This window comes from Talpa europaea (assembly GCF_964194135.1).
Source record: "Talpa europaea genome assembly, chromosome: 15".
Classification (NCBI taxonomy): domain Eukaryota; kingdom Metazoa; phylum Chordata; class Mammalia; order Eulipotyphla; family Talpidae; genus Talpa; species Talpa europaea.
Window position 1 is genome coordinate 6714606 of NC_140083.1, and position 69041 is coordinate 6783646.

The window sequence follows — 69041 nt, forward strand, 5'->3', positions numbered from 1 at the left end:
ATTCTGGAGAAGTTGCTGCACCGATGTGAACTGATAATATCAAATTGAACTTCTGAGTCATCCTGAAGGCAGCAAGGAGGATGGATTTGAAGGTTGAGACAAAAGAAGGAGGAAGTCCCCTAATAGGCAGATGTGGAGGCCCAGAAAGGGCATAGGGGCCTGGACTGGAGCAGGGCACAGCCTGGTGTTGACCGAGGGTTCCTCCTCCACTGGGGATGGGCATGACCAGGTGGACCCTGTGGGTCCGAGCAGGAGATCCAGAGGAGAGTGCAGGCCTGGGCGGTGGAGCTGTCATGGCGCTGTGGGTCCCCAGGTGGGGTCACCTGTGAAGCAGATATTGGGGCTAGGGAGGGGAGCATTCATCTGGGTGCATCTCTGGGACTAAGCCTTACTTGCCAAAACAACCCAATAAAACAGCATTGATGAAATTCCCAGGGTGATGGGGTGAGCTGGCGGTAACCCCCACCTCCAGCCCCGCATGGCTGCTGCCTGTCTTTCGCGAATCGCCTGCACTTCCTGTTGCTGGTGAACTTTATAGTGAATCATGGGCTGAGTAAACTGCTGGGTGGATGTGCAGTGGGATCCAGACCCTGCCTGGGGAGGCCCAGCAGCCTCCTTTTAAAACTTGGGCATTTAGGGACCCTTTAAAGTACAATCCAGTAGTGGGTTTAGGGCCGATCCCTTAAAATACAGTGTATTACAAGGGACATTGACCCCTCAGGGACCGTGCCATCTGTAATGGTCACTGTTTAGAACCCGGGAATCACTTTGCTCTGGGGGCTTCTGATTTAAGGAGGTTTGAATTGTACATTTCCGAGTTGGAGGGTATTTACTAAGCGGGAATCCTGCTTCTGGGCAGCATCTGCTCATATTGACGCCTTAAATCAATGCTTCTCACCTGGGGCGCCCACTTCTCTATCTTCGTCTTTGGCAGTGTCTGGAGACATTTTTGGTGTCACAGTGAGGGGCACGGTGCTTCTGTTGTCTAGTGAGCAGGGGTCAGAGTTTCTGCTCAGGGTCCTGCAGTGTGCAGACGGCCTCCCGCCACGCGGCCACTCACCTGGTGTGTCCATGCTGTCATCCTGCTGCACTGCAGACATCCTGGTCCTCGCAGCTTTGCTTTTGGGTGTAGGCCCCCGGTCCGTGTAAGTTGCTTGAATAAATAAGTATGATGGGTTTGAACATTTATATATTGTTTCAGCAGCTACTTTCATAAAACAGTGCTGAACAGTGGAATTTATATACCTTGACAGTTGCATTTACTGCACAGCAGTGGCTCTAAGGAGAATGAGAAAGGGCGTGTTTCTCTGTGATCTCAGGGTGCTGGTGGGGATGTTGCTAGCGTCAGCGAGTCAGCTGGAACAGGGCTTCCTGTGTCTGGGTCGTGTCTGGGTCATCTGGAACCTTGAGCCGGAACCTTGACCCACCCAAGGCCACACCTTGCACCTTACTTTCAGCTCCAATGTGGTGATGCAGCTTTGAGTTGGCAGTCAAGGGGGTGCTTAGTTCATTTTTCTCCCCACTGCCCTAGAAAGCTCACAGGGTTTAAGTGGAAACTGTAGAGTATTAAGCTGAATGAGTTTGAATTGAACCTGGCTTTGGGGTTCACCTTCCTCATCTGCAAAATGATGGTTACTTTCTGTCTTGAATGATTGTGAGGATGGAGTGAGACAATGGAGAGCTAATTAGCTAGTAGGTCCTCATTAGGTGGTAGCTTTAAGATGAGTTAGGAAGACTTGAAAGCTCCTAGCCTAGAACTTGACCCATGGAAGGCTTTGCATAAATCCTAGTTGTCTAGGAATGGAAAAGCTCACAGTGTCTGGACCAGTGGTTTGGCCTGGTAGAATGAATTCTGGCTTTTAAGGGGACGGTAGCTTCTCTTCTAAACAAGCATACAAGTCACAGAACCAGAGGGAGGGTGGGGCGGAGGGGAGCGTTCCTTGGGAAAACAGGAAGGAGTAAAATGTCCAAGTGGATGTTGGCTGAGGGGGGAAGGGAAGAAGGCAATAATCGAGGAATTATTTTTTGGGTTGAAATCAGAGGGTTTTGGTCAACCTATTTACTTTCAGTTTCATCATTTCCTGAGAGCCCTAATTTAGCCTCTGGTTGTATCCTCTCGATTATGGCCTAAAAAGGCAACTAGTTGGGTTTCTTGGAGTTGGACTGGCATCCACAGGAAGCCGCTTGGGAAGCCGGCTTGGAAAGGGCTGGCCCCAGCCCATCCTTCTCCAGTGCTTCTCTTTAACCCCTCATTTGCCTGCCAAGCCCTGCAGGCCGCCAGGCCTTCCTGTGGTCCTCTGATGTGAGCCACAGAGCTCTTCCCTGCGGAGGGGTTGCCCTGCGGGAGCTGTGTAGTGGCTGCCACGGGGGGTGCGCTCACACGGCTATGCACGGCAGTTGACACTTTTGGAAGACATCTTGATGGTACATCTTAGATATACCGTAGAAATCTTTATATACTACACTGCATCTGAAGTGTTCAGATGTTTCTCCAGGAACTCCACTTCTGGATATTTGCGTCAACTCCACTAGATAAGAGGAAAAAGCCTAGTAAGTGGTGATGTGTTTTTTTTTTTTTTTTTCCTTTTTAAATCATTTTGGAATAGTATGCAGCACTAGCGAGGTCTGAGAGCCAAGAGTTCTGGGTTCAGGGGCAGTTAATTCTCAAAGTCTCCACATCATCATCAGAAGTCTGGAAAATACAGCTTGTGAAACTCCTTTTTAGCCTGACAGAGTTACAAAGCAAGTGCTTCTGCGAACCAGGACTAGAAGGGACCATTGAAAAAGAGAAGACTGACTTGGGGGAAGGAGTATTAATTTGGTGGGGGGTGGGAGGCGGGGGAGGCCTCCCTGGTGGCGCAAGGGGTTAAGTCTCAGCACTGTGAAGCTATCAGCAGTCACTGCAGTGCGAGTTCAATCCCCGGCCAGGAAACTACCCACATGGTGCAGCAGACCTCTCCTGTCTCGCCCGCTGCTCCCCTCAGTAGTGTATTTCAGTCAGTCTGCCTGTTCTGCTCCCCATTCTGTCTCTGGTGAATCCTCTCACCCCCTGCACCTCTGGCCTGTACCCCAGCTCTTGTATGCATAAATAAAAAAAAATTTGGTGGCATAGTTTCCTTTCATTTTCAAACTCTTTCTATTGTCACATGTAGTGTAAGCAGTTTCAAAGAGGCTGCCTCAAAGAAGAGTGGTCCCAGGGCAGGGCAGGAGAAGGGCCGCTGTCGGCCCTAGTGCCCTTCATCTTATGTTAACTTCTCTTGACAGTGGCCACTCTCTCCACCTGCGGACTCCAAAGGTGAGCATTAGATCACCTGTCTGCGCAGCTGTCTGCCTGCCTCACTTCCCCACGGGACACACAGCTGCCACAGGGGCCCAGGGAGCTCTTTACCTGGAGCTGGGGTGGGGCTCCAGAATCATTGAACGTGGATATTCCCGGTGGGCCGGGGTGGGAGGGCTTTGATAGAAACCCCATTGTTCATCACGTCCGCCCCACTGGCCCAGCCCTTGTATTGATCTTGGCACTACTGCTTATCCACGTCATGCCAGCAGGGCTGCTGTGAAACCAAATAGCTCTGTCCTTGGCCTGGCCGCATGGGGCCCAGCATGTTTAAGGAAAAGCTCTGCTCGGAGAGATGCATTGAGGTGAGCTGGTCTGCTGGGACCACTTTATGCCTCAGCACCCTGGAGACAGAGGGGTGCAGTCCTAGTTGGTCTAGCTCTAGGGGGAAGCAGTGGACCTGCTGCTTACAGGAAGCATGGCTTGTGTCCAGGCTCTGATAGCCATCAGCAGGCAGCACTGACCAGTGACTGCTCCACCCAGCCTGAAGGTGGAGCAGAACCTGGGAGCTGGCAGTGGGGCTGGGTGGAGTTTGCCCTGCCAGCTGCTGCCATGTGTTTAGTCTTGCAGCACAGACCCTCTGAGAGGAAAGGGTGGGCAGTTTACCTACACTTCCGGGGAGGCTGAGTGCCCAGGTCCTGCAGCCTGAAGGGAGCCCCTGTGCCGTGCAATGCCAGGCTCCCCGGCAGGTCCTTTCTGTTGGTGCCACCAGGTCGGTGTTGCTAGGATGAAGTAGAGCTTGAGGGCCACAAGTCAGTTACCTGGGGGGATGGACTGCTCACTGCCAACAGCAGCAGGCCCGGGAGAGAAGGCTGAAGTTAGTGTGCTCTGCTCTGTGACAGGCCCTCGCCTGGAAGGTGCGCTGTCAGCCCCCCTTCCTGCCTGATAAGGCTCAGTAAATATTTGTGGAAAGCTGTGGAATGCATGCCCTATGTCCCACTCAGCTTATTGACAGTGACGTCCAGCTCCAGTGTCAGCTTGACTTCTGCAAGACCCCAGGCACATGGGTGCTGGGATGAGCCCAGGCCTTGGCCTGAGGATCTGGGTTAGAACCCTATGCCATGATTAGCTGGGAGGCGCTGGGCAAGTGACTCACCCTCTCTGAGCTTGTTTCCTCAGTAATGAATTAGGAATAATGAAAGCTCTTTTCTAGGTTATCAGTGGTTAGGTGAGGTGGTGAATAACCCAAGCTTGATGTTGATAGGAGGTCCCTTTCGCCTCTCTATCTTGCGAGGTCCCTACCTCTTATATGCTTTCACTTATATGCTTTCACTGGGCTGGGTCAGTGACGCTTAGCTAGCAGCAGATTTAGGATTTGGGGGCATAGGGCCTAAATGAACCCCCTTTTACATATTGTTGGGGGGATTGTCTGACCCTTTATGTGTTTGAGGTCTGCAAAAAGGTTGAGAGCCAGCAGCCTGGGAGACCCTGTGCTGTGTGATCTTTGCAGGTTCTCGATCAGGTTGGTGACATGATGGGGGGACTTTGAGGAAATTGGTTTTAGGAGCCTGGGTGCTGGGGTCCTGGGGGCCACTGGTCATTGGTTAGCTGGAAGGCAGAACAGCAGAGGGGCACCACTATTCACTCCAGCAGAGAGATGCCTTTGATTTACTTGAATGTACTGACCAGCATGGAAGTGAGGACAGCTGGGGAAGCCGGCCCTGCCCTGGGTGCTGTCACTTCCCAGACCCCAGGCACCCCAGATTCCAGACCACACAAAAGACGAGCATAGCTGGCTGGGTGGTTCGCAGCTGTCCTGTTTCTGCCTTGTTTGCTGCTGCCTAACTCTGGGTCCCGCCTTCAGCCGGGGTGGTCCTTGCAGGTGGATGGTGCTCTGTGTCCCCCAGAGGGGCTGCCAGGTTTGCTCGTGCTGGGAATATAAACACAGCCACCAGACTTTCAGGCTCTGCGTCTTGGACTTGTCTTCCCTGAGGGGAGGGTGGAGGGGGGTGAGAAGGGAGGATATGGGGTGCGGGGTGGGTGGAGCACATTTCCTGGAAAACAGACTTTCTTGGAATGAGTCAAGGGGAGCCCCTCAACCTTGATCTGGAAACCATTTAATGAGCCCAGATAAGGAGCCCTGGGTGCCCAGACTTTGCCTTTTGTTCCCTGCCTCCCAGGCCTCCAGCCTCCTTGGCATACACTCTGGAAGCAGGAACCCATTTTTGGATTTGGTTTTAGGGTCTTTCTGACTTCCTGAGCTTGGGGTGCGGGGGGCTTGATTGCCCAAGGCAATAGATAAGCAGTGGGCTTCTGGGCTGTTCTCGTGGTCATGGGTTGGTTCAGCCTTAGGCCAGGCTCACTCAAAGTAGTGCCCCCTCAGTTGACCCAGCCTGAGGCTGGGAGCAGGAGTAAGGACCGTGGGGGTGGGGATTCAGTGCAAAGGCTAGCGGGCCACTCCGGATGAGCCCATCACCCCCCGGGGAGTGTCTTTGTTTCCTCCTCTGTAAAATGATGTGACAGCTCATACCTCCCCCAACTTACAGGCTTGTTGTGACAAGGATCTTTCGGGAGAGCTCAGTGTGTGACAGCCTTTTATAAACTTATGAAACCACCCAGATGTAAGGGATTATTTCATCATCATTATTTTGCAAATGAATTTTTTAAAAAGCGAAGACACATGTGATTCAGTTCTCTTGGCCATACATTGCAAGGGCTGCCTTTTCACATGAGTGCCCCAGAAGGAAGCTCTGTCCTCGTCACGATTGCTGGGGCCTGACTTCTTTTCTTCTCACCTTATTTCTTTGGGCTGATTCATCAAGATGGGTTTAAGATCTGTTGGTGACTAGTTGGTTTTCTTTTCTTTTCTTGGTTGACTAAGAAATAAAAGTTTTTTTAAACTGGAAACTTTCACTACCTGTGGTTGTAGTCTGTTGTCCTTTTTTGGGGGGGGTGTGCTAGTTAAAAACCTGGGGTGTTTGAAAGTCCTTAAATTGTGAGTGCCTCTTGAGGAGAGACTTTACTGTGCTCATTGTGTGGTGCAATGTTTCGGGTTGATAGATTTGCTTGATGGTGAATGGATTCTGGACATCATAGTGCCAATTTCCTGCAGAATCCCTGACATCCTTGTGTTTTTTCAATGATGTCCATCTTTCTTCCGAAAGTGAAGAATGGGGGCCTCCCTGGTGGTGCAGGGGTTAAGTCTCAGTGCTATAAAGCTCCATTGCCAGTCACTGCTGCCTGAGTTCCCAGGCCAGAGAGGTGACTCACATGGCGTGCAGACCTCTCCTCTCTCGCCTGCTGCTTCCCTCACCAGTGTATTCGGTTAGCCTGCCTGTTCTGCTTCCCACTCTGTCTCTGGTGAATCCTCTCACCTCCCCCCATACCTCTGGCCTACACCCCAGTTCTTATATGCATAAATAAAATAAATCTTTAAATAAAAAGGGGGAGAATGGGGAAATTCTGGCAAATTGTGCAGCCTGGTTGCAGAGCATTTCTCATCCCCTTGGGGGATGGACTGCTCACTGGCAACAGCAGCAGGCCTGGGAGAGAAGGCTGAAGTTAGTGTGCTCTGCTCTGTGACAGGCCCTCGCCTGGAAGGTGCGCTGTCAGCCCCCCTGCCTGCCTGATAAGGCTCAGTAAATATTTGTGATGCAGTTTGCAAGGCTAATAGGGGAGTGGTCCCTTGTGGCTGATGGCCTTGTGACTAATGTCTTGTCCTTGTCCCGCAGGCCCTGGCTGTAAGGCACCATGGCGCAGCAAGCTGCTGACAAGTATCTCTATGTGGACAAAAACTTCATCAACAATCCACTGGCCCAGGCTGACTGGGCTGCCAAGAAGCTGGTATGGGTGCCTTCCGACAAGAGTGGCTTCGAGCCCGCCAGCCTCAAGGAGGAGGTGGGCGAAGAGGCTATCGTGGAGCTGGTGGAGAATGGGAAGAAGGTGAAGGTGAACAAGGATGACATCCAGAAAATGAACCCCCCCAAGTTCTCCAAGGTGGAGGACATGGCTGAGCTCACGTGCCTCAATGAAGCCTCGGTGCTGCACAACCTCAAGGAGCGCTACTACTCTGGTCTCATCTATGTAAGCGGGGCTCTGGTGGGGGCTGGCTAGGTGGGGCGGGGACTGGGCGACACTCTTCACTGTAGCACCAAACACTCCGATGGAATGTTGTCTTAGTACTGCCTTCATCTCATCCCTGTATAGCCCACGCTGGAGGGAGCCTGTTCTAGACCACATGTGTGAGAATATGGCATGTGTGAGGTTGCCCATGTGCTGGCCCTGGCTTCATGGCTTGGTGGAGGTAGGAAGGTTAGGAGAGTGTGGGCCATTCTTTCTCAAGGAAGGACATACCCCTGTGTCCTGGTTTCCCACCTCGCTCCTCCTGCACCTCCCGGTCCCCTGCCCCCTGCCCACTTTGCCATATCTCTGCCATTGTCTTCTCTATCGAGGCCTCGTGGTGTGACTCACTGTCCTGGGAGTGTGCTGTGAGCAGAGGCAGCCACCAGGAGTAAAGTTCCACCTGACACGCCAGACTGGTTCCATGCCAGGTTAGAGGCCAGGGAACTGCATGTGCAAAGGCCAAGGGTGTGTACAAGAGGAGTGTGATCTTTTCTCTATTTAGCAGGGGCTACATTTGTAGAAAGACATTTGGAAAATGTCAAGATGAGCATTTCCACATCTCCCTGTAACAGGCTTCAAGCTTGTAGGACAATCGGGACAGAAAATTCTTTCTGATGTCTATTCCATTTTCCTCTGTTCAGTCCAAAGACATTTCCTTCTGGTTTTGTCCCCAGTAGGGAAGAAATATCTGGTTCTTATTCGTAAAATAAATCTTTATTTAGATATGCTATTCTGTTCAACTTGACCAGCTTGGCCTCAGAGCTGAATAAAGCAGTTCTCAAAATGTCTGTCAAGTGGAGGAAGAAAACATCTTGAGAGCATTACAACCCTTTCATTTTATAGATGGGAAGACCAAGTCTTGGCCTGAGGGGCTGGCCCAACATCACAGATGTAATCCAAGGAGGTGCCTTGCTCATCCCGTCACAGGGATGGTGGGTGACTCCACAGGGCCAACCATCTTCTTTTCTGTGCCATTTTAGGGTGATTCCAGCATGTTTCTGTAGGGAGCTTCTCTTACCGTATTGGACTGGACACTGAGTGCCCTGCCATGCACCACAGCCCTTTGTTGCTGAGTCATGACCATTTTGGATTGCCCACAAGCCCTGACCACCCGGATTGCTAAGTCGGTCCTTGATAGAAGGGTCCTTGATCCTTGCATTGATGACACCCTCTGGGAATATGCTTGATTAGTCAGGACCCGCCAGGTAGGAGGTACACAGAAGGGGCTGCCTAGAAAAATCCTTTCTAGACCAGCGTAGCCCAAGCTTCTAATATGGCAGGTGGGAAGAACTGAGACCCAGACGGGGCAAGGAATTTCAGTAGGGTCACACAGCCAGGTATGCGCAGGGCTGATCCTGGAACTCCAGTTTCCTGACTCTCCACCCAGTCAGCTCTCTGTTTCTTGGTGAGACTGTAAAATGGTAAATGAACAGAATAGCATATCTGTGGGCCTAATGAAAAGCCCCTGTCCCTAGGGGAATTACTCACTAAAGTCCAGAATTAGTGACCTGCAGAAAAAGGGAGTTGGGAGCCATGGTCCCATGTCTGGGAGTGGGGTGCTCCTCTTGGCAGGCTTGATAGCACATGTTCTATCCTCTGCTGGACCCCCAAGGGGGTCCTGCTCAGTAAAGCAGAGTGAACATGCATCGTGTGGCCTCCCTCTTCATCTTCCCTGTTCTTGAGAACTTTGTAGAGCACCATCAGCTTGGAGTCTGGCTGGGCCCAGGCAGCACTTGGTGTTGGCTGCCCTTTGTTGTAAGTGATGGTAACCTCAGCCTTTCCCGGTGCGTCTGCTCAGCTTGGGTCCTGAGTGTGAACGAAGACCTTGCCCGTTCTAGCTGGCTGCATTTGGCCCTCCCACCAAGGGGAGTATTAGTTATTCAAGTCCTTCAATGTCAGTCCCTCTTCCTCTGAGAAGCGGGGGTTTTACTCCGTAGGCAGAATGTGCAGGCCGGCTTGGTGGGCAGGACCTTAGCGCGTTCTCCAGGGCTCTGGGGCTGGAGGTCTCAACTCCCATCTCTGCTCCTTTGCCATCAGCTCCCAAGTGCTGTTCCTTCTGCGTCATCCCCAGAAGGGAGGTTGACTGTGTCCACCACTGCCCGAGTGGAGACCTGGCAGGTGCAGCGCTGCGGGGAGATGAAAGCTCTGGGGCTGCTGGGCAGGAGTGCTGCCTCCTTCACAACCACCTCTGCATGCAGTGTTCTGAACTGCACCAGGAGCCTTTGTGCAGCGTGTTTGCCTGGCCTTGTGGGCGGCGTGGCTAATTCTGCGCCACAGCTGCTGTCTGTTTCTTCGGGGGGTGAAGCCTAGGGACAGGGGGTGGTTGGACACAAAGAGCCTCTGTGGGCTGTGAATGGAGCAGCTCCCTGCCGTGGCCTTGTGGGAGCAGCCCCGCTGCTCGGTGTCTGCGCCTCCACGCGCATCCCGCCAGAGTGGCTGGTAGCCACTTCCCTTCCCTGCCCCGGCCACGGTGCTCCTTCTGCCCGGCCGAGCCTTGACCAAATCCAGCAATTTGTGGGATTGACCTAGAGAACTCTGAGGCCTTCTAGAATCCTCCACAGAACCATCTGCCCACCCAGCTGTCCAAAGACTTGGCATAATCACCCCCAGCCCCCTTTGGCTGTCACTGCTGGCTGTTTCCCAGCACCTGGCTCGGCGGCACACCCCGCCTGCGTGTGTGGCCAGGTGTCCTTTGCTCTTATCAGGCTGGATTTCCTAGACTGTGACTTTTCTCAGATCCCAGGAACAACGCTCGATTGTTTCTGAGCTCCTGGGGTGACCTTGTTGTCTGCTGGCCTTCTGTCTGGACCCCACCCAAGGCACAGAGGGAAAACCAGAAGTCTGCTGCTCCCGTCTTCCCGATACCCGGTGCAGGCTGCCAGCACTGTGGATGTCTCTGCTTCAGAGCTTCGCTGGTCCTCTGAGAAAAGAATAGTTGGAGGGAAAACAAATGACCAATTACCCCAGGAAGAAAGGAAATGGAAGGCCTTGTGCGTCCTCTCCTCCAAAATGAAGTGTCTGCTGAACACACATGTTCATTTCCAGCATTGCCGCTCTGGCGTGCAGGCTGTTGGGTGTTTGTGGGTCCCTCCAGTTCTGTTTCTTGGAGATTGAGTATATTTCCAGGTACCTCCCTTATGGGTGGTGACTAAATGGTCCTCTTCTGAGAATGCCTGAGTCTTAGAGAAGGCTCAAAGGGGTCATGAAAATGGTCTTTAAGTTTTTGAGGGATTTTCCTGTGAATGTTTCTAGAATATTCCAGGGAGAGAGATACCTGTCATTGCTCTGCTAACTCCCAAAATATCTTGTTAGTTGAGGAGTGCAATGAGGTCTCCCCAGTGTTGGAAATGCTTACTCGACATCTTTGAGAGTCCTTCAGGTAATGCTTTGTGTTTCACAGTTTGCTTGCTGCAACCGAATCCTTTTCTCTTTGTGCATCTCTGACAGTGGCAAACACATCTCTTATTGTCCGGGGATCCGAGCTTTATCACTGGATTTCTGTCCATGCAACCTGCTGCAGATCTTGTTGATGCACACGCATGCAGGGCTGCAGAGCTGGCAGCAGTCACGAGTCAGTTGTGGACCCTGCCTGAGAACAGGGGTGCCCCCGGGCAGGAGAGCAGGGCCAGGAGGGCTTCATCCAGGCTGACTCGAGCCTGGGAGGCAGTGGAGACCACACCATGAGGTTTGCACACCCTTGAGAATTGGACTTCCTAACCCACTCCTGTTTGCCTCCCTTTTCTTTAGACCTATTCAGGCCTCTTCTGTGTGGTCATCAATCCTTACAAGAACCTGCCCATCTACTCTGAAGAGATCGTGGACATGTACAAGGGCAAGAAGAGGCATGAGATGCCGCCCCACATCTACGCCATCACAGACACCGCCTACAGGAGCATGATGCAAGGTGAGTGCCGCCGCTGCCTTCCCGGGCTGAGCCTTCACCTGCAGCCTTATGGACAGGTGCTCACGCCCATTCAGTGGCCCCACAACGTAGTGACCGAATGAGTGTTGATGGCACTGGTGACGGGCCAGTGTGCCATGAAGGTCTGGGTCCCACCCCTTGTGCAAGAGCCAAGGCCAGTGGCTGTCAGAGGACATGCTTGTATGTTTGATGACATGTTCTAGAAGCTTAAAAAACCACATGCTTTCTTATTATTTTCCCATCTCTTATTCTTGTCAGAAGCTCTCACACCAGCCCTCTGCTCTCTCCTAGTCATACCTTCCCTCCCGTTTTTCTCCTTCCTCTCTTCTCCATAGCCCTTGGACATATGCTTGAATTTCCCCATCTTTGAAAAAGGCATACAGTCTCACTGGGATTCTGCACCCATCGTGAGTTCGTCCCTGCCCTCCGTCACGTCACTGCAGAGACCAGGGACGTGTCCGAGCACACCGCCTCCCCGCTCCCAGTCCCATGCCAGGCTCTGTTGTCTGGCCCTGCAGCTCCTCCAGTCCGAAAAAGGGCCTTCTCACTTCTGTGGCCAAGTCCTTCTCCTGTGTTTTCTTACCTTACGTAAGCTGTCCTCGGCCTCGGACAATCCCGACCATTCCCATTCCTTTCCTGTGACCCTCCTTCACGTCCTTCTTCCCCGTCTGCTTGGTCTTTCCTGTTACCGCCTCGTCCCTGCATGTTGGTCCCTCGGAGGACTCCTCTGGATGAGGCCCCCCCCCTCAAGTGGCTTCGCCGTCACTTCCCCGCTGGGGTCCTGCCCTGCCACTGGATTGCCACCAGCCACTTGCTCTTGGCTGCCTTTTCTCCCTCCACCCATCACCCAGGCCTGAAACCTGGCTCCTCTTAACCTGCTTTCTCTCCCGCACCCCTTTTCCAAGTCACTCAGCACTTGTTATAGATTTTTATCTTTTAATCTTTCCGAACCCTTTATCCCTGGGGACCCGGCCTTCAAGTATCCACAAGTTTTTGCCGGCACCATTACTGAGACTCTCAGTAGAGCCCTCCCTCTGGGCTTCCACCAGGGGTCCTCCTTTAGAATGCAAGTCTGATCAAACCCCCTGATTGGAAATCTTAAAATCTTGAAAAGACTCCTCATTGCCCAGAGGCAACACTCCAACCTGCTGGCCCTATACCGTGCCCTCCATAACTGACCTCTGCCCACAGCTACGCGGCCCTGCTTACATATCTATAGCAGACCTTTCTGCTTCTAGCCGACATACCCGCTCCACCTGCCTGCCCACAATGCCTGGCGGGCCCCTCCTCTTCTGTTAAAGATACGACAGAGGCAGTAATGTTCCCTCCTTGCATCTCACACCACCACATGTCAGGGCTAGATTTGCCTCAGAGGCCCGTGATGCTTTCTGTGACTGAGGTGTATGTGTATTTGTTTCCCTCTCCTGGATGGATGGGGCCCACGTGACCTTCATATGCTCAAAGCTTAGCCAGGCGCCTAGTACTGGGTTACATTTCATGTCATTCTAAGTCAAGCCTGACTTTTAAGTATAGCTGTTTGCTCGTACCTGGTGCTGACAGTGGCTTCTCCTGCTGTCTTTCATGCGCATCTTTTTAAAAAAAAAACTGTAAACACTGTAGGCACTGATGATAGTCAATCTTGTATTACCAACTTTGCTCCTGGCTTGGCAGTTTAAAATGGCAACACGTGACGTGGGTCTGTATCCAGCCTCCCTACACAGTGCTCCAGAGAAGGAGCTGCAGCGCCAAGTTGATGCATTGTGTAGCACCCGCACGCTTCACCTAGCCTTTGGCTTGTGTTTACAGCCATCAAAATTCCTTGAGAAGCAATTCCCAGCCCTTTTGTTTTAAAGTCAGATGTCTGTTTCCAAGTGCTAACTGAAGCAGTCTGGTGGAAGAACATTCTGTGAGATTCCAGCAGAGCCTGAGTCTGTCCCTGGAGGCTTATGAGTCAGTTTTTTCTTGACTCTTAACTAGCCTCTGCAAGAAGTGCACCCTGGGGTCTCCTTGTGGTCCACACTCTTGAATTAGGGCAAGTTCCCACACTTGGGTGCTGGGTGGGAAAGCTCTTCCAGTAGGAGGGCTTTCTTCACTGTCAGCCAAGTCTTGGTGACAAGGATAATATGGCAAAAGCGTGGTGCCAGGCGTTCAGGCCACTACCGGACTCCAGCCTCATGGCAGCTCCTGAAACACCTTCCAAAGAGTCTTCCCATTTTCCCGTTGAGCAACAGAAACAGTTGTGGGGCGAAAGTGAGCTCTCTAGGTTGGAGATAGTTAAAGTAAGAGGACCTTGCAGAGGACTGGGGGCTTCCTTTGTGTTGATCGGGAAGTCTTGATGGTCACGGAACCAAGCAGCTGCTCCCAATTTAGGGTGCAAGTATGTGGATGTTTTTGTCCTTGGAGACCACTGGTATGAAGTGAATTTGCGGGCAGGGGAATCTAGAGTGTTAGTGCTGCTTCTTAATAGCCTTTCAGCAGGGGCTGGTCCATGTGCTTTCCCACTCTCCGCCATGCTGAGCGACTGAGGACAGTTCCAGGTTCCCTCTCGTACATGCTTGACGAAGCATGGCGGTACAAAGCAGTCAGCCACAGGCTCGTGTTCTTGGACAGGGAGGAAGTTAATGAGCGGAAGTTGTCTCTGCCACGAGAGGGGGTTCACCAGTGGTGACTTTCCCGGAGGAGCCTTTGGTTCTTACTCTATGTGTGGTGTGGACGGTGGAGACTTGGGTGGGCAGCCCTTTCAAATCAGCTCCTCCCTTTTGGAGAGCATGTCTTAGCACATGCGGCCCTCCTGTCTTTAGGGGAGAACAGATTTGTTCTCTGCTACTCTCATCTTAATAGGCACAGCCAGATAGTTCCCTTTCTGCTTTGTCTTTAACCAAGAACTCAAAAAAGATTTCCTCCCTGAGCTGGCTGTGGCTTGTGACATACTAGCATTTATTCTCCCAAAAAAGGTAGTTGCTAGCTTCGTCTGGGGGCTTTGATGAGAGGAGTTCGTTGACCCTCCTAGGGGCCTCCCTGCATCTTTCATCTCTTTGATGTTCTGGTTTGCCTCCAAGTCCTGATTTTTATGCCTGTTATCCTGCTCATAGTACTAATCGTGTCCCCTTTCACTTTTGAGAGCTCCCAGTTTGTATGATCAGTGGTACAGGCTCTATGCCTGCAGGTCAGGCTAAGCCAGGGTTGCTCAAACTGGACATTTGGGGTGGGATAATTCTGTTGCTGTGCAGGGGTAGGTGAGGTTTGTCCCATGTAGAATGTTTAGCAGCAGCTTGCTCTGCCCAGTGGATGCCAGTAGCACCGTCCCTGTCCAGTTGTGACAACCCCTAATGTACCCAGACGTTGCCACCAGTGTTCCCTGGGGGACACAGTTGCCCCCACTTGAGAACCACTGGACTCAGCATTGCAGATGGGTTTTACCCTGGGTGCCAGTGCCCTTAATCAGCAGTGGCTAGCCTGTGTTGGCAAGGATCGGAGAGGTAATGCCAATGACTGCTAGAGAGATTAGTGCTGTCTTCCCTGGGCTCGGAACGGGGCATGGCAACATATGGCGCCCCGGATTAGTCCATGAGATGAGAGACAGAAAGTGCCAGAATACCAGGATCATTCTGGCACTGGGGCCCTGGCCATCCAGGTGGAGAGACGAGGCACGTTTTTTCAATGAACCTGGCCATGGCGATACAGCAAGACAAGTTGCTGCCTACACCTGGTGCCGGTGTGGCTGCAGCAGCAGCAGGTGTCAGGTGTCTGGGGAGTTGAGAAGAAGGTGTGGCGTGAGGCCTAGGGTGGTCGGAAAGGCACAGTGGAGGTCGGATCCTGTGGCAGGGCTGGCAGGTATGTGTCAATAAGTGGTTCCAGTGCAGCCCAGACATGCTGGCACAGTTCTGTTTGTTGTTTTAATCCTCAGCCTTGGGTTTAATTAATGCTGCGGTGACATGGTTGGTTCACCCTCCCAATCCTGGCCTTCCCGTTGGGTTCATTTGTCGCTGTGGCCGTGAATGCGTCTGCTGGCCTCGGAGGCGGGACCAGTCCCTAGCGTACTATCAACTGCTGAGGCGGGGAGAGTGAGGGAGCGTGGGCTTGGCGTGGCTGCCCCTTCCAGGCAGGTGTCAAGCCAGCCAGCCTGGGCTTGTCCCCCAGCAGGGCCGGGGCAGAAGCCCCACGTGGTCTGTACAAGGCAGGATGGGGTGGGAAGGGTGCTCCTGGCTTCCCTGGGGGCCGGGCGGCCCAGAGTCTGTCGGTGAGTGGTTGTTTTCTTACAGGAGAGTGGCCAGCTGAAGAATTTGACCTGAGCCCAGTTACCTCCCCCATAAGAGGAAGAAAACTGCCGTGTTAACTAGTTAGACTGCCCTTTGGTTCGCTTTCAGTGGCTTTGTGGTATTTTAATGAGTTCCCAGCATTTCTGGGGGGCGTGGCATGGCAGCAGGATCTGCTTTCATCCTCCCCTAAACCAATCCTAGAGCTCTTTAACCCTTTGCTCTGTGCTGATCTCACCTCTGCTGCTCAGCGGATGCTGCACCGGAAGTACCCGGTGTCCACGCCCCTCTCAGTGTTTGACTCCCCATGTAGGGGAAACAATGAAAGGTAAAAGCTTAGCACTTTTTCACACCTGAGTGCACAGGTAAGGGGTCAGCTCCAGAAATGTGAGCTCACGTGGCTCAGCCCTGCAACAGCCGCAGAAACAGGGCTCCTGACTTGCCTGCCACACCCCTCCCCACAGGGCGCCGGTGTGCCTCCTTTGTCCTGGCTGGTGTTTGCAGAAATTCTCCATGTAGCTGGGGGTGCACCCCTCGCATTCTCCCTGCTACCATGGAACTGCTGCTCTCTCAGGTCTCTCTGAGGCAAAGCGCCATGTTGGTGAGGAGCTGGGAAAGGCTTGTAGGGCTGACTGAGCAAACTCACTAGGGCAGGCGCCCGAGGAAGCCACAGACATGATGACTCCACTTAAGCAGGAATGTGCCGGCCAGGAGGCCCAGGCCCCGCTGCGAGCCCTGCCTGCCGCCAGTACACAGAGGCCCCGCTGTCTGCAGGGAGGTGTGGGCCAGGCCCTGGGCGCCTCAGCCCAGAGGGCTGCCCTCTGTGCCTGCACGTGGGTGTCCTGTGCTAAGCCAGGACCTGCTGTGCACTGGACGTAGCTCTGCCTGGAAGAGGTTTGGGGCTGGCCCCGGGAGACAGGTCAGTGACCTTTGGGAGGAGAGTCAGGCAGATGGGGTGTTGCTGGAGGACCGACAGGGACCTCAATACACGACAGCTTTCTTCTACAGTAGGTCACAGAAGGGCCTGCAGCCTCCCTCTGCCTGAGGAGACACCTGCCTTGTGAACAGGAAGTGGTGTGGAAAAGAGGGAATGTTGTTTGCTCTAGATGTGAGCCTGGCTCTGTCCCTTCCTGTCTGTGACAGGTCCAGCTAGTCCTCGTCCTCTGACGGGGCTTCATTTACCCCCCTGCCTCTTGGGGTTAATGAAATGAACATGGCAGGTGACGGCAGGGATTCGGAAGGTTATTGTGCATCCTGGCACCTGGCCGGGCCAGTCCCCCTTAGAAGGTAGCACAGCAGTTTGCAGATGCAGTTTCTTGACTGAACTGTCCCTGCCCATCCGGTACCCTGCAAATTGCACATTCCTTCCATCCACACCCCCACTTGCTTAAAGAAGGTGATGACCGAAGGCTTCCTCCAGGCAGCTTTCTTAATCTCCTCAGAGAGCACCCTCCGAGAGTTCAGGCTCTCCATGGCAACACACACGGGAAGTGACTCGTCAGCTGCCTTTCCTGCAGCGACCGCGGGCATGCACAGGCAGACGAGCCTCCGGCTTGTCTCGGCTCGTCCACGGACCCCAGTTGGAGGCGTGAAGCCTTGGGGTTGACATGGCCTCGGTGGGGCTTTGGGGGAACAGAATCCATGCGCGGGAGCAGCCCTGCAGAAGCCTGGCACGATCGTCTGTTGGTGTTCTGGGACGATGGGGGGCCGGGGGGAGTGTGGGGCCCGGGGGGAGCAGAACAGAGAGACATTGGGCCCACTGCTCAGACCCCAGAGCTGGGACAGAGGAGGCGGCGCTTGAGCTGCTCCCAGGAGACTGCCATGTTGGGTCCCCTGGAACGAGGCTGCTTAATTATAATGTGGCCAAGCCTCCATGCCTGTCAGTCTCATTTCTATAAAACACACTTTTTAGAATTGGAATCTGTGGCTAAGGGATAGTTTTCAATCACCCAGCTTTAGGCTTGCTTTTCTGTTTCATTTTTAATCATACCCGGCAGGGCCACCGAGCTTTGCTCTGGACCCACTGAGGTGGGAGATAAGAAAGTGCCTTCTTGGAAGCTGAAACTTTGGGGGGGGGTAGTTGAAAACTTGATCATTTCTGTCTCTGACTATCCCATTGTCCCCCCAAATAAACAACAAATCTCACCTGTCAAGTCTGTACGAGCCGAGCTGCTATGTGCTTCCTCCCCTGCCAGGGCCTCTCTGGCTGCCTGGTGCCTGCTGTGCACCAGCCTGCTCTTCTGGCTCTCCCTTCTGGCTCCCAGACTCCAGCAGGGCTGGTTTCAATGTGTTAGTGCCGAAGGCTTGCCTCCCCCTCACCTGCCTGATTTCTGGAATTAAGCTCTCAGATGAGAACAAAAATAACTCCCTGAAACTAAGTAGAGATAAGAGAGCCGAAAGCTTTCAGGGAGAAACGTTAGGACTCTGTGAGTGGCTTCAATGAAATGCCTTTCTTGAGCCCTGACCAAGGCTGCTGGCCCAGTGCCGACCTTTGCAATGAGCTCGGAGGACTGTGGTGTTCCTCTGGCAAACGCACAGTGCTGACTGGCGCTGAGGATGGCATTCCCACCGGGCATCATGGCTCCTGGTGGAGGCCTTGCCTCTCCACTGAGCTGGTTCACGTATAGTAAGGAGAGGCCTGAGCTGCCAGCCCAGGAGGGAAGCCACGCCCCGGGAGCCAGTTGTGGCCCGAATGCTGCCAGCACACCTTTCGCGGTGTTGGATTGCTGCTTCTAGGTGACCTGAGATCCAGCTTCTCGGGAAGCGTCCCTAGGGGCTTTACTACTCACGTGGTCACATCGATGTTCCTGGTGTTTTCCTGGCAGGACGATCTGTGCTCCGACTTGGCACCAACTTTGTCCTGAGCTTGGCTTGGAGGTGTCCATCTTGTTCCCTTTTTGTCCTGTTGTCCCTCCCTGCTGTCCTCCCTCCTGAGAGCCCAGCCCTCTGCAGAAACGTGAAGTGAGGCTGGGTCTTCTACACGGAACTCTGTCAGGTGCCTACTGCTTTTTTCCCGAGGGCAGACCTTATCTGAGGTCCCTCGAAGTGTTCAGACTCAGCTCCTACATGTGACTTTGAATTTCCCTCCAGCCTGACAAACCTGTCAGAGCCCCACCCTCGAGACGGGTAGATTAACTACCCCCGGTGGCCTCCAGCAGGTCAGCCTGTGTGCTGGGAGCTCACTGGGTGAGCTGCTGTTTCCCCTTTGGCCAAGAGAGGGCTTGTTTGGAGGTGCACTTGGTCTGACATAATGAAAGCTAAGAATAGTCCCTGGGGCTGCTTTCTTATTATCTAGGGTGCTTGGGGAGGGCTGTCCGTTTTCTGCCTCCTGGGGACTAGGGCCTTCTCTATAGGATTCAAACCATGGCCCTACCTGCAGGAGCTGTGGGTGAAGGCACCAGGACCAAGTTCAGCTGGCTCAGCCTGGATAGCTGCCTACTAAGTGTCTTCTTGGTTGGGGCCTACCTTTGTGCCTTGAATGAAAGTACAGCGCCAGCCACCTTGCGGTGTCCTAGGGAACCGGTAGCGGCTGGGCAGGTGGGCTGCCAGGCTGTGACACTGCATCTTGGAGGTTGGGCCGCCCCTGCCAACAGGAAGCATGGTTTGCACCTGCTTCTCACCTCTCCATGGGCTCCCCAGGCACTTGTTACCCAAGCTCATGGATCGGGCCAGCTTTGGAGAGGATGGCGCAGAGCTCACTGGACATAAGAGTTGGCACCTGGTGTGTGGGGGTGGCAAGGCAGGACTGCTGGTGACACAGAGTGCCCTGTACTATGCAGCTTTTTTTGGAGAAGACCTGGGCATCGAAAGGCCTGGGTTCTGGCTGGCATGTGTGCCTTTGATCCAGTCACTGAGTTCCCGGGATTTGGTATCCTAACTCTGAACGGTGATGGATTACTCCAGACCCCAGCTTCTGAGCTTGCGCCCACAGATCTCTCCACTGTTCATACTTGGAGGAGTGCTCTGTGTGTGACCCTTTAAGACCCCGAGAAAGTCTCCGGAGAAGTAACTCTGGAGTCTCGGTGTCTGCTCCAGGCCGCCTGGGCTTCCTGCCCCAGGCCATATGGAGCAGGGTTCCCATGGTGACTGCTCCAGGGGTCTGCTTCGTCCTTTCCTGAGAGACCCTTACTGATGGAAAGCTCACCAGACCATCCCCTGCCGCAGACGCCTGTTTCCCTTCTGAAACTGCCTCCTTGTTTTGGCCCTAGCCATTTCTCTGTCAGTTTTCAAGAGGTCTGTTTGCCCTGGGGACTGGTTCTGGGGGCAGGGCTCTGTGCCAGGCACCCTGGGGAGCAGCTCTGCTGCAACCTTCGCTGCAGTGAGTCAGCTGGGCAGCGGCTGCTGGTGAGCGGCAGTTCTCTACCCGCCATACTTCCTGTGGGGCTGATGTCACCACTGTGTGAGCTGCGTGGCCTTTTATGGACAAGAATCGGCAACTGTTCTAACAGAGGAAGTGAGGTGTAAGGCCCCCAGCATCAGTCTATACCTGGGGTAAATACCTGCAGTCAGCTCCCCCGACTCCTATGACCCAGGGCCCTCAGCCTGGCACAGCACCTGTCTGCGTTGGCCACCTGCATCAGCTTGGGAAGGCCTTTGGGCATTTTGGGTTTAGAATAAAATGAGGAGGGAATGGACTCTGCACCGAAGATGTAACCTAAAACCTTTCTCGCTGTCGATCTGAGAAAGGTCTGCAGTGGCGAGTGGAGATGCCAAGGGCGGAGAAGTGCTGTGGGCTTCCCGCACCTGCTTCATTCAGTCCTCAGCATGAATGAGGACTTCATTCAGTCCTCAGCTGGGCCTGCCCACTAGGCCCAGCTCCCCAACTCTCCAGAGGGCCAGGGGCCTGGCAGTGTGACTCAGAGGAGCGCGAGCCGGGGCCTGGACCTTGAAGCCGTGTCCGTCCCCTGACTGCTCTGACGTGTACCTCAGACTCACTGCCCAAGCAGCCCCGTTCTATCTCCTGTTCTTCCTGCTGGGGATCTGGGGAGCTTTTATCTGAGGAAGGGCTGCTGCTGCTGTGAAGAGTTGAGAACCACCACAGAGAGTCGGATCTTGTCTTCCTCCTCCCCTCCCCCACGAAGACGGCCAGATTCCCAGAACAGGGCTGACTTGTGTGGCTGGGCACTCCCCTGGTTGGGGCTGCAGGGTTCCTGTCTGGTTGTCTTCGCTGGTGTGGAGGAAGGAAGGGCGTTTTCAAATGTGCCCTCAGTCCATATAGGCCTAAATAAGGACTTGAATCAAAACAAAGAGATTGTGCTGGACTCGAGAGTGTCCACGTCCTGTAAGAGGATGATGGTGTGGGGAGGGGCTTACGCAGTGAGTGTTACGGGAAGGGTGTCCCTGCCAGGTACACTGGGGCCTGGCAAGTAAACTGAGTCAGGTGGGGAGGTTGTTAGTGACTGAGAATCCCGGCCACCCTTCCAGCCAGGAGAGGTGTTGTGTGCTCAGGAGCACGTATTGCTCATCCGCCGCCTGCGGTGAGTGTGAGACCACAGACCCAAGCCTACTGTGAGAACTGGAAAGAACTCTCCGGACATAAGGGCCTTGGTGTCGTTTATTGGTGTCACTTGGATTTGGGACTCCAAGTTGGGGGAACAAGAGTGAGGAAATGAGAACGCTCCCTGCCCCCATGAGTTATCATCTCCAAAAGCATTTGTTCAAATGAGTGCTGTGGGAAAGCAAATTAAGGTTTCTTTAAAGTATAAAATGAAAAATCAGGGGCAGACAGAGCCACTGAAAAATCAGTCCAGTCGGCTTCAGGAATGAGAGGTTTTCGAAAGGACTGAGGAGAGGAGGAGCCGGGGTGGTGGAGTGGACGGAAGTGAGGCCACTTTGCGTCTGGAGCTGGTGTTCGACGTGTGCGTGCGCCTGTGTGTGTGTCTCTGCACATGCACCTGCATGCACACCTGTGTTCACATATCATGGGGGCCTGCTGGTGTGCGTGTGCACTCGTGTCCTTATGCATGCGTGTGCACACACGCGTGTCGGGGGCTCTGCTTCCTGTTGTTCAGCAGCTCAGCATCTGACTCCTCCTCACACAATTAGAGGAATTCCAGCCATCCCGGGACAGGGCCCGGATGGCCCCGGGGAGCCATTCCTTTGGAGGGGCTGGGAGTGTTTCCTTTTATGGTAGCGTGGCCGCTGCCTCCAACTTGCCAGTGGTGCAGGTACACGCTTGCCCTGTGTGGAACCGTGACTAAACATGCCTGCAGCTGGGCCGGCCCAGGCGATGCAGGGGGAGGTGGCCCTGTCCTGGCAGGAGCACAGCAGTGCTCGTTCCAGGCCCTTATCAGATACCAGCCATGTCTTCCCAGCCTCCCCCCCACCGCCTGCTTCCCGCTGTCTCATCCAGACTCTGCCATTGGCTCCACTTCGGTCCTTGCTGCGCAGCCTTGAAGGCCCTGCTTTGTGGCACAGCGGCATGTGGGGAGGACAAGGTCACTTCTCTAGGGCTCTACTCTGATCGCTGTGCTGCTGGGGGGAGCAGGCAGTGGGGGTGTGTGGGTGTGACTGTGAGTGACCACACCCTACCCTGTTATTTCTAAGAGGACTGGAAGGCGGGCAGCTGGCCGTTGTGTTGGATATGGGTTTTGGGTTTCCGTTTCTTTGCGTGGACTCCACCTTCCTTCCTGTGTGACCTGCAGACGGGAGAGGAGGTGATAGGGAGCCTGGCCCCGTGTGCCGGCTGCCGAGGTCAGGCTGCGTAGGCTCACCTCATGAAGAGGCAGGCGATCTCGTGGCATGGAGTCTGCAGCTGTGGAGCAGCTAAATCCACCCTGAACCCTGCATCAGTCCTGGTGCCCTTCTTGCAGGGCCCTGATGGGCAGGTGGGGTCAGCGAGTATGTCCCTCCGGTCACCACGGTTGTGCCCTGTGCAGGACCCTGCTGCCAGCCGCTGCAGTGGGCCCTGAGCAGTGTGGGACTAGGGGCCCAGGCAGAGTCCCCCTAGAAATTTGATTCCCAGTTGTCCTTTGGCATCCCGGGAAAAGGGGTTGGTTTAAAAGTGTGTTTCTTAAAGAATCAAGACTGAGGACTCGAGGCCAGGCCGGGATTAGCCTCCTCATAGCTCTGGGAAAGCTGTCAAATTCCGCGCCTCATGGTGAGAATTTTACACAGCCTGCAAGGAAAACATTTTACCTTTTCAAGAGTTTTTAATGAGAAAGTTCGGGCGGATGTCTGGTTAATGGATCTGTGTGATGCTGTCTGTGCCTTGAGGCAGACAAGGAGGGCTGTTAGGTTAAGTTTTATCTCTGCAGAGCCTTATCTTCTGGGAGCTGAGAGGGCCGGCAGCGCCTTAAACCCCAAGTCTGTCTGTCTTTGAAGTTACTGATTTGCTTAGTGACAACTTTTTGCTGATACAGCTTTTTTGGGAGGCCAGTCCAGCTGTGCCTTGTGTCCCTGCGTTGAGACCAGAGAGGGGGTACCCCTTGAATTGTTGATATTGGTTTATACCCTGATCCAAATCCCGCACATGTTGTCGGCGCTGTTTCCGCGTGTCCCACCTCCTCAGATTCCACGTCCTCAGATGCGCGGCCAACGTCCGACACTGGTAGTCGTCAGTGCTCCTTGAACTGGTGCTCCCACCTCCGCCGGGGCTCCCCCTCCTCACATAGTCCTCTTTCCCTTCCACAGTGCTCCCACCCCGCCTCAGGGCCCGCACAGTGGGGAGTAAGTCGGCAGCCCAGCGGCGCTCCCTGTGACAGGGGCCACTCTCGCCCATCTCATGTGTTACCTCTCTTTTTTAAACAGTCTTGCCGGGAAGTTAGTAGCTTTCCATGAATTGGCTTTCTTGGAGTTGGGGGCGAGAACCATTTCTGGTTTGTAGGGTTGGGGAGGGCAATGAGGGTGGGCAGTTAGCTCCTGGAGCTGGGACAGCTGCCCAGGGGCACTGCCAGCTAGGAATGCCCGGCCTGGGAGTGTGGCGTGGGGTCAGCCTGTGCTGGCCAGCTGGGTGGGCTCATGGGCAGCCTTCGGGACTTTCTGCTCCAAGACATTGGGACATGGGCAGCTCTTTTTGGAGGCCAGAGGGGGAGACTTTCCTATGTGTGGGAATTGATCTGATGTCTCCTTTGTTTCAGACCGAGAGGACCAGTCCATTTTGTGCACGTAAGTGTTTCTGTCTGGGGGGGAGGGGGCTGTGTCACCCCTAATCTGTCCTTATTCTTGGGGACTCCTACCCAAGCCTAGGTTGGTGCGTTCCATTCCCAATTGAAACCTCCTGCCCCTTCCCCAAGGGACAGGACTTAAGGGAACGTGCCGCTCACTGGCCCCACAGCACAGATGAGCTTTATTGCTTGGCCAAAGATTTAATCTCCTTCCTCAAAGGAGCCGGTGGGCGGATGCTGGGGCGGGGAGGGGGGTGTTACACCAGAGAGGAAAAGCGAGTCTTCTCAACAAAGTGCAGCCGGGAACTGATGGGCCCCTCCGGAGCTCATTCTTCCTGGCTCGGGATGGTAGCTTTCTTCACCTGGGTTCAAGTAGACATGGGGCCGCTCACCCTCAGCCTCTGGATTTACCAAGGAGATAATTAAACCCCCTTGTGGAGGGAGTTAATGGTACAGAGCATTCCTTCAAGCAGAGTTTTGAAGGAACATGTATTAGTGCCTCTGACCCCTAAGTCAACAGCTGCTTCCAGTGGATTCCTAAAACATTTGGAGGCAGAGACTGCCAAGTGACCGGGCAGGCAGTGGCCATCAGTTTGCTTTTGTCAGGCCTCTGGAGGGCCCTGGGAAATAGCTCGATGAGGATTCCAGACAGAGCATCTATCTGACTGTCCCCTTTGCTGCTACTCAGAGTTGGGTTCTCGCTGGCACCTGACAGAGCAGTGGGTGGGGGAACATGCAGTGGGGAGGGGGCTGCGGGGGTCACGGATTCGGCCGCCTCACTCCTGAGGTCTCCCGTGGTTCTCTTGGCAGGGGCGAGTCTGGAGCTGGCAAGACTGAGAACACCAAGAAAGTCATTCAGTATCTGGCTCACGTGGCCTCCTCACACAAGAGCAAGAAGGACCAGGTGAGTGCCCCCCCGGCCCCCACGGCAGCGCCTGATTTTGCCGAGGAGCAGCATCTAGCTATCACGGTCCGATTTGCAGTGAGCACTTGGGGGAAGAAGGCAGAGCCTGGGCCCGCTGCACTGAGCTGTAGCGTGGCGGCCTTGGAGCAGGCCCGTTTCTCCCATGGCCTCCTACCTAACTTTCTAAGTTGCTATGGAAACTGGAAACCTACAGGGGTTAGCGTAGCCACAGTCCTGGCCTTTGCACCTTATCACTGTGCACCTCCACCGCTGAGGTTGGAGGAGAGGTTCCGGGACTGGGCTCTCTCTCAAAAAGTTGGTGGAGACTCGGAGGTCTTGGGCAGACGTGCGCTTGAACCTGGGCTCTCGTTCCCTGCTGTTGAGACGCCTCTGGGTGGGCAGGCCCCGCACAGAGAGGATGGGCTCGGAAAGTCATCTCACTTCCCTTTTTTTCCCTCTCCTTCTTGATGGATTATGGTCGAACTCAGCAGCCTCCTCTCTAGGTGAGCCGCACGTTTACTGCACGTTCTGCACCGGGAATGCGTGTTCTGCCCATCGTGTGCCCTCGAACTACATAGTTTTTTCTAAGCAGCTTTTCACTCCACACACCATTGTCACTTTCTGCGGCTAGAACTGTCTGTCCTCATAGGGCGGCGCACTGACTGCCTTGGGGTGTGACACACGGTGACCACCTGTGCACTCTGAAATGACAGCTCCTGCAGAATGGGTCTGGACCTCATCGCCTGGCTGTTCTGGAAACCCGGGTTGTGCCCAGAATTCCCTGTGCATGAGGCACAGTGGGATGGGGTCTGCTCTCCTGGAGCGCCGCACACTCCGTGTTCTAGGCTGGGTGGGGATGGCCACCCCCTGACAGCTACCACTGTGCTGCTCGGGAGCAGTGCCTGGATGGCCCCTGTGGGGCTTCACAGAGTTGGGGGTGTCTGGTCTTAAGCATGCCGTGTGTTGCGCTCTCCTTCTTTCAAGCACACACTCTTGTTAAATTTCCCTGTGAAACCTAAGTCTGGTGGCTCCCCCATAGTGAGGTGCCATGAGCGTCTGTAAGTAAGTAGCGGTGTGTGTCTCTCTGCATGCAGATCTGGGTGTGCCCTGCAGAACGTCCTAATGAGTACAGTCTTCTGGAATCAAACCAAAAGTAACTTTTCATGTGCCAAACTGCTCAAGACATTCCGAATCTTTTTCCACGGGGCGTTAGGAGTTATATTTAGAAACTAATAATGTTTCTTTTGCTCCCCCTCCCCCTCATTTTCCATTCTTTTTAGGAGGCCCATTTTTAAAACGGAGCTGTGAGGTTAGGAGTTCTCTGACTGTGGTTTTCCATCTCTGCATTTGCAGTAAATTTCATTTCCCAACTATTTATTGAATGCCTAGTATGTGCTGGCCTTGGAGGGTGACCTTGGGGTCCCCACCCTAGAGGATGGGATCGGAACCACAGAGCAGTAACAGGCCCGTGTGCCTTTTGTTTGGGGCTCTGGCTGCAGAGGGGGACAGCCAAGACTTGGCATGTTGGGGGGCTGTGAACTTGCCGCACCCTCTTCTTCAGACCGCCATGTGTCCCTGACTCCAGGTTTGCCTCTGGCTTCTAATTGCTGTTTAGACCTTACCTTTTTTTTTTTTTTTTTTTTTTGTGGGACCCTCACCGGCAGCTGGGGAACGAATCGGCGCTGCAGAGGCTGCGGGCAGCCTCGCAGTCCAGCGCTCAACTGCTGCGCCACCAGGGGAGACCCTAGACCCTCCGTTTTAAAGGCTATTGACCAGTTTCGTAGATTTTCTGGTTTGCAGCTATAGAGTGATTTTCCAGCACAGCTGGGGCACGAGATCCTCTTGAACGTGGTGTGCACTTTTGTGTTCTGGGGCCTGTCTCGGCCTTGCCGTTGGCCAGGTGCTCACCCCAAGACTTCCCCCTAAGGTGTTCCTGTTGTGGGCAGGCCAGGGTCCCGCCAGGGCTGCAAGGTGGAAAACATGGTTTGGGTGAGGACTATCCCGGTGGACTTCTGTATTTTAATCATGACCTTCACCCCTCTTCCTCCCTCTGCCTTTTGTTCAGAAACACTACCCAGTGAAGCCCTTCAGAAGCTGGATGGGTAATTCCAAATCTGTGAGCTCTGTTGCCTCTAGTACCTACTGCATCATTTCATGCGAGGCAAATTTAAAAAAAAAATAAAAGAGTCCCTGCTGTGTGCAATGAAGCATCAATAAAGAAAAGCTCGTTGGTTAGCCATCACCAGCGTGTCAGTGGGGAGCTGGGCACAGGCCTGGAGTCCGCACTGGGCTTCTACACCCTTGGGTGGGCCTCTGACAGAGGCCTTAGCTTGGCCACACGCTGGGCAGAGGCACCCTGGTCTGGGCCACGCTCCCATATGTCTGCGGGAACGGGAACAGGAACGGGAGTGGCACAGCCAGCCTGGCAGCCTGGCCTGAGCTTTGGGAGGAGCGTCGGGAGGGTGTGGGGCAGCACACATCCAAATCTGGCTCCACGGGCTGCCGCGGCTGACTTCCTAAAAGGCCCGCGCCTGTGGGTGGCCGCCCAGGGGCCTGCGGAGAACCTGCCTGTGGGTTGAGCCCTGCCCCTTGACCCGGCGCCATTGACCCTGCTTCACTTATCTGTGAGGTCTGGAAACGAGACCCAGCCCGGGAGCAGCAGGGTCTTTGACCCCTTCTGGTCTCCATGGGCCTCCCAGCCGGCTCCCCAGGCTCCAGAGCCTCCCGGTGTTGGCCCGGGTCTCGGTGGCAGGTGTGCCTGGAAGCTGTACGCACGGCTCTCCCGGGAGCTGCTGCCGCCAGCACTTTCCTTTTCATCAGTCACGGCAGCGTTATTCCCGTAAAGTCCTGGCTCGATGCCAGCCTGGCTAGTAAATACGAAGGCTGCCTGGCCTGGCGATGCTGTTCCTCCCCAGGGTACCCGCGTACTGAGGTGAACCAGGCCAGTGTTCAGTTAGGCGGCTGATTCCAAAGTCGATCTGACCAAGAGGTCAGCGCCCCAAGTGAGGGCAAGCGCCGCGTGGGAGTCACAGCAGTGACCCACGGGTGTTGGGTATATAGTTGGCATCTGGTTCTCGCTTTGCTGGTGGGTGGCTGGACGACCTCGGCAGGTCACTGTCCTCCCTCAACCTCAGTTTCCTCTTCTGTGGAATGGCGCTGCTTGGCCTCGCCTCCCCAGAGTGTCCGGGGATCCAGGGATAAGACGGTCTACACATTGCATTTTGTTATTGCAAAGCATTGAGAGGCCACAGTAGGTTTCCTGACAGTCCAGAACCCACAGCGGCCGTGCTGACCCCACGCTGCGTACCTGACATGTGGGGAGCAGGTTTGGGGCGTGGCAGGACTGCCAGCAGGGGAAATGCAGGGCCCGCCCATTAGGCCCTGGGTGACGCGAGCTTGTGCCTTGTGGACTTGGTTCAGATTTCATCAAGTCTGATTTCTGATGAAAACGCCGAGGGGGATTAGAGGCCAGGAGGGCAGAGGGAGGCCTGCGGACTGGGGAAGGGCCCTGTCCCAGGGTGGAAATGGTCTCCGTGTCTCTTGGTTCATGTGCTGCTTCTAGCACCCCCTGCAGGGTGGTTTGGACCCAGTCCAGGTCCGAGGAGCTGTTGTGCTTGCCGTTTTCCCAGTCAAGGGCTGCTGGTCGGTCAGTCCAGGGAAGCAAATTCAAACCAGCCAAGGCTTCCAGAGGCCTGGCAGGAAGATTGCTCAACTGCCATAGGGACCAGGCCGGGCTGGCCAGGTGCACCCCGGGGCTCATCCAGAAGCCTTTGGCATGTTCGGTGTATAGACCGGCGCTGCCGCGGTCCTCTCTGCCTCGTGGAGCTGGTTTGGCAGCCCCAGCCGCTGCCTGGCCTTCACTGCACCCCTGGGTTCTTTACAGGGTGAGCTGGAGCGGCAGCTGCTGCAGGCCAACCCCATCCTGGAGGCCTTTGGGAACGCCAAGACTGTGAAGAATGACAACTCCTCTCGCTTTGTGAGTAGTGGTACCACCAGCCCCCGCTTGCAGGGGAGAGGCTCCCACCAGGGCTTTGGCACGTAGTGGGTGCCTGCCCTCTGGGTACTTCCACCCCCAAAGTGAGGTGTGTTCAAATGTGCTTCGTGGTCCTGTTGCATGGATAAGCTGCGTCCACGTGGTACTGTGGCTCGTGGGAGCCAGTATAAGTAGCTACTTCAACTGCTGTCACTAAAGGTGGCAAGAAGCTGGGGGGTGGGGAGTGTTACCTGCTGGTCCTCAGATTGTCCTGCTGCTGCCAGTAGCAGTTGCAAAGAACCCCATGAGGAAACTTCCAGATAGCCAGCTTCCCTCCTTCCTCTCTGTGGAGGAACTTGGGCACCAGCGGAGCTTCCTGCTCTGGGCTTTTGGTGGCGTGTGTGCTCCTAAGTCCTGCAACCCCGTGCAGCCTGGGTGCGGGTGCAGGACCCCTGGCGGTATCTACATAGGCACAGTCCCTTGGCTTTCTCCCTTCAGGCTGTTCCAGCTGGAAGTAGGTCCTGAAGCACTCACCTCTGATTTCTTCATCTGTCTCTTTCCTTAGGGCAAATTCATTCGCATCAACTTTGATGTCAATGGCTACATCGTTGGAGCCAATATTGAGACTTGTATCCTTTTGGTTGCTCCTATTAAGTCCTGGGTCTGGGATGGGTGGGGAACTGACCTTGACAAAGAAGGTGCTGCTTCCTGATTCTGGCAGTTTCTCCTGGAAAGCCTGTCGTGACCCCTTACCTGTGGCCTGAGGTAGAGCACCAGGATGGGCTCCTGAAAAGCCCTCTCAGAGCCAGGCTTTTCTCCAGCTCGATGAAGCTTAGAACAGGAGGGAGCCAGTGAAGGTGACCCGGGGTGGTTCCCAGAGGACTGGCGCTTGCGTGGGAGTATTACATCCTCCTTGGCTGGAGTGCTCTGCTCTCTACTCTCGAGAAAAGCAGGCCCTTGAGACAGAAAAGGCTCCCACGTGTGAGGGCTGCTGTTTGGACAAATGGCACCCCTTGAAGGGCAGAACCAACGTAGTCTGCTTTGGTTGGGTCCTGCTGTTTTGTGCCAATCTTTCTGCACTGAAAGGCAGTTGCCTTTGATAGAGAAGGAAGGGGTGGCCATCGCTCTGGCTGTACAATTCCTCAATGTTGGCAAAGATCTTTTGGAGAAATCTCGTGCCATCCGCCAGGCCAAGGATGAACGGACCTTCCACATCTTCTACTATCTCTTGTCTGGGGCTGGAGAGCACCTGAAGAGTGAGTAGTGGGCCCGGCAACCCAATATGTGGGTGTCGCTACCAGGCCACCCACTCCCGGTGGGAATTGAAAACTTTAGCCCCAGGTTGGGGAGAAGCGGGAAAGCCTGCAGGAAAGGGCTTGGCCTTCTCTTTCTGACCCCACCAGAGAAGAGCCAGGCTGGTCTCAGGCACAGCTGCAAACCCAGGGCCTGGGACTCTCAGGACTGCCCATGCGTGGTCGTGCCCCACGCTGAGGAAGTCAGCATGCCCGCTTGCTCCATAGTTCCCAGGGGGCTTACGGGGACTTTCTGCACCCCCTGACCTTTGAGGTTTGCTCTTGACCTAAGCCTCTGTGTCAACACCTCTCTGACACCTGCCTTTGCCCTCCCCCCACAGCCGATCTCCTGTTGGAGCCGTACAACAAATACCGCTTCCTGTCCAATGGGCACGTCACCATCCCTGGGCAGCAGGATAAGGACCTGTTCCAGGAGACCATGGAGGCCATGAGAATCATGGGGATCCCGGAAGAGGAGCAGATAGGTACCCTGGCCTGCCTGTGGGTGGGGAGGGGAGGCGGGAGGCTGGTTGCCATGTCCTCGGGGGCATTGGGCATCTGGGGAGGTGGGGGGCGGCGCTTCCCGTTAGGTCTGACTCTTGGGGAGCCCTGTGGGGGCTGAAGGAAGACCTTGTGTGTGGGAGATGGCACCTCCAGTGTGAGTTCCAGGCTTATTCGTACCTGTGTGACACAAGCATTTACAGAGAGGGCAGCAGAGGACAGTGCTTACCTGCCCGGGGTCCTGGGTCCTTGCACTGCTGTCCTTACCATTTGCTCAAAGAGAAGTACTCCCTCAGGAGAGTGGAGGGGACCAGGGCTGTGCTCTTACCACTGGGGAAGCCCAGAATAGCAGGGGGGAGCCTGCCTGTCCTTCCTTCCCCAGAGAGAGGGTGATGAAGTGGGCCTTGAGGCAATATTTTTCAGAGATGGGGGATGGGAGAGAGCACCCCCTTCTCTAGCTGTTCCTACTCTGGGGACAGAGTGTTGAGGGAGAGTGGGAGGGCCAGCATCACTCAGACAATACGTCGTGCATGGGCAGGGCTGTGTTTGAATAAAACTTTATTTATGAAAACAGGCAGAGGGTTCCTAGCTAGAGGCGTGTCCGTGGGCTAGATCCAGGAGCATTGGGGGTATCTGAACTGAGGGCTGCTGGGGGTGCTGGAGAGCCAGCTTCACTGTACAGGCCAGGAGGGCCCACTGTGTGCTCTTGGACCCAGGCCTGGTGCCCGCCTTGGCTTGTCTTGCCTCAAGGCCCCAGGGCAGTGACCAGCTCTACTCGGGCACTTGTTCCAACCCCTGTCTGGTTCTGAGCTTCCTTTGATTGCGTCCGAAGGCTTGCTGCGGGTCATCTCGGGGGTCCTCCAGCTCGGCAACATCGCCTTCAAGAAGGAGCGCAACACCGACCAGGCGTCCATGCCCGACAACACAGGTAATGGCTGCCCGGCAGCAGGTGGCACTCAGGAGCAGGCTTGCAGGTCTGCCCTTCTTGGGTGTGTGGGGTTCTGTCCCCCAACCCTGGGAGGGCTGCTACCTCTTGGTCCTGCTTTTGGGTTAAATCCACTGGCACACTTGGAGGATGGGTCTGGGCTGTGCAGAGGGAGGGACCGATGCTGCCCTCCAACCCCACCCCCCAAGGAGTCATTCCTCGTGCCCTGTTGAGGAAGGGCCCGGATCCAGTCATCCTGGCAGCTCCGTTACCACTGCAGCCTCTTCCTCCACGCCCAGCTCAAGCAGAGGGACTGGCTCTCTTGGGTTTAATTAAGACTTTTTATCCTTTCTCTCCTTACTCTGAAAAATATTAGCCGCCCAGAAAGTGTCCCACCTCTTGGGTATCAACGTGACTGATTTCACCAGAGGAATCCTCACCCCGCGCATCAAGGTGGGGCGGGATTATGTCCAGAAGGCGCAGACTAAAGAACAGGTACGTTCTCCAGCCCCTCCTGGCGAGGGCGCTGCAGCGGGCAGCTGGAGACCCGCTCAGCCACCTCTGTGCTGGCACGTGCATGTGCTTCTCTCAGTCCCGCAGTAGCTCGGGGAGTGGGTGGGCTTACCCACCACCGCACCCCTCCCCGTGGAGGCTGGCCTCTCAAGCCTACTGATGAACTCAAGTCCCCTCCCCTGGGAAGGACCAGCTTCTGTGGGCCTCCTGGGGCTGCCTTGGGCCTCTGCCTCCAGAGGATGTTTAGCTGATCGGTGGGTGAGGACGCAGGCATGTCCTGTTCTGAAGCAGCAGGAACTTGGTGTTTCTGCTGCAGTGGTGGCGGCGGTATCTGCCATCCCTGAGGCCCATGCCAAGCAGCTATTTCTCTACCACCTGCTGTCTCGCTGCTTGAGGTGAGACGTACTGGAGTCCCCCTCAGCTGTGCCATCTCCCCAGGAACTAGGTCCCTCCCAGCCAGGACTCTGCCCCCTGTTGGTGGTTTCTAGTTTCTTTCCTGGCAAGGGGTGCTTTTTAGGTGCTCCTCCCATCTCTAAAAATTATTATTTTGGGGCATTTATTTCCTACAAAACTTTGTTTTTTAATTCCTTATTTAAAAAAAAATTCAAGATTTGTTTTACTTATTTATGCGTACAAGAGCTGGGGTATAGGCCAGAGATGCAGGAGGCGGGAGGGGAAAGAGGATTCACCAGAGACAGAGTGGGGAGCAGAACAGGCAGGTCTAATGAAATACACTGCTGAGGGGAGCAGCGGGCGGGACAGGAGAGGTCTGCTGTGCCATGTGGGTCAGCTCCCTGGCTGGGGATTGAACTGGTGCTGCAGTGGCTGTGGATAGCTTCATAGCGCTGAGATTTAACTGCTTGTGCCACCAGGGAGGCCCTTCTTTCTTTCTCTTAAATTTAGGTGTTACCCTAGCTTTTTACTTTGGTACATTTCAAATATTTGCAAAACAAAGTGGGGCATAGTGTCATGCCCTCAGGTGCCCATCACACAGGTGTTTCAAGAATTACTGCCAAGTCATAACCAGGCTTACCCGACCTCACCCTGGCTGCATTATCTGAAGCAAATCTCAGACAGCTTATTGTTTCTTCTGCAAGTTCTTTAATATGTCCCTACTTTAAAAAATGCCTTTGCACATATTTTGCTGAATTCACTATGTCCTCATTGGATAGCTAGGTGGCTTCATTTTCCATCGTCATAAATAGCAGTGCAGTGAACATATTTGTACATGAATTTCCCCATCTTTGGGGCTGTTTCTTTGGGGAGGGCCCCACAAGTGAAGTCACTAGGGCAAAGGATATGAGGGGTTGAAGTCTCCTTGCTTCTGACACCTGTCCCCATGGCACATCCAGGCTGACTTTGCCATTGAGGCTTTGGCAAAGGCCACCTACGAACGCATGTTCCGTTGGCTGGTGCTGCGCATCAACAAGGCCCTGGACAAGACCAAGAGGCAGGGCGCCTCCTTCATCGGCATCCTGGACATCGCCGGCTTCGAGATCTTTGATGTGAGCCTCCCCCTTTTGCGTGCCTCACTGCCCCTTAGCCTCTTGGCTGCCCTCGCCTTGGCCTAGTACCCCTCGCCCCTACCCCACTGTCCCACAGTGGTCCGAGTTGGCCACGTCCTTCCCTTGTGTGGAGGAGACATCGGGTTGGGTGTGCTTTAAACTTAACCAGCCCATGCCCAACCAGAGATGCTGGAGAAAAGGGAGCAGGTGCTGGCTGTGAAATATTCTTCAGCGAATATTTATTGGGCGCTGGGACAAGGCATCATCCCTGCCCACAGAGACTTCTCTGGGGAACTGCTGGTTGAGGTAGATCAGCAGTTCTTAACCTGGGCCTCGGTAGATTTTCAAGGAACCGTGACCTTGGGTGTGGGAAAATGACCTGTTTTTCATTAATCTCTCGTGAAAATGGTGTGCTTTTTTCGATTGTGACTGAGCACACTTCACAGACACAGTTGCACTAGCAGGGCTAGTGATTCGTCACCAGTAGAACCAGATGTTTCAGAGCACGTGGCTGTTGTTGCAAGATGTGAGAGGGTCATTTACTCTCCTCTTTGCCTCAAAATTTTGGAAATTGTTAAGCCCACGGCTCGTTCTTGCTCACGAAGCACAATGCACCGTGCCACAGTATTTTGGTGATTCTATTTCAACACAGCTTCTTTCCTTGGTAATTTAGTCACTTTATGTGTTTTAAAACATTCTTCTGAGAGAGACTTTATCAGACTGCTAGAGGGGTCCGTGGGCACCAGAAAGTGAGCAGCTGCAGCTACTGGGTGTGGGGAGGCGAGGTCCCCCATGTCCGTACCTGGCAGGGCCAGCACTGGTGCCTGAGGAGGTCCTTCCTGGGCCCCATCTGATGCCCTGCCCCCACCTTGAGGCCGGGGGCCCTGTCTGATGCTGCTCCCCCTCTGCAGATGAACTCCTTCGAGCAGTTGTGCATCAACTACACCAACGAGAAGCTGCAGCAGCTCTTCAACCACACCATGTTCATCCTGGAGCAGGAGGAGTACCAGCGTGAGGGCATCGAGTGGAACTTCATTGACTTCGGGCTGGACCTGCAGCCCTGCATCGACCTCATCGAGAAGCCAGTAAGAGCCAGGCTTGCTGACCTCAGACCTGGCTTCTCGAATGTCCCCTCTGGGGACCTGCTCGGCATCTCCAGCTCCCTGTTGGTTGCGGGGGTGTCTAGTTCCTCTCCCCGTCAGTGCCGCCTGCAGGGATAAGCCCCGGAACCTGCATCTGGTACCTGGGAGCCTCGCCCAGTTGCTGACCAGGTGGGGATGTGGCTGATGCCTGGGCATCCTGTGTCCAGTCCCAAAAGACCAGCCAGCATCTACCTGAGGGGTGGCCCAGTAAGCGCTTGTCTTAAAAAGAAACAGACATGCTTTGCAGAGTCCGATCCTAGGAGTTTCTATCCAAGGAGGTAACAGCTGGGGGATGGCCACAGCTAGAAAGCGCCCCCTCCACCATCAGGTCATATTTGACCTCTTGCCAGCCGCCGCTTGGGTGGCCTGTTTGTGCTTTAGGCTTGGCGGGGGGAGGGGGCGTGCTCTTTAATAGAGCCTGAGCTGTTTCTGTTCTGGGTTATTTCTTAGTCAGAGCTCAACTAGGTATAAACACAGGTCTTCCCGACATCCTGAGTGGCTCGAGAGTCTGTGCACCAGAATTGGCTGATGTGTTAGTCAGGCAGAGACCTAGGAAGAAGTTTGTGCATTTCAACAGGCTTTTTACCGTGCTTGCCACGACGCGCAGTCCTCTGACATGAAATATGACGAGTCAATTTTTCCCAAATCAGCTAGAGAGCCCGCGCGGCTGCAGGTCTCACGGGCCAGTCTGCCCGCAGTGCCCGAACCTGCTTTCTTGTCTTCTAAACGCACTGTCTGGGAGGCGGCTGGGGCTCTGGGCCTTCTTTTCCTGCAGAGGCCTCCCGAGTGTCACAGCCCACACGGCGTTGTGCAGACACGGGGGGTGGGACGCCGTCCCAGAGTGACTCCAGAGGCAGGGACGGGGGCACCTGGTGCCGGCAGCCTGTCCTGAGGATCTGGACAGTTCATCCAGCCTGGCCGGTGACCCCCACTGTTGGGGAACCCCCGAGGCAGGTTGTTGGGTTGGGGCTGGCGGTACAGCCTAGAGCCCTGAGATTTCTTTTTAAACCAGGACTCTGAAATGGTGTGCTTTCGGTAAGGGGGCTTCTTTCCCCTGCTGGGGACAGCATTGCCCACCTTCTGGTGAGGTCCTGGGGGTTCTGAAAACAGCTTTGTCTTTTTTCAGGGGGTGGGGGGTCCCACGTGGTCACACTCACCTGTGCATGCTCTGCTTCCTCCAGGCAGGCCCCCCTGGCATCTTGGCCCTGCTAGATGAGGAGTGCTGGTTCCCCAAAGCCACCGACAAGAGCTTCGTGGAAAAGGTGGTGCAGGAGCAGGGTACTCACCCCAAGTTCCAAAAGCCCAAGCAGCTGAAGGACAAAGCTGATTTCTGCATCATGCACTATGCTGGCAAGGTGAGGAGTGCACACCTGGGCAGGTGCCTGCTGGGCCTTCCTGGGAAAGGTGGACACCATTCACGCTGAGACCACGGGCTGGGCAGCCCTGTCCTGAATTCTCAACCAGTGAAGTTTTTCAGAAGCTTCCAGCAATCCCATAAGGATTGTTACGAGTTGTTGTAATGTTCTTGAGGTATTGTCGTTAGATGCCAAAGATACAGATACAGGCTCTGGAGTTTGAATTAGAGCTCTGCCATTCATCAGCTGTGTGACTTTGGACCAGTTACTTAACCTCTCTGAATCTTGACGTCCTCATCTGGAAAGTGGGGGTGTCCCACAGTAGAGGACCACGTGTCTTGAATCAGTTTGGGCAGAGCTCCACATAGGCGTGTGCTCCCGGGCAGGCTTCTGGCCCTCATATCCTGCAAGGGCAAAGAAAAAGCGAAAATCACTTTCCACATCACTAAAAAGGATATAATATTTTGGGTATGTTTGAGGACTTTTCTTTATGTTCATATTGCCTAAAAAATAAAAAGTTAAAACAGTATTGTAAGTGTAGCTGCAACGAGACATCTATCCCTGAGGCTGGGTGTTCATGTAGTCTGTAGCCTTGTGCTCTTACGCTGAACAGCGCAGATCATGTTTCAAGAAAGATAAAATAATCTGGTACCCCGTGGCCCTGGCCACCCATCATTTCCTTCTTAGGGATGGGCGTGGGGCCAGAGGCTCTCCTGTGCGGGGCGGCACGGCCCCAGTGAGGCCGTGAGCGCTGTGCTCCGGGCAGTCTGCCACTTGGCCTCTGACTCTTGCAGGTGGATTACAAGGCCGACGAGTGGCTGATGAAGAACATGGACCCTCTGAACGACAACATTGCCACTCTCCTGCACCAGTCCTCTGACAAGTTCGTCTCGGAGCTCTGGAAGGATGGTACGCCCTTTGTCCTCTGCCCCTGGCTCCCTGGGACTGTTCCAAGCCTTCTCCCACCTTTAATGTGGCTGAGCTACAAAACAAGGGGTGTGTCTACGCCCCACGCAGGCCTGGGTAGTCTCTGAGTGGCCTCTGGCCACTGTAGCTCCTAGGAGCCTGGCCGCCTCTGGCCAGGAGGGTGCAGCCCACTCTGGGCAGTGCTGCACGGCTTTGCCAGCGTGGACAGCGGAGGCTTCCACTCGGGCTTGTGAGCCCGCCCCAGTTTGGCCAGGCAGGTGCCCGCCCGCGCCTCGCTGCATCTCTGCCTTTTCCTTAGTGACTCTGGACCTGCTCTTCCTCACTGTTTCTATCAGTTTCCCTTCCCTCTGCCTGGGTTTTGCTCTAACCTCTCTGTTGCAGAGATGCAGAGCACACAGAGAGCCTATTTCTATCAGCGCTTTCCCATTCTCCACCTAGAACCAGGTGACTGGCCCCGCGTGGCATCTGTGTGTGGTGCATCCAGGCCTGGCACAAGCGCTTCTGCCGCCTTCCTTACCCCCTGGCTCCTCCTGCCTGTCTGGCCTGAGCTGTGGGCAGCCTCCTCCCCATCCTGCCCATCACAGGTCTCCAGTAGCTAATCAGGCGTTTGGATATTTGGGGATGTCCTGTTAGAGGTGTTAAAAGGAGAGAGAAATTGTCTAAAATTGTTCCCTTTGTTGCTGCAGCTTGTGAAGGTGGCATTGTACTGTTGGGTTGGCTGCAAGTGATGCATGAACTGTGGCTGTGTGCACGCTGCCTGTCTGTGCCCCTGATGTGTGTGGGTATTTGTGCGAGTGTTCAGCTGGGCCCACAAGGGAGGACCTAAGCTCACCCAGCGCCAGTGAACCATGGGGCATGCTCTGCCTTTGGGAACCCGGGGGGCCTTCTTGAGCACCCGTTGCTCGGAGCCATTTGGTAGCTGGCAGAACAGGCCTGGTGATGGTGCACGAGGACAGAAAGGCCTCTCATGTTATCGGCTGGGTCTTTGGCTCCATCCTCATCCTGGCTTCTGTCTCGAGTAGCTGTCCATTTTTGTTGCCTTCAAAGAAACAATAGTGGTTTGGTCACAGAGCAGTAAGAAAGAGCCTTTGTCGCAGGATTCCTAACTTTTGCCTCCAGCGGCAGAAAACTTCAAATTTAATGTTGCCTCTTGCTTAGAACTTGCCTCCAACCACTGGCCACTTGGGTTTGGTGGTGGTGGTTTCTGCCGGGAAGAAGCAGTTCATTTTAGCACTCCAGGCAGCAGCCACCGTGGTGACATGGACTTCTGTGGGGTTGGTTTAGATCATCAAGACCCGTGACACAGGAGACATGGTGGGACTCTCGAGCTCTGGGTACTAGTGTCCAGAGCACTCCTGAGACCACCATGTGCTTCTTGGGTCCCCTGATTTAGAGAGCTCTGCAGGGGTGTTCCAGATAGAGAGGGAAGTACCAAGAGTCCTGCGGACAGCGGCAGAGCAGCTTTCAGGCTCCTGCTGCCTGGCCCTCAGCCCCTTGCTCTGAAGTCAAGGTCATTGTGAATTCAGGATGCAGATTTATTTTGTCCCAACTGGGACCACAGGACCATGCATTTTTTTTTTTTAAGATATATTTATGCATACAAGAGCTGGGGTACAGGCCAGAAGTGCGGGGGTGAGAGGACTCACCAGAGACAGAGTGAGGAACAGAACAGGCAGGCAGACTGAAATACACTGCTGAGGGGAGCAGCGGGTGAGTCAGGAGAGGTCTGCTGCGCCATGTGGGTTGCTCCCTGGCTAGCCGGGGATCGTACTCGTGCTACAGAGGCTGCGGATTGCTTCATAGTGTGGTGCTTAACCCCTTGTGCCACCAGGGAGGCTGCCAGGACTGTGCATTCTGTAAATCAGATTTTAACCTCAGCTGGACCAGTGGCGCTCTCGCTGTTCCAGAGTACAGATTAGCTTTATTGTGTGTCTTTGGGCATAGGCGCTGCCAGGGGGGCTGAAGATAGGTGATGTGAGCATGGAGTTAGCCAGTGCACCAGTGCATTCGTGGCTTTGCTGTCTTTCGAAATCCTTCCCTGCTTGCTGCTCACATGGTTTCCCGGGCTCAGCATTGGAGATGGCTGCAGCCCTCGGTAGTCTCCGGGCTGGGAGGGTGCGGCTGTTTCATGGCCTCTGCTCTTTTCTGTCCCCGTGTCTGTCTCCTTGTCCTGCTTGGTGCTTACGTGCCTCCGTGTGGTCTCCGCAGTGGACCGCATCATCGGCCTGGACCAGGTGGCCGGCATGTCGGAGACAGCGTTGCCCGGGGCCTTTAAGACGCGCAAGGGCATGTTCCGCACGGTGGGGCAGCTCTACAAGGAGCAGCTGGGCAAGCTGATGGCCACTCTCAGGAACACCAACCCTAACTTCGTCCGCTGCATCATCCCCAACCACGAGAAGAAGGTGAGGCGGCGTGGCTCTGGTCCCATGCCCACGAGGATCCTCTGCAGGCCCTCCCCTCCCACCCCACCCCTGGAACTGGGCTCCCTCTGGGACCACCTTCCCATAGCTGCTGCCCACCCGGACAGGGAACTCACTGTCAGAACCTGTGGCTGATGCGGCTACTCCCGTAGGCTTTGCTCTCCTAAGTCCAGGACCCACCCTCTTCCGCCTCGTTCCCAGTAACAGAACAAGGCCACAGCTTATATTTTCTCCATCAGGCCGGGAAACTGGATCCCCATCTGGTCCTGGACCAGCTGCGCTGCAATGGCGTTCTGGAGGGCATTCGCATCTGCCGCCAGGGCTTCCCCAACCGTGTGGTCTTCCAGGAGTTCCGGCAGAGGTGAGCCAGGCCTGGAGTCCACTGGCCCCGGGTGGGGTGGGCTGCTCCCTAGCAGGCAGCTTTTTGGGGAGCTGGCCCACCCCTCACACTTTCCTTCTCTGCACCGCCTGTTCTTTTTTATGAGAAGAGGTTTTTTTTTTTTTTTTTTTTTTAATAGATTTATTTATTTATTTATACAAGCACTGGGTACAGTCAGAAGCGCGGGAGGGTGAGAGGATTCACCAGAGCCAGAGCGGGGAGCAGAGCAGGCAGAAGGACCGAAGTACACTGCTGAGGGGAGCAGCGGGCGGCAGGAGAGTTCTGCGCGCCACGTGGGACCCTCCTCTGGTGGCCGGGGAGCAGCCGGGGATCGAACCGGCGCTGCAGAGGCTGCGGGCAGCTTCGCAACCCAGCGCTCAACCGCTGCACCACCAGGGAGGCCCAAGAGGTTTTTGTTTTTTATCACTGAGCCAGCCATCATGTTGGCTCACTCGCAGTGACTGGGGGTGCTGGTGCTGCTTGCCACAGTTGGCAGGCGATGAAAATATGAAAATGGTCAGCCCAAGACACAGGCACTTTCCACAAGTGGCCGACCACTGCAGCACTTGCCCTGCCTGCAGAGATGGACGCTAGTGACACTGCCCTCCTGGCCTAGTCACCATGGTCCATGCCGGTTGCTGTGTGAGGCAGCACATGCACCTGGCGGCCTCCTGTTTGTTAGCAGTTCCCCGCAGCATCTCAGGGAGGAGATGAGCGTGGACTTTGGAATCACAGGCATGGACACCAGGCAGTTAGCAGTCAGGAGTCGAAACAGACCCCACCACGCCTTTTTGGGTCATTGAGCCTAAGAAATGAGCAGGGTGGGATTTGCTCAATGTCTTCGCTTTCCTGGGGGAGCTTGGTGAGCAGATTTCTACCTCAGCCTCACCCTGGGATGAGCCTCGCCGCCCCTGCTCCATGTGTTCTCCCAGCCATGTGGCTGAGGCAAGCGGTGCACTGACCTGGCTTCTCTTCTTCCACAGGTACGAGATCCTGACACCGAACTCCATTCCCAAAGGCTTCATGGACGGGAAGCAGGCCTGTGTGCTCATGGTGAGTCATGTTTTATGTCCTCGCCGTCCTGTGGCTGCGTGGCCTGAGCTGCACTCACACAGCCAGTACCTGCCTGATGCAAGGGGCGCCCTTTGGGTTATGTGTGCCCATGCTCTCCTGTCCTTCCAGTGCCCCAGCTCCCATCCTGCTGAGCAGCCGCCTGCTCAGCCCAATGGTCAGGGATGGTTTTGGGGGCCAGGGTAGGGTGCAGGAGACCAGAGCGGTGGGCATTTAAATGCTCATGGCATGAACAAGGCCTGCAATAACTCAGGGCAACACTGGCTAGGTGGGAGGGGGGCCTGATTGGCTGCCCTAGCGCGAGCGCAGTGTGCCGAGGGGGGAGAGGTGCCAAGGAGGGAGGCCTTCCTCTAAGGCCATGGTTCTTATCTCCATGCAAGTTTGACTTGCTGCCCTGCCCTGTGCTGGAACCTACCCACCCCTCTGCCTGGTGTCCTCTAAACTGTTTTTTCTGCCACTGGGTGAGAGGCTGCCCAGCAGAGGAGCAGAACCTGCCACCCCGGGACTGACCGTGGTCTCGGCCTTACCTGGGGTTGGGCTCCGTGGCCCGTGGTGACTGGCCTGGTCTCCTTCTCTCTAGATCAAAGCCCTGGAGCTCGACAATAACCTGTACCGCATTGGCCAGAGTAAGGTCTTCTTCCGGGCGGGTGTGCTGGCCCACCTGGAGGAGGAGCGGGACCTCAAGATCACAGACGTCATCATCGGGTTCCAGGCCTGCTGCAGGGGCTACCTGGCCAGAAAGTGAGTCCCCAGAGACATGACCTCTGTGACCTGGCCCCAAACCCCGCCCCTAGCTCTCCTGCTGCTGAAGGAACTTAGGAAACTTCTGCCTGGTTCTGAGTGCCAGTCAGGCAATGGCCCTGGGAGGCCACATGGCTCCCCAGCCCTCCCCGGCTTCCTGGATTCCTGAGGTTTAACTGACTGGTGGGGGGTGGGGGTGGGGGGGTGGTGTGTGTGTGTGTGTGTGTGTGTGTGTGTGTGTGTGTGTGTGTACGTACATGTGCGTGCTTGATTTTGCCTGTCCTGAAAGTGGCTACTTACCAGAATTCCTCGCTGTCCTGTGTGGGGATGACGTCCAGAGCCTTGCTGTGCACATTGCCCCCATGCTCCCGAGGGAGGAGCCGCTCCTGTGGGAGACAGGCTCACTGCATCAGGGCCATGGTGGCCGGGAGCATGCGTGCCTGGGGCCTGTAGTCATCACCAGCCTTCGCACCCCAGGCCCTTGCTGTTAGGGAAGGCGGGTGGTGGCGACACGGCCTCAGCGTCCTCTGTGATGGCAGAGCTCCTCCCCATGGCCCCAGCAGGGGTCAGATCCCCCAGGAAGTTCTCTAGAGCAAGGTCCTGGCTGTCAGGTTAGAGGTTTGCTGCCACCCCTGGGTGCTGACCTGCTGTCCCACCCCCACAGGGCCTTTGCCAAGCGGCAGCAGCAGCTGACAGCCATGAAGGTCCTGCAGAGGAACTGTGCTGCCTACCTCAAGCTGCGCAACTGGCAGTGGTGGCGGCTCTTCACAAAGGTGGGTCCCGGGGGCTCCTCGGCTGCCCTGCGTGCGCCCAGGCAGCCCTGTTGGGGGGGTCTAGACTGTGAGCCAAGGCATCCATCTGGGGCACTGCCAGGGCCTGTGGTCTGGCTGGTGAGTGTGGCTCACAGGGCAACCAACCCCCAGAGTCCGAGACCTGCCCTGCTCAGCACTGCCCTCCCGGGCAGCACAGGAAGCCGCAGGTGGGAATCCTGCCCATGGCTGCATGGGCCCCTTAGCCTTTTAAAAATCCTGTTATTAAGGTGGTTTGTTATTTGTGGCCATTACAAAAAATTTAATGAAAAGCACAAAGAAGGAAAAAATACCCATAATCCCTTCAGTCCTGAGCCAACATGAATATTGAGCAGCTTTTCCATATTTATTCCCCCGTCACCACTTTTCACTCCTTTGCAGTCTCCGCCATGTAAACCGTACGCACCTTTGATCGCTGAGCAGCGACTTGTGTAAACAGTCTTGTATTTGGCATTTTCCGTTTAAAATTCCTCGATAAGCATCATTATTTAAAAAACCAGCATTCCATTCCCGGGGGCCGGCTCATCTCATTCCTGACTTTTCACTGTTGCTAAAGATGCGTTTCACCAGCTTGTGAAATGCTCGTGCAAACACGGGGGAGTTCTCCTGTAACGTAATGATGGGTCAGAGGCCCACGGCACACAGCACCAGTTGGATTCCTGGAAAATTGTGCCCCTTGCACCTCCCCAGCTACCCTTGCCCATCCAGAGGTGAGGGAAGAAGGCCTTGCAGCTGTTGGCTGGAACAGGCACGTCAGCTGAGCATGATGCCTCCATCTCCTCGCCTAGGTCAAGCCACTGCTGCAGGTGAGCCGGCAGGAGGAGGAGATGATGGCCAAGGAGGAGGAGCTGGTGAAGGTCCGGGAGAAGCAGCTGGCCGCCGAGAACAGGCTCACGGAGATGGAGACGCTCCAGTCCCAGGTGTGTAGTGCGCTGCGCCCCGTGTGCCACGTGCTGGCCAGCGCCGGTGAGGCCGTTGGGAGCAAGTTGCTGTTTCACTGCCATAATGGGTGCTTGATCTGGCTTTGTGATGTGGGGAGGCCACGCGATGGGATGGAAAGCTCATGAGTGCTGATTCAAGGCCAGTCCTTACCTCTTGGACCCTGCTTCCCAGAGGTCGTGGCGCACAGCCCACGCAGCAGGGTGATGGATGGCTGACGTGTTGCCAAAGGGCCTGGGAGCCTCCGCGCTCTCGAGACGGCTCGGGCCTCTCCCTCCGAAGCTGAGCTCCGCGGCGTCTGTCCTGAGTGGCTTGAGAAGGTTGCATTTTTCACGTGTCTTTTTGCAGCTCATGGCGGAGAAGATGCAGCTGCAGGAGCAGCTCCAGGCGGAAACAGAACTATGTGCTGAGGCCGAGGAGCTCCGAGCCCGCCTGACCGCCAAGAAGCAGGAGCTGGAGGAGATTTGCCATGACCTTGAGGCCAGGGTGGAGGAGGAGGAGGAGCGCTGCCAGCACCTGCAGGCGGAAAAGAAGAAGATGCAGCAGAACATCCAGGTAACCTGCTGCCCGGAGGAAGCGACGTGCCGGGTGGAGGGGACGGGGCAGCAGGGGCTTGGGCTGGAGAGAAACAGGCATTGGGGTGTCCCGGCCGGCCACTCCTTGCCCTTTTGTCATTGGGGGGACCTTTGAGAGTTTTCTCTCCTGGGTCGCTCCCCTCACGCGTGCCTGGGATCTCCACAAGCACAGCCCCATCGAGCTGCGAAGCTGTTTTAAATACGGGATCCCACAAGTGGGGACTGGGCCACGTCTCAGCCCTGCTGCTCGACTGGCTGGGCCTGGGCCCGGGCCCCTCACGGCATCTCTGGCTTCACGGCAGGAACTGGAGGAGCAGCTGGAGGAGGAGGAGAGTGCCCGCCAGAAACTGCAGCTGGAGAAGGTGACCACCGAGGCCAAGCTGAAGAAGCTGGAGGAAGACCAGATCATCATGGAGGACCAGAACTGCAAGCTGGCCAAGGTGCGGCCTGGTGGGGCTCTGGGGAGCTCGGGTGGGCCGGCTCCCCTGCTGTAGCTCCGTGACTCCTGCCCCTGCCCATAGTGGGTTCTTTCTGTCCTGTGGCCTCTGGGTGCCAGGGTCATCTCTGAAGGAAGTTTCTACTAACTGAGGGGCCCAGTGCTCCTTGGTGAAGCTCTTCTAAGCCCCTGGAACCCAAGACTCCATGGTGTTGAGCCATCTCTCTGGCTGCCCATCAGTTGCTGGTGGGCGTGACACATTGGGGCCAGTGGAAGTGCCGGCTGCCCCTCCTTCAGCTGTCTCCAAGGGGGCGGCTGTTCCTTTTGAGAGCCGAGTCGGGTCTGCCCAGCGAACAGATCAAAGCTGAGTCTTGTATTGGGAGAAGGACGGGCATAGCCTGAATATTGTTCTCACCCCCAGGGATGGGCTGGGGCCGAGACGGCAGGACCCCTGCCTGGGACGTGTGGTGTGAGTGGTGTGAGGAGTGAGACACTCAGCCAAATGAGGGCACTTACCATGGCAGCTGTGAGGTCACGCTTGCGGGATCTGGCTGAGATTAGGGCTCCAGTGTTGGCCATGCAAAAAGGACACTGAGGAGAACAGCTGGGGCTGAGGGCTTGAGGTGAGGGTGAAGTCACAGCCCACTTCGTCCACAAGGTGGACGAGCACGGGGCGTGGATATGGAGAAGGAGGCACTAACCTGCCTGCATCTGGAAGGAGCCCGAGCTCCCTCACCAGCGCTGGCTGAGACCTGGAGGCCTCTGTCCCTGATCCCAGAGAGGGGACAGATCCCAGAAGGGCTCAGACGCTCAGTTTGTGGACCCCGAGGAAGCTTATCCAGCTGTTGGAGACCTTCAGAACTACTCCTTGATCCAGGGAGTCCTAGTGACCTTAAATGCTCAAGGCCATGCTCCTTTGTGTAACCCTACATTTCTGGGCAAGTCATGCTCTGCAGGGAATGAGTGTTCTGTGCTCAGCTAACCCTTCCTCACCCCCTAGGAGAAGAAACTGCTGGAAGACAGAATAGCTGAATTCACCACCAACCTCACGGAAGAGGAGGAGAAGTCCAAGAGCCTCGCCAAGCTCAAGAACAAACACGAGGCCATGATCACTGACCTGGAGGGTAAGGGGGGGCGGGCTGTCAGGGACCCTCCACGCTTGGGGAACCTGGGCCTCGCCCCCAAGGGCAGGAGCGCCTGTGCAGGCCATTGGTTGTCTGGCAGCAGGGAGGAAAACCTGGCTTCCGTCGCCTGGACCTCCACATTGGTGAGGAGCACCGGGTAGGAGCACGGGTGTGTGGCTGTTTGGGACCCTCGTCCTGCCCGTCACATATAGGGTGTACCCACCCATGCTGACCGCTGGGGGGCTCTCCCCACCTCCTCACATTTATGTGGGATGAAGTGAGTCCCCCTGGGGGAGGAGGTCTGGAGGCAGAGAGATCCCTCCCACAGACTCCCCTCCCCTGGGAAAGGTCTGAGCGGCTCCATCACCCGGGAGGCCTGGGCGTGGCCCACCTGCTTGATTAGCAGACCCAACCAGTGCTAGCAAAGAAATGGAACCATCAGAACACATGTGTGCTGCGGTGGGAGGGTGAGCGGGTGGGTGACTTCGGAGGACAACCCGGCATTGCCTGCTGAGGTTGAAGGTTTGCCTCCCTGCGGCCTAGAACCGCAGCCGCAGCCCAAATGCACCAGGAGGCTGGGCAAGAACTTCCATAAGGCCTTGCCCGTGGGAGGACACCAGAAACAAGGCAGAACCCGCCAGACAAGCATGGGTGGGATACTCAATGGAAATCCAAATGGATCAACTGCAGTGACTGTGAACTTGCTGATTCCCAAGGTCATGGTGTTGAATGACAAAGGCAGGTCAGGGAATGAGTGGTTGCTTACTGAGTGGTTGCTGTGTGCCCTGCTGCACTCAGGCGCAGCTTCGTTGTATCCTAATGAAGTAGGTCCCTGTTGCTCAGGTGAGGTGCAGGAAGACGGTGGAGCTCACCTAAGCGGCTTCATAATGGGAACTGTGAAGTCCAGCACTGGACCTGACCCTGCCTGCCTATGTAGGGCTCATGTAACACATTCACTATGCAAGTCTGGAGTCACGCAAAACAGAGCATTGCTTTTTTAGGGAGGCGGACATGGTGTAGCCTTGAAAGGAAATGAGGAAGCTATTAACAGATTTTGGGAGAGTCTTTCCCACAGCAGGGAGGTCAGCAGATGGGGAGGGAGGGCAGGACTTGGCTGCTGAGGGCAGCATTCTTTTCCTCCACTCAGGAGACGGGTGTGAGGTCTGTGTACTGCGTTTCTTCCACCCTCACATGTTTTATGACTGATATTCAGTATTTCATGTAAGAATTAAAAGCAAACCAAGTCTGCAGCCCCTGCGTGCTCTCTTGACTCCTCATCCTTCCTTCTCAGAGCGCCTTCGAAGAGAGGAGAAGCAGCGTCAGGAGCTGGAGAAGACACGCCGGAAGCTGGAGGGAGACTCCACTGATCTCAGTGATCAAATTGCCGAGCTCCAGGCTCAGATTGCAGAGCTCAAGATGCAGCTGGCCAAGAAGGAGGAGGAGCTCCAGGCTGCCCTGGCCAGGTGAGGGCAGAGTGCCAGCCCTGACCAGCTGACCAATGTTTCCTGCCGGCTTTGCGGGTGGTTCTTGGTGCATCCAACTCTCCTCAACCACGACAGTCCTTTCCTTTCCTTTTTAATGTATTGGCTACACGCCGGCTTTTTAAAAGATAGACATTGCTTTTTACAGCAGTCTTAGTTTCACAATAAAACTGAGTAGAAGGGACAGAGAAATCCCTTAGACCAACATGTTTGGCCTCCCCTACTACCAGGAATCCCCCACCAAAGTGGTATGTTTGTTAAAAGTGATGAACCTTCATTAACACAGAATTAACACCCAAAGTCCATAGCGCTTTCACATTTTACTTAGTTGCAGTTGAAGACTATAGCACTTTTATTTTTTTAAAGATTTATTTATGCATGTAAGAACTGGGGTACAAGACAGAGGTGGGGGGGGTGAGAGGATTCACCAAAGACAGAGTGGGGAGCAGAACAGGCAGACTGACTGAAATACACTGCTGAGGGGAGCAGCGGGCGAGTCAGGAGAGGTCTGCTGCGCCATGTGGGTAGCTCCCTGGCTGGGAATCGAACTCATGCTGCAGTGGCTGCGGCAGCTTCATAGGTTGTGTCTTAACCCTTGTGCCACCAGAGAGGCCCACTGTAACACTTTATTTCCTATTTTTTTCATTTAACTTTTTTTCATTTAACTTTTAATTTAACATTAGTTACAGTTGAAGACTATAGCACTTTATTTCCTATTTTTTCATTTAATATTTGAACGTTGTACATTTTAAGCACCAAATCTTTGGGAAATAAAATGCTTCCTCTGTGAGGTTTTCCAATTCTCAAAGTGATATTGCTCTTAGATCTTTTGGTGCCTCATATATTGCTTTTGCTGAGAAGTGCTTTTAAGGGCTATGATTATGACTGCTGGGAGAGGCTTTGGCTGCACCTTCCTAAAACCTCTTCTGTAAACTCTCTTCTCTAAAGGTGAAAATGGCCTTATTTGGATGTTGGTTTCTTTGACAGAGTGGAGGAAGAAGCCACCCAGAAGAATATGGCCCTAAAGAAGATTCGAGAGCTGGAATCTCAGATTTCTGAACTCCAGGAAGACCTAGAGTCAGAGCGTGCTTCTAGGAATAAAGCTGAGAAGCAGAAACGGGACCTTGGGGAAGAGCTGGAGGCTCTCAAAACAGAGTTGGAGGACACTTTGGATTCCACGGCTGCCCAGCAGGAGCTCAGGTGTGCCATAGGGCTAACAGGCAGAGTTGCTGAGGGTAGGGGGTGAGGGACAAGGACAGGGAAGCTGTGGCCTGGAAGAGGCGGACTCCAGGTCTCTGCACATAGTGGCCTCATGTATGGGAGAGCGTGGAAACTGATAGTTCCTTGGTAGCTCTCTCTCTCTCTCTCTCTCTCACTCTCTCTCACTCTCTCTCTCAGACTTGTAGAACCTAATGAAGTTTGAAGTTTGGGTGAGACCAGGGTGGAGGCTGAAAGGACACAGAAGTTTCTTTAAAGTATGCCTGTGAGCCCAGGCTGTAGGGGATGGCCGAGGAGGGTAGCCTGTAGGCAGAAAAACCTCTGGGGGCACAGTGGTCTTGCAGGCCTCTCTGCCACCCCAGCACAGCATCATCCTGGGGTCCCCGGCCTCCATTCTGAGGACATTTCTCTACAGGTCCAAACGTGAACAGGAGGTGAACATCCTGAAGAAGACCCTTGAGGATGAGACCAAGACCCATGAGGCCCAGATCCAAGAGATGAGGCAGAAGCACTCGCAGGCTGTGGAAGAGCTGGCGGAGCAGCTGGAACAGACGAAGCGGGTGAGTATGCCCTCGGGCAGGCTCCAAGGGCTCTGTGACCACGGGTGGATGCCAGGCCACTTTCTGGGGACGACCGGCCTTCCTGGGTCACACAGGCCCAGCCCTAAGACAGTGTGGCCTGTGCAGAGAGGTGCCTCCAGGCCTCTGTCTCCCTGTCTGTAAAGGAGGCTGGTGGGAGATCAGTGTCATACAGTTCTGTGGGCTTCAGGGAACTGGAGCGACCTGACATGGTTTCAGAGGGCCTGAGGGCCCCTTTCCTGCAGTCTGGCTCCTCCAGGGCACCCCCATGGTGAGCGGGGTTCACTTGGGGAAGCCCGCCTGCCCTGGGCCATGCTGCTGCTCATTCAGGTCACGGGCCCTCACCAGACACATTTTGCGGCTCTGGTGCTTGGCGTGTGGCCACTCGGGCAGCCGAGGAGGCTCTCCCACAGGCGACCTGTAGGGTGATTTTTAGAAATGCTCCATGTCCACCTGCCTCCTGCCAGCATCCACAGTTCAGCGCAGGCCTCAGCTTTGCTTGTGCTCTAAGCCCTGCTCGCCCACGTGCCTTGGCGTCTGTGAGGCTCCGGTTCAGCCTGAACGTGCCGGTGACCCTGTGCCTGATTCGGTGCAGGCCAGCGTGGGGGGGTCACACATATCCTCTAAGTGCCACTTTTATATTTTGGGGAGCGCATTATGCTTTTACTTTAAACATGAAATTTCAAAGAGACTTTGTGCAAAATCTAACTATGAGCAATCAGTCTCCCTCGGCCTGTAACATCACCAAGATCGTGACGCCAGCGGCAGTCATGTGCCCTCTGCTTGGCAGGAAGGCCGGCCAGGGGTTGTGTGTGAGGTGAGGCCACATGCTGGCTGTCACCCCGGAGTGATGAGCTCAGGTGCTGCCCGTGCTCTGGAGCTGGCTCTTGCCAACACACCACCCTGGGCTGGCTCTTTCTGGCCTGGGTCCAGCAGCTCTTCCAGCAGTTGTGAGAAAGACCAGCCCATCAGCACGATGCCTCTTTGCCCATCTTGGCATCTTTCCCCTCAGGTGAAAGCCAACCTGGAGAAGGCAAAGCAGACCCTGGAGAGCGAGCGGGGAGAGCTGGCCAACGAGGTGAAGGCCCTGCTGCAGGGCAAGGGAGACTCAGAGCACAAGAGGAAGAAAGTGGAGGCCCAGCTGCAGGAGCTGCAGGTCAAGTTCACTGAGGGAGAGCGCGTGCGCACGGAGCTGGCCGACAAGGTCACCAAGCTGCAGGTGAGGCCTCTGCCTGGGCAGGACTCCTGTCTTCCCCTCACGCTGCTCAAACAGGCTCCTCAGCCAGGCCTTCGGGGCTCAACCTGAGTGAGAGCCAAGGGCCCCAGAGCAGCCGCAGCCGAGCTCACGGTTCCTCGTCTTCCACCCCCATCTCCACCCCCCAGGTCGAGCTGGACAACGTGACAGGCCTTCTCACCCAGTCTGACAGCAAGTCCAGCAAGCTCACCAAGGACTTCTCCACGCTGGAGTCACAGCTGCAGGACACGCAGGTACGGGCAGCCCCTGCCACTGGGCCTTTCCTGGGGGACCTGCGCCCACACAGCGTCAGCTCTGGGCTCTGGCTCTTCGTGAGAGCTCGTCTGATCGCCCACCCTCCCCTTCTGTGGGTGTCTGGGTCCTCCTGACACCTCCGTCCTATCGAGGCACCTCCTGACCTGCACCCCTCTTGTCCTCGGAGTAGGAGCTGCTGCAGGAGGAGAACCGGCAGAAGCTGAGCCTGAGCACCAAGCTGAAGCAGATGGAGGATGAGAAGAACTCCTTCAAGGAGCAGCTGGAGGAGGAGGAGGAGGCCAAGCGGAACCTGGAGAAGCAGATCAGCACCCTCCACGCCCAGGTGTGCTGCCGCCCCCCCGCCGCACCCCTGCGGCAGCTCAGGGAAGCTGGTCGGATTCTGCCCCGTGGGGCGTTTGGTGGGTCACCCACCTGGGCACCGGAGGCACAGTCCTGCTCGTGGGTCCCTGCAGACCCGCCCCGAGCTGGGCGCCTCCCTCAGCCTCCAGCCCTCTCCAGGGCTCTCAGCCCAGGAAGTCAGGGATCCGTGAGCTGGGATGGAGGAGACGTAGTATCTCTATCTTCCCCACCTCTACTGAACATTTAGCGTTTCCTTCTGTGGTGAGCTGAGTAGCGCATGTGGCCTCCAGCCACGGGGCTCTGGGAATGTGAGCCTGCCCCGCGCTGCTTCTGGAGCCTGCAGTTTGATGTGCTAGCAGGACACCCGGGCCACGTCCCGCAGCTGAGAGCACTTGTCTGACCAGTGTGCGTGGCGGTGTTTCGTATTTGTTTTACACTTATGAAGCCGTTATGAGAGGCAGACCCTGGTCTTCTCTAGACGGTCAGAGGGTCCGTAGCTGCTGATTCAGATCCTGTCCTAGATCCTGGCTTGAGAGTTGCCTGTGCCGAGCTGGGGGAGCTGCACCCCCAGGAGGGGCTGGTGGTCCATTCCACAGTAGGGGTGGGGCAGCCGTGGGGCGGTCACAGTAGCCACGTGACCATTAGGAGGAGCTGTATCTCTGGGTGCGGGGTGGGGTGGGGTGGTGGCGTGGACGATGCCTGCAGTCCTCCCGCCTCCAGCAGAGCACCCCAGAGAGTGCCCCTGCTCCCTCGGGGAGGAGATGGAGGAGGCTCCCTCTCTGGCCTCGCTCTTTGAAGACGTATGTGGCCAGGGTTGTGAGGCCTTCAGGGCTGACCTGCAGTGTCGGCCCCTGTGCTCCATGTGCCAGGGAGATGCGCTCTGTGGAAACTGTTTCTCTTGCCCCAGTAGAAGAGGAAGTGATTCAGGGGAGCTGTCACTGTAACTGGGGCGCTCCTTTCCTGGGGAGCAGCTAGCTCTGCTGTCCCAAGCAGGATCACCTCAGGTGTCTCCTTATCCTGCTCCTGCCAGATGACCGACATGAAGAAGAAGATGGAGGACGGCGTGGGGTTCCTGGAGACCGCGGAAGAAACCAAGAGGAAGCTCCAGAAGGACCTGGAGGGGCTGGGCCAGCGCTTTGAGGAGAAGGTGGCCGCCTACGACAAGCTGGAGAAGACCAAGACGCGGCTGCAGCAGGAGCTGGACGACCTGCTCGTGGACCTGGACCACCAGCGGCAGAGCGTCTCCAACCTGGAGAAGAAGCAGAAGAAGTTTGACCAGGTGTGTGTGGCACGACTGCCCCTGCTCCCTGCTCTGTGCACTAAGCCTTGCCCCAGGCTGCCCCCTCTGCCCCCGTCCTGTGAGATCCCCAAAGAGTCAGGCACCAGACGTCCCTCTCGTGTCCCAAGGGGCCTGGAAAGAACAGGTGTAGCAGTGACTTTTCCTTTTCCGGTTTCTTTTAATTCTCAAATTTTCTATAACAGGCTGGTTTGATATCATTAGAATTTGTGTGTGTTCCTTTTCCTCATTCTAGAATATTGGAGGCAACTTCCTGTGGGGTGGGATAGAAAAGGAGAATAAATCAGGGGTCACACACCATGGAGTCCAGCTCACGGTCGTGGATAAAAAGTCTCTTGAACTCGGCCACGTCGTGGTTTGCGGATGTTGCTGGCCGGTGGACGCCAGTGCAGGTGTTGGGGACCGCCTGGAATGAATGAGCTGTTGATTGGGGCAGAGGGAGTGGAAAGGTGGGGCAGTAGATGTGGCCGGCGTGGCCCAGGCAGAGAGATGATGCAGGGACGTCGGTGACATCGCGGAGAAGGGGCTCTGCATCTCCGAGTGCCCAGAGTCTCGTTCTCAAGAGACTTGCCAGCCAGTGCTTTAGGAGATCCAGAGCCTGCTGAGTCGGGGGGTGAATTCGTTCCTGTGGCTTCTCAGGAAGGGGCACTCTGACCCAAGGAGTCATTGTTACCAAGTGGTAAAAAGTCAGCAGATATGAAAGCCTGCTTGGTGGCCGAGGCACCTCTGTGCCAGCCCAGTTATGAGGGCACAGTCACCCTGGGATCCTGCTGGGGTCCCCGCTCAGTGGCCTGTGCCTGCCCTTCTTGGCCCCCCTCCCCACAGACCCACATTCTGTGGGGAGCTTGGGCCAGTGTCCACCTGAGTAGGTGGACTCGGCCTGGTGACACCCACCTCTTTGCCAGCTCCTGGCCGAGGAGAAGACCATCTCCGCCAAGTACGCGGAGGAGCGTGACCGGGCTGAGGCGGAGGCCCGGGAGAAGGAGACCAAGGCGCTGTCGCTGGCCCGGGCCCTGGAGGAAGCCGTGGAGCAGAAGGCGGAGCTCGAGCGCCTCAACAAACAGTTCCGGACAGAGATGGAGGACCTCATGAGCTCCAAGGACGACGTGGGCAAGAGCGTGAGTCCCTAGTGATGGCCGCTCCGGGCGGGCCCGAGGGCCCGGCACCCCCGAAAGGGCTGGGGGCGAGCGGCCAGAGCCCGGGCCTGGGCCCTCCTGACCCTGCTCCCCCGGCGGCAGGTCCACGAGCTGGAGAAGTCCAAGCGCGCCTTGGAGCAGCAGGTGGAGGAGATGAAGACGCAGCTGGAGGAGCTGGAGGACGAGCTGCAGGCCACCGAGGACGCCAAGCTGCGCCTGGAGGTGAACCTGCAGGCCATGAAGGCTCAGTTCGAGCGGGACCTGCAGGGCCGCGATGAGCAGAGCGAGGAGAAGAAGAAGCAGCTGGTCAGACAGGTGTGGCTGCCTTCCCACCCTCGGGTGCTGTGGGGCCCCCCTCTCTGGCTCCTCCTGGGATCGTGGCAGGCTTCTTGACCCTGCCTCCCATGTCCTTCCTGTGTCCCTTCCCGCCCACACGTGACCTGCTCAGGGATTTTACCGCCTCCACCCTCACTGGCTCCTGGAGGCCCCGTGGCTCTTACGGGACTGGCCTGCCCACCTGGGTGCAGCGCTGGCTCTCGTCCCCGCCTGAGATGCCCGCCTCCCCCAGGTGCGGGAGATGGAGGCGGAGCTGGAGGATGAGAGGAAGCAGCGCTCCTTGGCGGTGGCTGCTCGGAAGAAGTTGGAGATGGACCTGAAGGACCTGGAGGCCCACATCGACTCGGCCAACAAGAACCGGGAAGAGGCCATCAAACAGCTGCGGAAGCTGCAGGTGAGGTCAGGTTGGCCACGCTGGACCTGGCTGCACGGGGCGGCACCTGGCCAGGCAGCGCGGGCGGGGGGACTGCTGCAGGTTGCCAGCTCCCTTCTCCCAGGAAGACCAGGGTGTCTTTAACCCTGTTTTAGAGGGACGCTCAAGGCCCCAGAGATTGAGCAAAAACAAAGTGAAAGCAAGCTGGCAGATCAGTCAGTGACTGAGCGGTCAGGGGGAGGAACGTGTGCGGTGGTCGGGGAATTCAGGCCCCGGGCAGAGGACACCGCTGCCCCTGACCCAGTGCGGCCTGACGCAGGGTTCTGAGCCAATGGCTAAGTGAAGCAGTGGAGCCCAGACACAGCCCTGGGGTGCCCCATCTCCCCATAGTTAGAGGAAGAGAAGTCACGCCTGGCTTTGGGACCCCCTCCCCACACCAGGCAAATCTGCAGGATTAAGAGCAGATTCAGGTGTCCCCGTGGCATGGCCGTCGGCACTGCCCGGGCTGTGGGTGGCGCTTCTGTCTGCTGCCCTCTGGCCATGCCCACCCAGTCCTCCCTGCTGACCTGCGCAGTCCTTGTTTGGGATTTGTTTGCAAAAGAGAAGCAAAGCCGTGTGACCTCGATCGTCTTTATAAAGTGTAAAGATGGAGCAGGACGAAGGCGTTTTGCCCTGTAGTGTCAGACTAAGCGCCTCCAGCCCCTGTTACCTGGGGACCCCGTGAGGGGACGTGCATGGGGGTGGGGGTGCCAAACCTCTCCTCCCGCCCCCAGGCCCAGATGAAGGACTACATGCGCGAGCTGGAGGACACACGGGCCTCCCGGGAGGAGATCCTGGCACAGGCCAAGGAGAACGAGAAGAAGCTGAAGAGCATGGAGGCCGAGATGATGCAGCTGCAGGAGGTGAGCTGGGCCCGGAAGGCGCGCAGGGAGGGAGCGCTCTGACCAGCAGGTGGCAGCTGTGAGCCGCCCAGGCAGAGAGGAAGCCGGCTAGTCCGGCTCCTGGGGTGAGCTGGGGCACTTTATGCCTTAGCAAAGAATTCCCTGCTAGGTTTCCTTAAGTTGCAAGACTCCCTGGTGTGGGTTAAATTGTCACCATTTGAGGCAGCAGGAGACTGTGGTCATCACCTGGTCCTGCTGTGAATTGTTGCCAGGAGGAGGGTTCCCTCTCGGACCTCCTGCCTGCCTGGGCCCTGGCCTGTCTTCAGGCGAGGCTGCTGTGGAAGGTTCCCAGGTGCTAGGCCAAGAACTGACTACCCTGTTCTGCTCCCACCCAGGCCAGACGTCCAGGCTCGTCCTCCACTGTTCTTGCCTGCTTTGGGCCTGGGCCTGGGGGAGTCCTGCCTGCAGGTCACTTGTGGGGCTGTTGAGACCACCTCACCCTCAGGGTGAAGCCCATCTCTGCCACCAATTTTCAGAGCCCTCCAGCTCCAGCCCTAACTCGGAGCCGCGTGCCTGTTAGCTGGGAGAGTTCCTTACTCCACATCCCAGCGGCAGGTCTGGCTCCTGGCGTTTGGCTACCAGGGCTCTGTGCACATGGTCCCTCAACAGGGGCCTCAGAGGGAGCTTGGCCCCACGAACTGGAGGGGCCATGGGGAGGTGCTCCACACGGAGGAAGGGCGCCAGGAGAGGGTCTGAGGGTGGGGCTAGGGTTGGGGCCGCAGGGTGCCAGGAGTGTCAGGTCACGCTCTGTTCTTGTCCAGGAACTCGCAGCTGCTGAGCGAGCCAAGCGCCAGGCGCAGCAGGAGCGGGATGAGCTGGCCGACGAAATCGCCAACAGCAGCGGCAAAGGGTGAGTCTGGGCCTGTCCTGGTGAGCGAGGCGCGGCATAGGGGAGTACCCATCTCTGGACAGGCCCCTGCTCACCGCCTCCCCACCCCCCAGAGCCCTGGCGCTGGAGGAGAAGCGGCGCCTGGAAGCCCGCATCGCCCAGCTGGAGGAGGAGCTGGAGGAGGAGCAGAGCAACACGGAGCTGGTGAATGACCGGCTGAAGAAGGCCAACCTGCAGGTGGGTGTGCCAGGTAGCTCCAGCCCTGGCTCCCTCAGTGAGTGCTAGCTGCACCTGGTGGCTGGGGGGAGGGGGTTGTCTAGCATCTGTGAACGTGTCCTTTTCATTTCTTCCTTGGACCCTAAGCAGTCTCTGCACACTGGCTCCCTTTGCTGGAGGAGCCTGGAGACCGGGGCCTGGTGTTCCCAGGGCTCTGTGTGTTCAGCTGCCCCCCCCACCCCTGGCCCCCAGCGGGGCCAAGCACCCTCCCGCCTGCCTTCCTTGGGGTCACCGGCCCTTGCTCCCACAGATCGACCAGATGACCACCGACCTGAACCTGGAGCGCAGCCACGCCCAGAAGAACGAGAATGCGCGGCAGCAGATGGAGCGCCAGAACAAGGAGCTCAAGGTCAAACTGCAGGAGATGGAAGCCACGGTCAAGTCCAAGTACAAGGCCTCCATCGCTGCCCTGGAGGCCAAGATCGCACAGCTGGAGGAGCAGCTGGACAACGAGACCAAGTAGGTGCCGCCGGTGCCCAGCACGCACCCTGGAGCCCTCCCAGGGCCGTGTCCATCCCAGCGGGCCCTCACCTGTCTCGGTGGGCCTTTCGCTGCAGAGCCCACAGCCCATCCTGAAAGCTGGGGGCTTTGATGCCCCTCTCTGGGGGCTGAATGGGTGGGGTGTGGGGTGGGGGTTCCTGCCCACCCGGACAGCAGATCTGTGACCTCAGCGAAACATACTGCTTGGAGGTGATAGGGTGGGGGTGGGCCACCTGGGCCCAAGCTCACTTCTCTTAGTCACATATGCGCGCTCTGAGGTGTGAGTTTCCCTCTGTGTGAAGTGGGCCAGCTCGCAGTGGGAGGCAGCTCAGAGCGGTGTGTCCCCCAAGGGCGGCGAGGCTGGGAAAGGCTGCTGGGGCTTGTGGCTCGTGGGCCAGACGCTCTGGCGGCGCGGACCCCTGAGCCACGGCATCTGTGCCTCGCAGGGAGCGCCAGGCGGCCTGTAAGCAGGTGCGGCGGGCAGAGAAGAAGCTGAAGGACGTGCTGCTGCAGGTGGACGACGAGCGCAGGAACGCCGAGCAGTTCAAGGACCAGGTGTGTCCCGCCCCTGGGCTGGCGGGCCGGGCCGCTGGCGCCCACAGGCCTAACCGCCGCGCACATCTCCGCAGGCCGACAAGGCGTCCACCCGCCTGAAGCAGCTCAAGCGGCAGCTGGAGGAGGCGGAGGAGGAGGCCCAGCGGGCCAATGCCTCCCGTCGGAAACTGCAGCGGGAGCTGGAGGACGCCACGGAGACGGCGGACGCCATGAACCGTGAGGTCAGCTCCCTCAAGAACAAGCTCAGGTGAGCCTGCCCGCCCCCCTCGGCACCCGGCGTGCTGCTTTCTCCTTTACAAAGTTAGTGTGCTCTGAGAAGCGCATCTCGTGAAGGGAGCTCGGGGAGGAAGCGTTACAGCGCTCAGCAGGTGGCTGCCCCTCTCTGGGGCTCCGGCCGCTTCATGGGCCCCGGCTGTCCGGGGCTGGCCTCGAGCCCTTAGAACAAGCTGTAAGCCTGGCAGCCTGAGCCCCGGCCTGTCGAGACGCCTGTCCACACCGCGGCTCTCCCCCGGGGAGAACGTTTCCGACCTGGCTGCCGGGTGAGTGTGGTGCCCCCTCACCACACCCCTAAAAACCACCTGTGAAGTCGAAAAGGGCCTGTTTGTGTGTCTGGGGGGCGCTGACATCAGAGCGTCACGTGGCGGCAGCAGAGGGCCTTTCCCTGCCTCGCTGCTTCCCTGCCTCGCTGCTTCCCTGTCTCGCTGCTTCCCTGTCTCCAGGGGCCTAGTGTACAGCTGTAGCCACCAGAGCAGCGTCCTGGCGGCGCTCAACCCTCAGCTTCTTCGCGTGAGGGAGGCCGCTTCTGCAGCTCTTGATTTTGTCTATTTTGTGCCAAGTTTGAGCAAGGGGAGACGTTTGCAGGAGACGCCATCTGTCCTGTGCCTTTGCCCCTTTGCGTCTGTCCCAGTTCCCTGAGGCAAGAGCCAGGGCGGGGGTGGCAGTGGGTCTCTCGCCCTGCTTGCCGAGCGCCTCTCCTCCTGCCGGGAGCTCTGCTCCTAAGGCCCCGTGTGCTGCTCCTGCCGCTGCCTCCCTCTCACGTGCGCTTCCCGCCTGGCCCCGCTGACCGTCTGCCTCCGCCCGCAGGCGTGGAGACCTGCCGTTCGTCGTGCCGCGCCGGATGGCCCGGAAAGGCACAGGCGACTGCTCGGACGAGGAGGTGGACGGCAAAGCCGACGGGGCTGAGGCCAAAACTGCTGAGTAACCTCTCCTCCCGCCCTGGATGGACGGACGAAGCCACGTCAACGACTCCGCCTCCCTCAAGCCCCCTCAGCATCCCCCCGCCTCCTGGGGACTGCCGTGACATGACCCCACCCCATCGTCACCAGGACACCAAACCGGCCTGTGCCTCCCCCACCCCCCAGCCTTGGTCAGGGCATTGCTTCCTCCACCGCAGCCCCTGCCGCCCCCCACCCCACTCCTCCCTCACAGCCTGATACCAAAGAGTCAGGGCCCGCCCCCGGCCCTGGAGCAGAGCGACCAGCAGGATCTGCGGGCTTCCCTGCCGAAAAGCACAAGACAGCTGGGCAGGAGGGCAGGCCCCTGGGCTGGGCGAGAAAGTTTTCTACGAATCTATTTTTCTTTAAGGAGTTTTGATCGGCCGACAACCCAGAGGGCTGCCTCAGCCACCAGCGCCCCCATCCCTGCTGTCGGCAATCATACGCGGTGACCTCACTCTCTCAGCCAGCGGCCCCTGATTCCTGGGGCTCTGGCCTGAGTAGGCGCAGGGACCCCACCTCTGTGCAGAGCACAGGATGCCTGGGGGTGGGCAGAGACCCTCTCCCCGGGTACCAGGCACCCCCTCCTGAGGCTGAGACGTCTTGAGGCTCCTGGCCTAGCAGAGGGCCCAGCCCAGCGGGAAGGCTACGTGGCTTCTCCCAGCCCTCTTGGGGACCAAATATATTTAATGGTTAAGGGGCTCGGCCCAAGCCTGACAGTGAGGCCTCCCCCATGAGGCCTCCTCCGATCCAGGTCGGGCCAGAAGGTCGCCCATCAGCGCCGTCGACTCAGCAGTTTAAAAATCGCCATGTGCAAGGATGATTTGAGAGGACACGAAGGTTTTCTTTTCTCCCCTTCTAGTAATCAACGATAAATCCTGAATATCACTGCCTTTCCTTTGGAACAGCGTTTAGAAGAGAGTAGTTGTCCGACACTGGTCTACACTGGTTGCTGAATTGACCTGTACCCCTAACTGTTTTGTATATGCTGCATTTAGACTTCCTGATGACAAAGAAGGCATTTTTTTAAAGGAATATTCTCAGATCATGAAGATATATAAAAGACACAAGCCTATGAGCTCTGAGTTCAGGTCCAGTCTCTCTCAAAGGGGTGACCAGAACTCCCACCCCAGCCCTTTTATATAATAAAGTGCCTTAGTGTGTGCGCGGCTGTCACTCTTACAGCGAGCTGGTTTACAGGTTTCCACCAAGCATCACAATAAAGAGAACAATGTGCTATGAGCTGTGTGCGTGGTGATGTCTGTGCCAGAGAGGGTGGTCTGGAAGGACTGCTCTACTTGTGTTGTGCATCTTCTGGAAGCTTCCATCAGTGCAGCTTGGGTGGGGGAGGCTGTTGTACAGAAAAGGTAAGATGAAAAGACTGGACCAGATTCAGGGGTGCTAAGAGTGTCTCACATAAACCCTGGTTCATTCCCTGAGTGCCTGCTCTGTGCACGACATTGAACAGACTCTGGGGCTGGAGACCCAAGGCCCAGGGGCTAATTCTAGGAGCTTCCTCAGTTTTGAGTGCAAAGCCTGCTCCTCAGCAAGAACAAGGGAGTTGGTGGCGAGGCCTGTGGCATTTGGAGCAGGAGGCCCCACGTCAGACAGTTGAAGCTTCCAGTCATTCAGTCACTCTGAAAAAAAGCTGATTTCAGCCCGGCCCTGTGGAGGCTCTGAGTCGTGGGCAATGCACACAGGTGTCCCCGCTGGGGCCAGAGGGAGGGCAAGGAGGGAAGGCTTTCCTTCGAGAAGGGATGAGAAACCCCTTGACACAGCTGTGGCCCCCACAGCAGGTCGCATGCTGGGTCTCACCCGCAGTTTGGCTGCATGGCCCTCCAGAAAGCTGCGCCTCTCAACTGGACACCCCAGGGCTCCCGCCGACTGTCCAGCCTCCGAGCAGGTGCGCTCGTGGCCCCGGAAGGGAGATACCTCGAGAAGGTGGGGCCCCGTCCTGGAGGCCTTCGGGAGCTTCTTCATTCAACATTCGGACTTGGGGGCTACAGGGCTGGTTCTCTTCACTGTGCCCTCAGACGCCCCGCCCCACCTCAGGCTCGTCTGCATCACTGTCTTGGGCCCTTGAGCAAGGGGCGTTGCTTCTCTGGGCCCGTCAGGTGCCTAGAGTGAGTGCCAGCTTAGCCCCGCCTGGGGATGCGGGGCCCCTCGGTGCTTTGTGCCTCATATTGCAGGTGGGAGCAATTTGGGAGCAGCAGTAGCTGCCACCTGGGTTGTTGGGAAGGTGAGGTGACCCGGTGGCGAGCTCAGGTGGTGGCGCCCGGGGCACACAGGGACAGGGTCCTCTCGCCGGAGTCTCCCTGCCCCACCTCGGGCTGTGGGGAGACAGGCGGCGCTGGGGGGCAAAGCCCTCTGCCAGATCCCAAACCCAGTGTTTGCAAAACAAATGTTTCTCCACAGCTAAATAGGCAGATAGTGAATTTACAGCCCGATGGGCCGTCTGCACCCCACTGGGCTGCCCTGAATTGAGAGCCTTCCTGTTCTGCAGAGGGCGAGTTGCTGGTGAGGGGCCAGCAGGGGGCGCACGCGCGCCGGGCATCAGCTGGGAGGGATGGCGTTTTGACCAGGCGGCTGCAGGTGCACTCCCCGGGCCCCAGGGGTCGCCGGTGCCGCCTGGCTCCGTCATCCGGGACCAGCTCTGTGTCCTGCCCAGAACACCAGGTCCGGGCACCGGCAGCAGAGCTGGGAGAAGCAGTTTCAGCCCCATTCAAATCCTTAAGTCAGACTCCTGCGATTAACCAGATCTCCAGGCCATCCAGAAGCAGTTTACCAGAATCTCAGCCATGCTCGGCCCCAGAGAACATTCTCCAGGGACCCGCCAGCAGGGATGGGCTGCTGTAGCCCGCCGGCCCTGGAGCCATCGGTGGGAGCAGGGAGGACGGTCCCTGGCTTTGGGGTCACAGTCTTTGCAGCTCACCCCTGTGTCTGTGAGAAAATCTGTTGTCACGTGGAAACCAGCGTGTGGTGGGCTGGCCAGACGGCAGAGAGAGGAGACCGGAGACCCTCTCACTCCGTCCGTCACAAAGCTCCAGGCAGAGGCAGACACTGGAGAGCCACGGCCTGCTCAGAGAGGACACGACAGAGGGGGGAGCTGAAACACTACTGCATGTGGAGTGTAACCAGGGCAACCCACAGTGGGGTGGGGGGGAGTTGGGGAGCTTCAGAGCCTCTACTGAAGGGCTCACATCACATGGGGTCTCCAGAACTGGGGGAGTGCCGGAGAGTGGGGTGATCTACCTACACAGGGGTGTAGCTCTGCAGAGCTATCGGAGTCGGGGTAGAGACGAGCAATAAACGCTGGGGAGCGATGGGTCCAGTAACCAGACGCCTGGTGGAGAGCCGGCAGGCAGTGAAGCGGGACTGTGACACCCCTGAGCCCCCAGCCGAGGTGCCCCAAGGCACGGCGCGTCTCCCCCACCAGCACAGGCTGTCCAGGGGGTGACTGTCCACTGAGCCTGTGGCTCCTTCATTCGGGCAGCTCCAGCCCCAGCTGGCGGGAAGGCAGTTTTGGGGGAGCTAGAATTGAGTGGAAACGCATTCACCTGCGTCTCCTCGACCACAGAGGCGGCTCCTCCCTGCAGCTGATTGCAGCATCCTGCGAAACGCCTGCCTCCCTGAGGGGCCAGAGCCAAGATGAGCTCCACCCGAAGCGCTGCCCAGAAGCAGATGTAAGAACCAGGGGACTGGCAGGCCTGGCACCCAGGGGCACTGCCTTGGCTGGCCTTTATCTGGGGTTGCCCCTCTACCTCCTGCTGCACCCACTGGGAGGGCTGAGGGAGGCCTGAGGGAGGCCTGAGGGAGGCCTGAGGGGCACAGGTTTTGTGGAGCGCTCGTGCAGGCCCGACAGACACAGGCCTCTTCTACCCGTGGTCACGGGGCACCAGTATGTCCACAGCGCGAGCCCCCAGCTTTCAGACCACTGCATGCCCCCTGGGAACAACCCACAAGCCAAAGCTGGAGCACAGCTGAGGGGCGGGTGCTCCCTGAAGCTACTGGGGAGGCTCTGGAGGCACTGGCCTGGGGGGTGTTGCGGTGCCCCCTCCACTCAGGCATGGAGATCTGACTCTCACTAGCAACAGCCCCGTATCCCCCTCTGCCCCAGGTCCTACCTCCTGCCCCTCTGGGCCGTTGCGTGCCGGTCATCTAACAGGTGCAGGACATCAGCCTGTAAAGCAACAGACGCCAAGGATCTCGGGTAAACGATCTAGGATGACGGCCTGCAACCTGTAGTATTAATGTCAAGCCAATTTATCAAGATGAGGAAAGAAAACCCTTTATCTCAGGCCATAAAAACTAAAAATGAAGACAAAGAAACCACAAAAGATGGAACAACCCCCCACCTGTTAATTCCAGCAGAACTGTGTCATTTATTTGATGAGTTTAAAGCAACAGTCGTAAGTACACTTACTGAAATAAGAAAAAGGCTTGATAAACAAAGGCAGGGGTACGCGGTTAGAGGAGACACAATAAAGCTTCAGACAGAAATAATAAATTTAAAGAATGCCATAACATCTAAAAAATATAATAGAGGAGGGCCACGCTGGTGGCGCAAGGGGTTGAGTGCAGCACCGTGAAGCTGTCCTCAGCCACTGCAGCATGAGTTCGATCCCTGGCCAGCCAGGGAGATACCCACATGGCGCAGCAGACCTCTCCTGACTCGCCCGCTGCTCCCCTCAGCAGTGTATTTAAGTCAGTCTACCTGTTCTGTTCCCCACTCTGTCTCTGGTGAATGTTCTCACCCTCCCACACATCTGGCCTGTACCCCAAGTCTTGTATAAATAAATAAATATTTTAAAAAAAAAAGAGATAACAACTGAGGATCTCCTTAACCCAGAAAACAGATAACCTCATTCAAGAGGCCCTGAGAATTCAAACAAAATAAATTCAAACAGACTCACCCCCAGACTATAATTCATCTGCTAAAAACCAGTGACAGGAGAGGACACTAAAGCATCTTGAGGGGAAAGTTACATAATAGGGTTCCTAGGGTTCCTAATCCATGGGTTCCTCGGGAGAGACCTGGCAGGCCAGAGGGAGTGGCAGGACGTATTTAAAGCCATCAAAGGAAAGAATTTCCAACCACGAAAACGTTATCTGGCTAGGCCATCACTCAGGACTGATCGAGGGCTAGAGACCTTCACACAAAAACCGAAAATTAAAGAATTATCACTCGTCCAGTCTCGAAAGAAATATTGATTATAAACACACTTCTAAGAAGAAATTGTATCTGAAATAATAGTTGCCAGAATCATGCGCAGGCGATTAAAATGTGGGTCAGAACAAGTTTGAGACTGAAGTGTCTTATAGGCCCTGAGGCTAGACCGTCACACCTAACTCCCCGGAGAACTTCAAAGCAAAGTGGAAATGAAACTCAAACAAAACATAAAAGAAGTTGTCAAAGCGTGAGTGTAGGACAGACACAAACTAACACCCTCGTGGCAATAAATACCCGTCTTACAATAATTACCTTAGAGGTAAGTGGCTTGTTTCCACCAATTAGGAGATATCGAGTGGCTGAATGGATCATAAAACAAAGCCCAATTTCTGCTGTTCCTCTCACCTAGAGGTGAGGCCTAGAGGTGAAGGCTGGAAGCCAAGCAAATGGCGGTCAAGAAACGGGAGGGACAGGTCCCCGCTCATCTGAAGAATATGAAACCGCCAGCTTGAGAAGTGACAGGTTGCTGAGGGTGTCTGTGGAATTATTTACTATGGCCACGAATGTGACGGCAGAATTCTGCCAGGGAAGCAGGCAGCACTCAGAGAGGAGGAGGGAAGTTCTTTATTTACGCCGATGGGCCCAGAGGACATCTCTCTCCAAAACCTGAGCCCTGAGCAACTAAGTTACAGAGCATTTATTGACTTAAAGCAGGGGGTGTAGTCAGCTGGAAATGCATGAATCAGGGTGGTGTAGCCTTGAGGGTGCTTATTAGCTGTTCCCTAAAACTTGCAGTCTACAGGCTGTGACCCAACTTCAGCTAATCAACAGGTCAGCCTGGGGGCTCCCTGGGGGTGCAAGGGTAAGATGCAGCACTGCGCATGAGTTCGATCCCCGGCCAGGGAGATACTCACATGGTGCAGCAGACCTCTCCTGTCTCGCCCGCTGCTCCCCTCAGCAGTGTGTTTCACTCAGTCTGCCTGTTCTGTTCCCCAGTGTCTCTGGTGAGTCTCCACATCTCACCCCCAGCATCTCACCTCCCGCATCTCTGACCTGTATCCCAGCTCTGGCATGCATAAATAAATCTTTTAAAAAAACACAGGTCAGCTTGACGTTAGGACACCTGGGCCAGACCACGGCATGCGCTGTGTCATGGGGACACCTGTGCCGAGGGGCGAGGGGATGTAAGGCGGGAGAGGGCACCATCCCAGGCGCCAGAGGAGACAGGGAGGGCCGCGGCAGGGAGGGCTCTGGAGCTGGGCCCCAGCACAGGGGATCTTTCCCAGGGAGAGGGAGCAGGGAGAGGCACCCCCAGGGAAGGGCAGCCCAAGCCAAGTCCTGGAGGCTGGGGTGCAGTCAGAGGAAAGGAAGCTGGGGTCCTCCAAGGTGCCTGCACCAGGGCCTAGACAGGGTGGGATGGCCCAGAGGGCAGGAGGGGGAGCAGTCAGGCTAGCTGGGTGAACCTGGTCCTGAGTGTCCCTCATCCTGCCCGAGGGGGTACCCGGAAGCCCCATGGGGGTGATTCTCGGCAGGAGCCTGTTGCCAGCATCTGGGGAGCGTAAGAGGAGTGGCTGGGGATGGAGGCCCCTTATCTGGGCCCACAGCAGGGCAGGTGGGGGCTTCCTCTTGGTCCCCCCTACTTCCCCCAACAGCTGCCCTTTCCGGGAACCCACTGGGCAGCAGGCTGGCCAAGGAGGCCCCCCCTGCAGTAATGAAACAGCAGGGAGTGACATGGGCATCGACACCCAGCTGAGACCCAAGACAAGTGCAGGGCCAGGCCAAGGCTGGCAGGGAGGGCCGAGGACCAGGGCGAGACCAGGAGCAGAGGCGCTTATGGATGCTGCTGCCATCGGGCCGCTCCTTCCGCCCCTGCGCTCTCTGGCCCTTGTCCTTGTCTCTAATTTCAGTGGCTGTCCTGGTTCCCGGGTCACAAGAATCAGAAAACAGAGAAACATGCCTGGAAGGCTCAGCCCAGAGCCGGCTCCCCCAGCCCTGTCCATGGAGGACAGAGCAGGAAGCAGCTCTCGCTGTCTCCCCCAGACGCTCCTGCCTAGCTGGGGCTGCCTTTTCCTGCAAGGCCTCTGTCTGGGGGAAGATCTGGCGTCAAGTGTTCATAGCCAGGGTAGGAAACAGCTGAGTTCCCCCAGCCTCTCCCCCCGGCTGTGTTCAGCCACTGGCCTGACACCAAGATGGGCCTCCTCATGCCGGTCAGCAGAACCAAAGCCACCATGTGTCCTTCCAGAGGAAGCTGACCAGGGGGAGGGAGGCCCAGGGACAAGTGGGGAGCAGTGACCCCAGGGAACCCCCACCAGGTGCCACGGAAGCAGGGCCTGGGCATGAACTCTGTGGGGGAGCAGCCGGAGGGCTTCTCAGAGGAGGTGGTATCAGATGTGGGCTTTGAAGGATGAGCACGGTCTCCAGGTGGTAGAAGCAGGGGCTTCTGGAGTGGGAGCCGGGGGAGCAAATGTAGAGAAGCTACGTGGATGTGACACCCAGCAGCAGCAGCGGGACGTGTGTGTGTGTGTGCGTGCACGTGTGTTAGGGTCATCCAGGGAGGAGGGGCCGTTGGAGCCCAGCGTGGGGGCTGTAACTGCTGAGGGCCCTGGTCTCTGGGGGGCACATCTTCCCAAGAAACGAGGCCGGGGAGACGGCGCCTGTGGCCCTGGAATGCGGGCCGGGTTGCCCTCTGTAGGGTCAGTGAATGGCATCAGGCTGTTCTGCCCTCCCGCTGTGAGGATGGATGAGGGATCCCTGCGGTCCTGAGTGACGCCTGATGGCGGCACCTGGAGTGGGGTGTGGGCGTATGGAGATGGGATTCACCTGGGCTAAGGCTGCACTTACAAGGGGGTGTCACGGGGACGCCAGCGGCAGCGAGAAGCAGAAAGATCAGCGGAGACCACCAGAGAAGGCCGGAGAGCCCAGAAAGAGTGAAGACTTGCTGGGGGCTGGGAGGCGGGCAGCACCCCTGCCTGCTGTGTACCCAGTACAATCCCAACAAGCCTGAAGAGCCGCTGAGGGCTCCAGGACTCCTTGACCCCGTCTGCACATAACCCTAGAGATCCTGCGCTGCCCCTTCCCGCCGCCGCACCCTCTCCGGTCAGCAGGGCCGCTGGACTGGGGCGTGGTGCCCGGCGGGCGGTGTGTGCGGTGGGTGATATGCGGAGCCCAGAGCAGGCGGTTTCGCTTTCCCTCTCCCTGCAGGGTATAAATGTGCCCACCCTGGGCCTGGTCCTGCACAGACTCGGCAGGGCCCGGCCGCACCAGGAGCCCCGCGTCTCCTTCCACTCGGCAGAGGACGGCCCGGGTAGGCTGGGGAGGGGACTCGCGCCACCCACTTCTTCACCCTCAGCTCTGAGAAAAGGATCCTGACCACGGTGCTCCCGGCCAGGGAGAGCGATGGCCCCAGGTCACGCCTGCAGCGGGAGAGCCCGGATGGAAGCCAGGTTTGCCAACTGCTCCCTCCCTCCCCTGTGCCCCTAGACAGTAGAGAGGGAGGGGGCGCTGCTAAGATGGGTTCAAGAAGACACCCCCATGCCCCTACTCCACCGGGGCTACACTGCCTGAGACATGAGCAGGTGACAGAAGGTGGTGCTGGGGTGTCGTGCCTTTGGGGAATTTGGAGACATCAGAAGAGGTGCAGGGAACCTGCACTGCTACCCGCAGCCTGGCCACCTGGGGACCCCGGGGTGCTGCTGTGGAGGCCCAGGGGGTAGAGACTTTCTGTTCAGACAGGAGGGATCAAGGGGTTTCTGGGACAGTGAACCCAGCGGTTGTGTCACCCACTGTGGCCCTGAGCCTGCTGGGGCAGGTTCCCTGGGGAAACTGAGGCCCTGAGAGGGGGAGACTTGCTGGCCCAGCCTGGCAGAGCGAGCAAGGTCATCTCGGGGCTCTGCTCCCCACACCTGCTGTGCATTGTAGGTGCAGAGGGAGGAAGAGGCCTCCTGCCCCCCACTGGGAAGGAGCCAGCAGCGGGTGAGGAAGGGCCAGGGTGATTCCCTGCGGGATCCTGGCTCTGTGCCCTCCTTCCGGCTGCAGCCCTGGGCGTGTGGTGCCCGAGGGTGCGCGTGGGTCTGCGTGTTACACAGAAGCCTGGACACTGGGGCCATCAAAGCACCTTTGCCCTAAACACCAGCACCTGAAGGCCCTGTGGCCTGCGCTCTGCCCCCCAGGGGAGGTGGCCCCAGGCTCGTCACCTCCAGGGAGACATTTGTTCAAGTCTCTTCTCCATTAAAAAATTTGGCTTCAGGGCCGTGTGGGTTCATGGGACGCTGCGCTGTGCTTGTTCGCTTCTGTCCACGCAAGCATCAGAGGCGCGTCTCCTGCTCTCGCCTGGTGCCAGGACTGGGTGGTTCGTGACCTTGCCAATTCTCAAATTTTAAGAGGTGAAAGATCAGACTGCTCTTAATGGCTTCTGGGATTTGCACCTTGAATAGCAAGTGTCCGAGATGGTGTGGAACATTCTTCAGCAGGTTTGACGGTTTTTCTCCCAGTCAGGACCCCTAGAGACCCTCCCCGGAGCCCAGGCCAGGGCAGGTCTGACGTGGGGCAGCCCAGCTCTTCTCTGCACACTCAGGGCCTCTGAGTAAAGGTCTGTCTGCTCCCACCCTCCTCTCTGCTCACACCTGCTGCGCAGTGGAGGTTGCCCCGCCCCGGAGTGAAAGTGTCCTTGTCAAACCCCTGCTGTGAGGGAGACTAAGATGCCTTTAACTCACCTGTTCCTGACTCACCTGTTCTTGACTCACCTGCTCCTGACTCACCTGCTCCTGACTCACCTGCTCCTGTCCCACTATGTTCTATGGAGCCTCCGCAATGTGCAAAACAGTCCAGGTAGAAGAGAGATTGTTTTACCTTTGAAAATCATTTCCATTTGCTTTTGGGTGGGGTCTCTGTGACGGATGCGGATGGACTCGCGTCACCCAACGCCCAGAGAAGAAAACCCTCTTTCCTCATCCCCGACCTCACTGTTACAGGAGCGGGATGGACGCGCAGCCTGAAGGTCTGAGCAGGTTGGGGGAAGCCGGAGCCATGGACGACGCGGAGCAGAAGTCCAGGGAGAGGTTTTTGCAGATGTTTCCTCAGCTGAGAGGGGAGCTGGAGGCGCGCATCGCTCAGCTCCGTCAGCTCGCAGACTGGGTTGACAAGGCGCAGAAAAGCTTCACCATCTCCAGCGTGACAGCCAGCTCCGCCGGCATTCTGTCTGTCCTCCTGGGGGTCGCTGGGGCACTTCTGGCACCCTTCACGGGGGGGCTCAGCACAGCACTGGCAGTCACGGGGGTGGGCCTGGGAGTCGGCTCTGTCGCCACCAGCACCGGCACGGCCACCGCAGAAAATGTGGTCGCGTCATCAGCAGAAGGAGAAGCCCGACAGCTGACATCCACTCGCAAGGTCATACTGGAGAAGGCCCAGAAAATTCTGGGTGATATCCCCCCACTACTGATTCTCCAGCAGAAAGGGATGAAGACATGCAGTCGACGGCAGAGGCCAGGAAGAGCCAGGCGGTGCGCAGAGTCACTGGGAACGTAATGGAAGTCAACCTGATGATGTCGGGCCCTGTGGCCCGCCATGTGGTGCCCCCGAGCAAGGGCCTCCGAGTCCTGAGTAGAGTCTTCAGCAGCTTGTCTTTCGGGCTGGACGTGGACAGCCTTGTGCAGGGGTCGGTGGACTTGGCCCAGGGCGGGAGGACGGAGCTGTCTGAGGAGCTGAGGCAGCAGGCGCGGGAGCTGGAGGGGATGTTGCAGGAGCTGAACCAGCCTGTGAGAGTCTGTGTTAGGGCCTGACCCACCTCCCCCCCTCCCTCCCCCGGGCAGTGCAGGGAGCAGCGATCTGTGGGGTCACAGAGTGGAGCTGTCTTGCTGGGGGGCCAAGAGGGAGACATGAAGTTTCCTGACGTGGGGGTTAAGGATGTGGACCAAGAAAAGACAGTTCTGGAGTTTGTCCTGGTGGCAGATGTCTCCTCTGCTGCCGCCCGCAGCGCCACCTGGAGGCTGGAGTCAGCAGAGCGATGGCGTGTTCATGGTGCAGAGCCCTGGGGTGAGGCGCCCAGGAGATGTCAGATGTGTCCTCCCGCAGCCCCCTCTCCATGCCCGCTGGTGAGG

At 56.7% G+C, this 69041-nt stretch overlaps 1 protein-coding gene across 2 annotated transcripts; it reads left to right on the forward strand.

Moving 5' to 3' along the window:
- Positions 1–7027: 7027 nt before the first annotated feature.
- MYH9 (myosin heavy chain 9) lies at positions 7028–57763 on the forward strand (the record flags this gene model as incomplete). Of its 2 annotated transcripts, XM_084255180.1 has the most annotated exons (41): positions 7028–7360; positions 11147–11303; positions 23656–23683; positions 24493–24586; positions 28470–28562; positions 29125–29188; positions 29717–29815; positions 30193–30336; positions 31185–31280; positions 31654–31772; positions 33143–33295; positions 34207–34380; positions 35619–35792; positions 36587–36701; positions 37101–37163; positions 38928–39121; positions 39379–39500; positions 40502–40571; positions 41170–41330; positions 41995–42103; positions 42928–43059; positions 43427–43633; positions 43956–44093; positions 45090–45213; positions 46505–46676; positions 47682–47894; positions 48328–48472; positions 49503–49709; positions 49874–49978; positions 50170–50322; positions 51370–51618; positions 52542–52754; positions 52875–53087; positions 53341–53502; positions 54255–54383; positions 55184–55272; positions 55365–55488; positions 55778–55986; positions 56454–56562; positions 56637–56809; positions 57646–57763. In XM_084255180.1, the coding sequence occupies 41 exons, from the start codon at positions 7028–7030 to the stop codon at positions 57761–57763; spliced, it is 5946 nt and encodes a 1981-aa protein (XP_084111306.1). The 2 variants fall into 2 exon arrangements, with proteins under 2 accessions (XP_084111306.1, XP_084111307.1); XM_084255181.1 differs by lacking the exon at positions 37101–37163.
- Between the last annotated feature and the right edge of the window lie 11278 nt (positions 57764–69041).